General features: G+C 39.1%; 4 protein-coding genes across 4 annotated transcripts; all 4 read left to right on the top strand.

Moving 5' to 3' along the window:
- Positions 1-19,268: 19,268 nt before the first annotated feature.
- LOC138887697 (uncharacterized) lies at positions 19,269-19,805 on the top strand. The gene has a single exon (XM_070169475.1). It carries the CDS (start codon positions 19,269-19,271, stop codon positions 19,803-19,805), a length of 537 nt encoding a protein of 178 aa, XP_070025576.1.
- A 7,787-nt stretch (positions 19,806-27,592) lies between these two features.
- Positions 27,593-29,459, top strand: LOC138887696 (uncharacterized). Its single transcript, XM_070169474.1, has 4 exons — positions 27,593-27,824; positions 28,198-28,793; positions 28,985-29,063; positions 29,155-29,459. Exons 1-4 carry the CDS (start codon positions 27,593-27,595, stop codon positions 29,457-29,459), a joined length of 1,212 nt encoding a protein of 403 aa, XP_070025575.1.
- Positions 29,460-41,792: 12,333 nt separating this feature from the next.
- On the top strand, positions 41,793-43,506 carry LOC138887695 (histone chaperone ASF1-like). Its single transcript, XM_070169473.1, has 3 exons — positions 41,793-41,991; positions 43,174-43,261; positions 43,368-43,506. Exons 1-3 carry the CDS (start codon positions 41,793-41,795, stop codon positions 43,504-43,506), a joined length of 426 nt encoding a protein of 141 aa, XP_070025574.1.
- A 4,383-nt stretch (positions 43,507-47,889) lies between these two features.
- Positions 47,890-48,597, top strand: LOC138887694 (uncharacterized). Its single transcript, XM_070169472.1, has one exon. It carries the CDS (start codon positions 47,890-47,892, stop codon positions 48,595-48,597), a length of 708 nt encoding a protein of 235 aa, XP_070025573.1.
- The last annotated feature ends 23,492 nt before the right edge of the window (positions 48,598-72,089 follow it).

Here is a 72,089-nt window from a genome sequence, read left to right as displayed (position 1 = left end):
AACGTTCATGCATTTGATGAGCAGCGTGTTCCGGCCTTATCTTGACTCATTTTTCATAGTCTTCATTGATGATATTCTGGTGTATTCGCGTAGTCAGGAGGAGCACGCGGAGCATTTGAGAGTTGTGTTGCAGAGATTGAGGGAGGAGAAGCTTTATGAAAAATTCACCAAGTGTGTGTTTTGGCTCAGTTTTGTGGCTTTATTGGGGCACGTGATGTCCAACGAGGGTATTCAGGTTGATCCTAAGAAGATAGAGGCGGTTCAGAGTTGGCCCAAACCGTCCTCAGCCACAGAGACTTACAACTTTCTTGGTTTGGCAGGCTATTATCGCCTGTTTGTTCAGGGATTCTAATCTATCGCATCGCCCTTGACCAAGTTGACTCAGAAGGGTGCTCCATTTGTGTGGTCGAATGTGTGTGAGGAGAGCTTTCAGAAGCTCAAGACAGTCTTGACCACAACTCCAGTGTTAGTTTTTCCATCAGCTTCAGGTTCATATACCGTGTATTGTGATTCTTCGCGAGTTGGTATTGGTTGTGTGTTGATGTAGGAGGGTAGAGTTATTGCTTATGCTTCTCGTTAGTTGAAGCCCCATGAGAAGAACTACCCCGTTCATGATTTGGAGTTGGCTGCCATAGTTCACGCGTTGAAGATTTAGAGGCATTACTTGTATGGTGTCTCTTGTGAGGTGTTTATTGATCATCATAGCCTCCAGCACTTGTTCAAGCAGAAGGATCTTAATTTGAGGCAGCGGAGATGGTTGGATTTGTTAAAGGATTATGATATTACTATTCTGTACCATCCGGGGAAGGCCAATGTGATGGCCGATGCTTTGAGCTGAAAGGCAGTGAGTAGGGGGAGTTTAGCATATATTCCAGTTGGGGAGAGACCTCTTGCAGTTGATGTTCAGGCCTTGGCCAATCGGTTTGTGAGGTTAGATGTTTCGGAGCCTAGTCGGGTATTGGCTTGTGTGGTTTCTTGGTCTTCCTTATATGATCGCATCAGAGAGCGCTAGTGTGATGATCCGGATTTGCTTGTCCTTAAGGACAAAGTTTTGCATGATGATGCCAGAGATGTGACTATTGGTGATGATGGGGTGTTGAGAATGCAGGGTTGGATATGCGTGCCCATTGTAGATGGGCTTTGGGAGTTATTCTGGAGGAGGCCCATAGCTCGCGGTATTCCATTCATCCAGGTGCCGCGAAGATGTATCAGTACTTGAGGCAGCATTACTGGTGGAGAAGAATGAAGAAAGACATTGTGGGATTTGTAGCTCGGTGCCTCAATTATCAGTAGGTGAAATATGAGCATCATAGACTGGGTGACTTGCTTCAGCTGATGAATATTCCAGAGTGGAAGTGGGAGAGGATCACTATGGACTTTGTTATTGGACTTCCACGGACTTTGAGAAAGTTCGATGCTATTTGGGTGATTGGGGATTGGCTGACCAAGTCCGTGCACTTCATTCCTGTGTGTACTACCTATTCTTCAGAGCGGTTGGCAAAGATCTATATCCGAGAGATTGTTCGTTTGCACGGTGTCCCAATTTCCATCATCTCAGATAGGGGCACTCAGTTTACTTCACAGTTTTGGAGGTCCGTGTAGCGAGATTTGGGTACTCAGGTTGAGTTGAGCACAAGTTTTCACCCTTAGACGGCTGGGCAGTCCGAGCGCACTATTCAGATATTGGAGGGTTGCGTGCTTATGTAATTAATTTTGGAGGGTCATGGGATCAGTTTCTACCGCTTGCAGAGTTTGCTTATAACAACAGCTACCAGTCGAGTATTCAGATGGCTCCGTATGAGGCTTTGTATGAGAGGCGGTGTAGATGTCTAGTTGGTTGGTTTGAGCCGGGTGAGGCTAGGCTATTGGGGACAGACTTGGTGTAGGATGCTTTAAAAATGGTGAAGGTAATTTAGAAGAGGCTTCGTATCGCCCAGTCGAAAAAAAAGAGTTATGCTGACAGGAAGGTTCGAGATGTGTCCTACATGGTTGTCGAGAAGGTTCTGTTGAAGGTTTCTCCCATGAAGGGTGTTATGAGATTTGGGAAGAAAGGTAAATTGAGTCCTCAGTTCATTGGGCCTTTTGAGGTGCTTCGGAGGATTGGGGAGGTGGCTTATGAGCTTGCTTTGCCACCCAGCTTGTCGAGTATGCATCCGGTATTTCACTGTTTCTATGCTCCGGAAGTATATTGGGGATCCGTCTCATGTTTTGGATTTCAGCACGGTTTAGTTGGATGATGATTTGACTTATGATGTGGAGCCAGTAGCTATTTTTGGGTCGTCAGGTTCGAAAGTTGAGGTCAAAGAATATAACTTCAGTGAAAGTGCAGTGGAGAGGTCGACCCGTAGAGGAGGCTACCTGGGAGACCGAGCAGGAGATGCGGAGCAGATATCCTCGCCTGTTTGAGGCTTCAGGTATGTTTCTTGACTCGTTCGAGGACGAACGTTTGTTTAAGTTGGGGAGGATGTGATGACCCGATCAGTTGTCTCATAAGTTACCACTCCGTTTCACCTATTTCTGCTTCTTATTCCTTTGTCTAATGGATCTATATGTGATCAGGTTGATTGGTTCTGGATCGGAAAGGATTTGGTAAGGTTTGAGACACTTAGTTTCTTTTGAGGAAGCTTAAGTTGGTAAAGTCAACTGGATGTTGACTTATGTGTTAGAGGCTTGGATGTGAGTTCCGATGGTTTGGTTAGCTTCGGGAGATGATTTGGAACTTAGAAACATTATCGGAATGAGTTTTGGAGGTCTGGAGTAGATTTAGGCTTGAATTGGCTAAATTGGATTTTTGGCGATTTACGGTTGATAGGTGAGATTTTGATATAGGGGTCGAAATGGAATTCCGAGAGTTGCAGTAGTTCCATTGTGTCATTTGGGATGTGTGTGTAAAATTTCAGGTCATTCAGATGTGGTTTGGTTGGGTTTTTGATCAAAAGCAAAATTCGGAAGATTTTGGAAACTTAGGCTTGAATCCGATGTGTTTTGGGTGATTCGATGTTGTTTGAGGTGTTTTGAAGATTGGTACAAGTTTGAGTAAGCTTTTGGGGATATGTTTGTGCTTTTGGTTGAGGTCCCGGGGGCCTCGGGGTGATTTCGGATGGTTGACGGAGAGTTTGGAATTTTGAAGAATGATGCAGATTTTCTGCTTCTGGTATTTACACACCTGCGGATTGGGGACCGCAGGTGGGATGCCGCAGATACGAGAAGGGAGGTCGCAAAAGCGAAAGGCTTGGGAAGGCAGGAACCATAGATGCATTTGTGGGACCGCACCTGCGAAGGCGCAGATGCGGTTATGGCATCGTAGATGCGGAAAATGGGAAGTTAAGTGAGGACTGCAGATGCGGTACTGTAGAAGCGGTAAATTGGCCGCAAATGCGAAAATGCCTGGGCCAGAAGGTATAAATTGTTTCTTCGCAAAATTTTGCTAAGTACTCCATTTTTAAAGACGGGAAAGAGGCTAAGGCAGTGGATTTCAAGAGAAATCAAGGGATATTAGTCGGGTAACTTCCCTAAGCTCCCTTATTTGGGTTTATGATCATTTTTTCATTGTTTAACTATGGTATTAGTGGATATTAAGGAAGAAAAATTGGGGATTAGGGCTTGAGATTAAGAGACTTTAAAATACGAATTTGAGGGGTCATTTGGACTCCGATTTCAGTGTTCATGGTACGTATGGACTCGTGGAAGGATAAGGATTCCATTGATGTGATTTTTATCGAGTTCCGAGATGTGGACCCGGGGGTTGGGTTTTGGTAATTTCGGGATTTGTGTCGTATATTGATTATTTTTGCTTGGGCTTCGTTCCCTTAGCATATCTTGATGCCGTGATTCTGATTTTGGATAGATTCGACGCGAGTGGAGGCCGATTCGAGGGGCAAAGCCGTCGCGAAGTAGTATTTTCACCGGTTTGAGGTAAGTAACCATTGTAAATCTGGAATTGAGGGTACAAAACCCCGGTATTTGACTTGTTTTGATAAATGCGATGACACACATGCTAGGTGATGAGCGTGTTGGCGTGCACCAGTAGGGATTGTGACTTGGTCCATCCCATCGCGACTATTAAGCCGCGTATTTGATTTGGAACCTTATGATATTCCGTACTTTAGATTATTTATACTATATTATGGGTTGTATGCCATGTTTGGGGCCTTGTGCCGACCCGTTGAGACCCTTAGGGGTATTTTACTGTTGTTCCTCACTCTACTTGTTTGAAAGCATATCCTCAGTCATGTTTTACCCGTTTATTGTTTCAAACTGGTTTTATCACCCTACTTCTTAAATGTGAAGACTGTTTGGACTGAGTTCCCTAATTTCCACTATTGTGCCCGAGAGGCTGCAAGGTTGATGACTGAGAGAGATTGAGAACTTAATGGTGAGGATATTTATATATGTATAGAATATGGATCGGGCTGCACGCTGCAGCGATACTCATATGGATCGGGTTGCACGCCACAGCGATATATATATTGGATCGGGTTGTGCGCCGCAGCGATGTGACTCTTGGGCTGTAGGAGCCCCTCCGGAGTCTGTACACCCCCAGTGAGCGTAGTCGACTATAAATTATGGATCAGGCTGCCCGACACAGCGTTTGCTATGATTTCTATTATTATGAGATATTAATTAGCCTGAGTGCTGAGAGTGAGTACTAAGTGATGAGAGTTGAGTCACGAGTGACTGAGAGGCTGCCCGATATCCATATTCTGAGTGATACCTTGCCCGGGGGGCCCAGTTATGATATTTCTTACTGATTTCAATCTTCTTTTAAAATAAGCCACTGTTGAAAAATTGTTAAGTATATGATTTCATGTATTTAAACTGAAACTGAAGATTTTATGACGAAACTAGTTTTAAACTGTGAAGTTGATCTGTTATCCTGTTGTTCATTTATTTATATGATTTTTAACTGCTCATCACTTCTTTCAGACCTTATTTATTTTAGTTACTTACTGAGTTGGCGTACTCACGTTACTTCCTGCACCTTGTGTGCAAATTCAGGTGCCCGAGCGGCAGAGTGAGGGTCCTCAGCTGATGCAGAGTTTGCCGAAGATTGCAAGGTAGATGCATGGCGTCCGCAGCCCTACTTCCTCCTTCCTATCTTGTTCCTTTTCGCATTTTTAGACTTTTGATATATTAGACAGTCGGTTATGTATTTAGAGGCTCTAAACTTGTGACAACAGATGTTTGGGCTGTGTTGGTTTACATTTTATTGATTTTCGCACATTTTAGTTATTTTAAACACTTATTATGAAAAATTTGGTAATTAAACCCATGTTAGAATATGATTTATTAAAAGAAAAGGGTTATGATCGATGTTTGGGTAGGCTTGCCTAGTAATGTGATAGGTGCCATCACGATCGGATATTTGGGGTCGTGACAAGTTGGTATCAGAGCCTAGGTTGCATAGGTCTCGCGAGTCATAAGATGGTTTAGTAGAGTCTCTCGGATTGGTATAGAGACATTTGTATTTATTCTCGAGAGGCTACAGAACCTTTAGGAAAACCTTCATGTTCTTGAAATTCTTGTCGTGCGAATCTGTTGATCCGAGTACTAAACTTCTGTTATTCTATTCTATCACAGATGGTGAGGACACGTGCTACCGGACAGGATAGACGACCACCAGTACCACCGGCTGGGGCCACTAGAGGCTGAGGACACGGTTGCTATAAATTATGGATCGGGCTACCCACCGCAGCGGTTGCTATGATTTCTATTATTATGAGATGTTAATGAGCCTAAGTGATGAGAGTGAGTACTGAGTGATGAGAGTTGAGTCACGAGTGACTGAGAGGCTGCTCGAGAGGCCATATTTTGAGTGATATCTTGCCCGAGGGGCCCAGTTATGATATTTCTTACTGATTTCACTCTTCTTTTAAAATAAGCCTCTGTTGAAAAATTGTTAAGTATATGATTTCATGTATTTAAACTGAAACTGAAGATTTTTTGACGAAACTGGTTTTAAACCGTGAAGTTGATCTGTTATCCTGTTGTTCATTCATTTATATGATTTTTAACTGCTCGTCACTGCTTTCAGACCTTATTTACTTTAGTTACTTACTAAGTTGGCGTATTCACATTACTCTCTGCACCTTGTGTGCAGATCCAGGTGCCCGAGCGGCAAAGTGAAGGTCCTTAGCTGATCTAGAGTTTGCCGGAGATTGCAAGGTAGCTGTATGGCGTCCGCAACCCTACTTCCTCCTTCCTATCTTGTTCCTTTTCGCATTTTTAGACTTTTGATGTATTAGACAATCAGTTATGTATTTAGAGGCTCTAAACTTGTGACACCAGATATTTGGGTTGTGTTGTTTTAGGTTTTATTGATTTCCGCACATTTTAGTTGTTTTAAACACTTATTATGAAAAATTTGGCAATTAAACCCGTGTTAGAAAATGGTTTATTAAAAGAAAAGGGTTATGATCGATGTTTGGGTAGGCTTGCCTAGTAATATGATAGGCGCCATCACGACCGGGTATTTGGGGTCGTGACACTCATATTATAATTAAGGGATGCAAAAACTAAAGAAAAGAGACTAAAATAAATGGTAAAATCACCACTCATCAACTTAGCACAACATCAACTGCATGATATGAGATGAAGAAAGAGAAGTTTCTTAACACCCTATAGCCTCTCGAAGATAAGTACAGATGTCTCCGCACTGATCCGTAAGACTCTATTAGGACAGCTCATGACTTGTGAAACCTATGTAAACCTAGAGCTCTGATACCAAGCTGTCATAACCCAATTTCCACTATAGTCCATGATGGTGCCCAACGTCGCCGCTAGGCAAGCCAACAGTGAACTACCCATTTAATTTCTCATTTTCATATTTTTAAAGTCTTTGATTTTTTTAATAAGAAAACAAATAGTAAGTGAGCGTAGTAGTGTAAAGCATAAACTAAATGGGAAAGTAAGAAAGTGAATTAAATAATCAAAACACATGAGTGACTACTAGAATTCCCCAAAACCCTGTGTCACAAGTGCACAAGCATCTAGTAGAGTAACCAAAATTCTCTAAGAACTACTATCTAAAACATAATTGACAGAAATGAATAAACATAGCAAGAGAAGGCTCCGGGTACTACAGAATTGAGCATGAGAAGCAGCTCACCACTAAGCCTCCAGGTAATGCGCATGCGAGCCCGGATGAACTCCAGATGCACCTGCCTTAGAACCTGCACAATATGTGCAGAATTGTAGCGTGAGTACATAAACAACGTGTACCTAGTAAGTATCTAGTCTAACATCGAATAAGTAGTGACGAGAGGTTGGCTGATCACTTACTAGTGGTCAATATATATAATGTGCTAGAATATTTAATAGGCATAAAATACAACATTAATAATGGAATAAGAGGCAATAATTAAATGACCCTTTAACAAAACAACCATTAAAAGTCCCCAAATATCACATGCTAATCTCGACAAGTAAGAACTCAAAATGTATTTATAAATTCTCAAGTCATGAAAGACATATCAAGTATAACCGGACTTCGAGTGACAACACGCATGAGTTATGCCGAAGTCGTACGACCCGATCCATAATAAACGTGCACATACACTACTGAGGTCATACGGCCTGATCTATGGATGCACCCCATAATATATATAACTATTGCCAAAGTGTTCGGCTCAATCCACAGGAATAGGAAAACTCTTCGGATTATGAATTATGTATTTATAACTTTAAGGTAAGCCCATAAAAGAATATAAATTTCCATCACTGATTAAACATTTCCGCTAGATCTCCGAGTAATGAAGCTTGATTTAACATCATTTTAACCAAATTTTACTTATTAATTCAAGCGATTAAATTAGCAAATTGAGTTCAAATAGTGTAAGTAATAGCATAATAAAGGCCTATGTCTACCCGGACATAATATGAATTTTAGCTACGCACAGGCTTTCGTCACTTCGTGCGCATGTAGCACCAATAATTAGTAGAAAATAACAGATTTAAATACCTATGGAGTTAATTCTCTCTTACAAGATTAGGCGAGAGACTTACCTCATTCCCAAGTCCACTTTTCGGTCCATAAATCACTCTAAATGCCTCAAGTCGGTGCCGAACAATCCGAACTAGCCAAAGGGTGTACAAACTAATCAATAATTGGTCAAAAGTTCATAATTTAACTATTAGAGTGGTTACCCAATCCAATTTGAAAGATTTCTAAAATTCATCTCCAGGCCCACGTACCCGAATTCTAGAAATTTTTGTAAATAATTGTTACCCATAGCCTCACGAACACAAATATATAATTTGTATTCAATTCCATAACCATTTTCGTGGTCTAATCCCATTTTTTTAAAGCCTAGGTTTGTAATTTCCATATTATGATCTACCCATAATCTAGGTATTAAACTCACATTGTGTAGAATACAGTTACTTCAAGATGCTAGGTGAAAATCCCTTTCTAAAGAGCTCAAAAATCAACCAACAAATGAGTGAAATGAACAAAATGACCAAAATCCCAATTTTTATTAAGTCACTACTCAGGTCTGCCTTCTTCGCGATCACGGACAAGCCCTCGCGATCGTGAAGACAAAACTCATGAACCCAGGAAAAGTCTTCTTCGTGATCGCAAGAAGAAACTCACGAATATAATGCACTGAGTCGCCCTCTCATCAAGAATGTGTGCCTCCACTTGTGAACGCAAAAGGCAATTGAGTTGCCCAGCCCAAGCCCAGGTCTTCTACGCGAACATGACGAGTCAACCATGAATGCGAAGGCCACTGGTTCTAAACCTCCGCGAATACGATCCTACTTCATGAACGTGAAGAACAACATCACCTAGTACCCAAATCCTTTATTGCAAATGTGTGGGTCCTTCCGCGTTCGCGAAGAAGGAAACCAGAACAACACACCAGCAATTTTGGACTTAGCTCCGGGCTGTCCGAAACTCACCTAAGCCTCCCAGGATCCCTCTCAAATGCTCCAACACGTCCATAACCATAATACGGACCTGATCAAACTCTCAAAACACATAAAACAATGGAGAAACTAAGAATCGCACCCCAAAACCAAATTGAATCAACTTATGAACTTCAAACTTCTCAATTAGCTCCGAATGCGCCAAATCATAATTAGACTACTCAGAATGACACTGAATTTTATGTACAAGTCATAAATTACCATACGAAAGTATTCCCAGGCTCGAAATCCAAAACGGACATCGATAACTCCAAATTCTACTCCAAACGAAATCTAAAAAACTAGAAAACCTTCAATGAACCAACTTCCAATATTAAGTACCGAAATGGTACCGGATCACCCCGAAACCCAATATGAACATACTCCCAAGTCCAAAATTATCATACAAACCTATTGGAACCATCAAATCCTGGTTCTGAGGGTGTTTACTCAAAATGTTGACTCCAGTCAAACTTGGCCATCATAGGCTACTATTAAGGATTTAAGTGTTCTTATTTCAATCCGAACCCTTCCAAACCTAAACATTAATCCCCACAATCATAAAATAGTAAAAGCACACACATAAAGTCTTAATTAGGGGAATAAGGATCTAGAAAGTAAAACGACATGTAGGGTCATTATAAAAAGTATGTATTTTTATATATGAATTACCTCGCATTTTGCTCTATTCTTGTTGGTTCTAATGTGTAATTACAATGAGTTGAGCTAAATGACGAGCGCAAAACACAATATAAAATTGATGCTCGCTAGCCAAATATAGTATAGTTTAATTATCGTCTCCACAAGGACTGGATTTAAACAATATTTAAGTAGTTTCTAGCTTAACACTATTTAGGATGATTAAAACTTTGGCTGGAATGATTAATAACTAAAATTAACTATGAAAACTAAAACAAGTAATAGTTGATCGCAGAAAGACAAGTGTAAGGCCCTGTAAAATTTTGCCAAGGAATTCAAGTTTTGTGGTGCCGAGGTAGGGTAATGTGTACGGAGGTAGTTGTATTATGCATTGAAGAAGTTGGTGAACTTTTTGGCAGAAGAAGGCAATTATGCGGTCAGATTTGCGACCGTAGATCCATTTTGTGGGCCACAAAGCTGTCATAGAGTTGAGTAGAGAATTTGTTGAATTTTGAAGGTTGTTCTACGGTCCATTGTGTGATCACATAGTTGTTTTGAGGTCCGCACATCCGTCGTAGATTTTATATGAAGAATTTTGTTGGGTGATTCTGCGGTCCATTCTGTGGCCGCATAACTGGTCTGCGGATCACAGACCTGTCGCAGACCGGTCCAACCCATTTTCGTTTTTGCATCGCTTTTGCGGTCCATTTTGCGGGCTGCATATTTGTTCTGTGGTCCATTCTGCGACTGCAGACTTGAGTTTGGAGGGTCCATTTTCCTATTTTTATAACCTGACACCATTTTGATAAATAACCTTTGGGGCTCATTTTGAAACAAATGTTAGGTGATTTTAGAGAGAGGTAAGAGTAGCTTAGAGAGAGAAGGAGAAGACCTAGCACTCCTATCATTCATTCTTGCGCCAATCCTCAAGAATCATGGAAGCTACTCCCTAAACCATCATCTATCCGGGTAACTCCTAGTCCTAAGATTTCATGCAAGGGGTTATGGGTTCAAGTATATTGTGGGGTGGAAATAGGCCATGTATATGCCAATAGGTTGTAGTATGTGGGGTTAATGAACTATTTTGGGTATTTTATTGTTGAAATTGGTTGAGAGAGGAAGGGATTACCATTGTAGAGCCGTGTAGTCTACTTTGCATGATACGTATTTGACAAAATTCCTAAGAGAGTTACACCATGAGAATCCCTCTAATTATTGTCTAATTTTCACTATCTCCCTATAGATTGATATTGCTAGAAGTGTTGTGATGTTGTGGTAACTTAAGGAAATCTCAAACAAGGTATATTGGCTAAACTTCTCTTCTAGAATTGAATCCCACAATGTTCTTGTAAGTTCCGAGTTGTACATTATAAAGTAGCTATCCCGAACGTGCTTGGTGTCGAAAGGTGTATATATATATATATATATATATGTTTCGGATATTCCTGTAATGTTATGTTGTTCTTCCGAAGCGTGTTCAAAGCATGAGTCATGTATTGAGTGTTGTGACTTCAAGTCAAGTTCAAATAAAAGTTGTTATGCCAAATTGTGTAAGAAATCTCCATGTTCTTAATATTCTTATTTGCTCACATGTATATTTAAAGCCTTAATTTTAAAGGCCTTGTTGTTGATGATCCATGATGATATTGGAAAGTGAAAGAATGGGGCATGAAATATGATGTATGGACAACGTGCCAAGAATGATATTTCGTTATGGCCATTGGTGCCAACAAAATGATATCTAAAAGATTATGAAATGAGTAGTAACTCCTTTAATTAATAAATGCCTTGGGAGTATCGTTTAGTCTCCGAGGAAGGGTAGGTTGAAATAACCAAACCCCAAAACTACATGTGCTGGTGTAGGAGTGAGTGAGGGGTAAAATCTCCATGTGAGGTGGTGAGAGTTTTCCCCAAATATGGGATGAGATTGATGTGTTGAGATAATTACCCTTAAATGGGATGAGATGATTGCTAGATGAATGTGAGGTAATGTCGACCCACAAGGCATTGTGGTGAAACGGCTTAGCCGATCGGGTCGAGATCGGATGCCATGACGCGCACATGGTGGTATTGTGAGTGAACATCTTGGGGTGAGACGGCTTAGCCGATCGGGCTGAGATCGGACTCCGTGCTAAAAGCACGATGATGTATCGGTACTAAAAATCTCCCAACTTAAAATATTGAAACTTTCTTGAAATTTATCCTTTCTCCTAACTTGGTGCTTTAATGTTGATGAGGCCCTCATTGATTTCATGTTTCTTTTATCATTGTACTATTACTCGTTCTATTGAAGGGGTGTTTAGTTTTCATACTAGTACTATTCCATATATACTAACGTTCCTTTTGCCAGGGCGCAATATCTTTAATGGATGCAGGTGGTTCTACAGCGGGCGACATTGAGCAGTGGTAGCAGTACACCTTCTCCTCAGCTGACTTGGTGAGCCCCACTTCATTTCGAGGTCTTGTATCTGTTATCCTTTGAACATATCATTTTGAGGTATAGTCGGGGCCTTGTTAACGGCACTGTCATAACACTCTTTTGTTTCTGTTAGAGGATCCGTAGACATGGTGAACTAATATAAGCATAGGGAAAATATGCAAGCATGCGTTAATGGACTAGTCTTTAGGAAAACATCTCTCAAATATTCTTCTAACTTCATTTAATCAATAATTCAACAACCTCTTTCGATTAATTAAAAGAATCATTGAATTAAATTAAATAAAATAATGTAGAGATAATCACCAAAATATTCTTTTTTCGATTAAATAAATTGGTGAATAAAGTTGAAAATAATTCAAAGCTCCATAAACAAGTTCAAGCAAAGAACTAGAGTTAACATCTAAAAATATCAATCAAAGCACCATATCCATGAAACCCTAAGGGAAACTACTCCATAATCATGGAGAAGTTCATCACAAATAAAGTTGAATAATAAGAAAAAATAAATTCAATCCAAACTCAGGTGTTAAGTTGAGGAAAGAATGATGAATCCTTGTGCTTCGAGTCTCCAATGCTCGTCCAATCTTCCGTAAGTCCAAAATTCCCTTCAAAAATATCTTTTTAGTGTATTTATACCATGTATGAGCGAGTCCGGACGAAACTACCCTTTCCAAAATGAAATAGGAAAATACTCCGAGAATTTTGTACCAGCGCACTGCGCCTAGAGCTACACCATATGGTGTGGTAGTGGGGAAGTTTAGGGAGCAGTTTCTGATAGACAACGACAATTTGCAAAGCCGTGCTGCCCCACGCGATGTGAAAACGTTAATTTTCCAGAGTAATTCATTTTCTTCACTTTTTGACATCCTGACTTGGCTCCCAACTCCCGAACATGATTTTGGTTTAATTTCTTGAGCTTTTACTCAGACTTCAAAGCTCCAAATTGTTCGATTTAGTTCCCAATATTATTTTTACCTTTGAATCACTTTCTGCAAGTCGTTAAACACATAATAGCTGCACTTCACGTTTATTTTAGCTCAAATACAAGCAAAACGCAGTAATTAGAGTGCAAACTATGACTAAAATACAGGTTTCTAGCCTGCCATCAATACCCCACACTTAAACCATTGCTCGCCCTCGAGCAATCAAACTGCACTTCACATAGAGACATCATTCTTATCAGACAACTTTCCTAATGCATCATGCCAAGAATATTTAAATCACACTAAGCACCCTATCATAACATCCTATCCTCAAGACTCGACTCACAAGCGCCAAGCTATTTCTTAAAAAATCGGCTCACTTACTCTGACAAAGAGCCCAAAGACATTACCTTTCCTTCACAAGTCATGTGCCTTCACACCCAAGATAGAGAGTAGTCCCACACACAATAAAACTCAAGAACAAATAGGAACTCAAGATAGAAAAAATTCACTCTCAGAATTAAAATTCATGTGCCACAGAAGACGCACCATATACTTTCCCGTTGTCTAATACTTTACTAATTGAGCTCATTCAGATAAAGATTAAGTAGGACTTTATTTTGGTTGTAATGTAGGCTGCGGAACGGGCATGGTACATTTGGATACAGTGACTACACCTCCTTGAGCACTTTAATACATATAAATTAACAATTTAAACCCCACACTTATGTTGAATCAAACCTCAACCTTCACACATAATAGCATCAATCTCCCAATATCATTAAGCAAAAACAAGATGAGAACTACCACTAGCAAGGAATCAAATTTTTTTCTTTCCTAATACATACACACCTTTTTTTTCTAAGTTCTAATTTTTTTTCTTCAAGAAAACTCTTTTTTTTCTCAATTCCCTGCAAGCGGCTCTCACAATTTTGCAAACAATGCACCTTTCTCCCTTTTTAGTAGTTCCACTTAAAAACCCGACCATACCTCAACTTAGCTTTTAACAAGCTCACAACAAATTCAAGTGCTCGAGAGAGGTAAAAGGTTCAAAGAAATAATAAATTCTAACAAAATGAATCAAGTTTGTAATGTGATTGCCAAAAAATTAAGATTACAGGTTCAACGGGGCTAACTAAGATACACAACTATTAGGCGGTTACATGCATATAATTGGTTCAACAAAGAATGCCTATATCACTTCCTAGACTGAACGAGACTGCTATTTCGCTTTGAAAACACATGGGCAAGTTCTAGACATCAATGACATGCACAAATATAAACCAAATCCTCACACACATTGGCACATAACTCACTTAGGACCGGATCTATCCCGACTCTCTAGTTAAAGTAGTGAAGCAACATCAAAATCAATAATTTCAGGTACTTATCCAAGTGTCAAAAACTAAGCCTAGGCGTCACGACGAAGACACTCACTACTCTCAAAGCACAACATATTTAAGAGCACTTATCTCCATCTAACATCATAGCACAAGAATTCCAATTTCCTAATAAAAGAAAAACTAGCTACACTCAGTTGAAATAAAACCCTTGGAAAAGAACCACGACACAACAAAAAATTAAGGGGGAATTGTTACACTACCTAAGAAAAACAAAAAAAAATTCTTCGACTTTGATCCCTCAAGAAGACAGTCGAGGAAATCCATTATCGGGAAAAGTCAATTTTCTTTTTCAAATAAAACAAAAGAAAACAAACACACACTTACATATTTACATACCTCACCCCATACTTCAAATTGTGGCATGTCCCCATGACACATAAATAAAAAATTAGAGGTAAAGAAAATTCCTCTGAATCATCTAGTCGGGGTCTGAATCGAAGTCGGATCTCTTTGCATGCCCGACCTAGTTCACACATTCATGCGGAAAGTTTCTTTTTCTCCTTCTTTGGGTACACCCTATATATGTCATGCTTACTCTCTTCCGCTCGCTCTTTTAGGGCCCCCATTGTTGCTTCTACCTTGAAAACCACCCTTTCTTCTCCCACTATGAGCATGAGCTACCTTTCTTGAATGTCCAAAATAGCTTTGCCAGTAGCCAAGAAGGGTCTTCCTAAAATCAGAGGGATCTCCCTATTCTCATCCATATTCACCACAATGAAGTCTATAGGTAACACACATTTGTCCACTCGAACTAGCACATCTTCCGCTATTTCTTCAGGTATGATTGTTGTATGATCTTCTAGCTGCAAAGACATAAGTATCGATCAAATTTATCCAATATCTCCCTCTAATTTTCTGAAAATAGCTAAAGGCATAAGATTAATAGAAGCACCCGAATCACACAAAAAAATTTCAAACTTAGTACTTACTAAAGAGCAAGGTATAGTAAAACTCCCTAGATCTCCACACTTTTGAGGGAGCTTATTTTGCAAAATAGAACTACAATGCTATGTGAGCTTGACAACTGATGTCTCTTCTACTTTATGCTTATTGGATAATATCTCCTTCAAGAACGTAGCATAAGTTGGCATCCGAGAGAGCACCTCTGTGATTGGTAGATTAACATGCACTTGCTTGATCACATATAGGAAACTCCCCAACTTGTTTATCCAACTTCTCTCTTCTCTTCTTCTAGGGGAAAGATAGAGCAGCCATGTATTTGCTTTCCCCAATCTCCTCATTCATTGACTTCCCATCTTTCTTCTTGTTCTTCTTCTGGCCTCTAGTCTTTCCGCTCTTCTTCTTCAAACCATCATCTACCATCACTTCACCTTCTTGCATGTTGCTATTTTTTGCTCCTCCACAATCTCTACATGTCCTTCAATCAGCTTATCCTTTTGTTTTGCAATAGGATCCTTCAATACGAGCCCACTCCTCAAAGACACTGCCTCTATTGTCTCTTTTGGATTTCTTTTAGTATCAGTAGGGAGAGTTCCTAGAATCCTCTAAGACAATAGACTAGCAAGTTGCCCCACCTGTCTTTCCAAGTTTAGAATGGATGTGCCCTTGATAAGTGTGAATTTTAACCACTTATTAATACATTCTTTCTTTAGTTTTAGTCCGAAAATGTTGATTTTTGTTCTCAAAACTAATAAAATTGTGAAAATTGCATTCATGTTGAAGAACTGTACCTCAATAAAAAAATGTGACTAAAGAGGAGTGTTCTGGCTCATAAAGCAAGAAGGACTGCAGCAATCCGCAGAAGAAAGTTTAGATCACAAAATTTTCTCTACGACTGCAAATCTGGTAACTAAAGCTCAAATGATGTTTTGAAAAGTGCGGTCCTCACACAATTTGTGCGGCTGTAAAGTGTTGTCGCACTGATAAGAATTCAAAAATTTCAGAGAATGTGCAAAACGACCAAGTGTGAATCCTTGCCAAAAGTGCAGCCATAGAAGGAAAAGTGCAGCCATAGAAGGAAAAGTGCGGCCGCAAAAGTTGAAGTGCAGTCGCAGAGTAAATTGTGCGGCTACTAAAGTCCTCCACCTACAGAGCTAAGAAAAGTGCATACTGCACATGAAATTGTGTGGCTGCAGAACCTCCCGAAAGCATTTTGTCAGCAAATTTTATGTCACTATAAATAGACGGAAAACACTTTTTAGGGCAAGTTTTGTAATAATTTGAGTTGTAGCCGTTATATTTACTGTTTTAGGCAATTAGTGGCTATTTTGGGTTAAGATTTACTAGTTATTTAATTTTGTTTTATGGCTTTAATTAGTTCTTCTTTATTTTCTTTAATTTCTTTTCTGAATAGCTAGATTTTCTTTAGGATTGTGACCCAACCCTAGTGTGTAAATATTATGGGTTATTAATATAATTCTTGTTTATGAATGAGTGTTTATTATCTAGCCTTGTTCATGCGTTATTTCTAGAAGTAATTGTAACACCCCGTAAATTTGAATCCGTTGTGGATGTATTAAATGAGTATTAATGTGATGATTATCAATTGGTTATGATAATAAGTGTACAAGGCATATCATAAGTGATTTGGGGTCCAAGGAGAGGCCTAAGTCTAAGTCAAGTTTGAAAATTTCATGACAAACTAAAATTCCAAATGAGCACGCATAAGACCAAATTTTGTACGAGAATATCTACATTTATATAAGGTATTATGTGATTCACAACCCATCAAATGAAATGTCTTGATTCTAGTTTCTAAAGCTTCAAACCGTTCATCATTTGGACACTCCTACCAGAAGTTATGACCAAATTACCAAAAGCAGCGCAAACTTTTACACTACCGCACCGCCCCATGCGGCGCGGCTGTGTAAATTAACAGATCACCTCAAAATTTCGTTTCTAAACATATTTTTCATTACCACGCCGCCCCATGTATCGCCCCAAGCGCTGCGGCTGTGCAAATCTGCGTTTTTTTGTCAACCCGATCCTATTTTAATATAAAACCTTCGGGGGTTATTTTCCCCACTTTATTTGGACGAATTTTAGGGTCTTCCTCCACACTCTCAAGACCTCAAACCCCTCCCATTGTCAAGGTAAGTAATACCCATTATCTTGCTATGAATTTCATCATTTATACACTAGTATTGATGAAATCTACACATAAAATACTTAGATCTTCAAGGGATTTCTTCAAGAACCCAAAGGAGGGTTTTGCAAGATTTTTTTCCAAAAAGGTAATCCTACACCCTTATACTTACATGTATGGATTTATTAAGGGAATATGAGTATGAATAAGTATTGGAACTCTTGGTATGGTGATTGGAAACCATAAGTTCCCAATTTGATTACACAACTATTATAGAGATTGAAAGATATTTATTTAATGGAACTTTGTTGGTTGAGTGTGGATGGATGGTCATATATGTGATTTTGGGAGTTATAAATTGGCTAATCATAATGGTGGGATAAATTGTTGATGAATGGTAGTAGTTAGATGAACTAATTAAATGACGATGAGATATAGAGATTTAGGCTTACAAGGTGTTTGATAATATGCCTAAATGGCTTAAGTTATGGAATTTGTTACTAATATTGGGTTCCATTGGATATTGCTATTATAGATTGAAGGTTATTAGTATTGTGGATCATTGTAGTATCACTAAGGGGCGAAATTGAGGTATGTAAGGTTAACTCTTTACGTTTGGGAATGTCTATGATTCTCCCTACGTCCCATTCATTATGACCATTACCAGTTTCTCTGAGAAAGTAACTATGCCTCGGTTCCCTGAATAGTAGTAGAACTTCTATTCTCTAGATGGCATAGTCTCATAATCATTCGATATTCTATGAGTTTCAGTTATGATAAATCTACTTATTATGAATGCTCATCTCAGTCTAATCCTATTCATTAATTTAGTATCATGTAACTTGGTATGGCTCATTATTTCAGTATCATGTATTGTAATATGATTCTCAGTTCCTGATCTTATATTCTTGAAGGTTAAACACCTGCATTTGGGCCTGAGGCCGCAGTTTATGCTTTATGCATTTTAGATCTGAAGTCGCAGTTATGTATACGTATACTTGCGCCCGAGGCCGTAGTTGTGCATATATATATACATATTGGGCCTGAGGCCGCAGTTTAATATTCAGTTCAACAGGTTGTTCATTATTCAGAAGAGGGAGTATTCGCATCCTTACTTCGTTATTTAGTTATTAGTTTATCAGCTAGCAGTTCAGTTTCAGTTTCAGTATTGACAGTTCTTTGTTCAGCTATTTTTCATACCAGTATAATTCAAATGTACTGAAGTCCCTTTTGCCTGGGGCCTGTATCTCGCGATGCAGGTAACGATTTGCAAGTTGACGATTCTGCCTGCTAAGACATCTCGTATCAGCTATTGGTGAGCCCCAGTCTTCTGGGCCTTATCTCTCTTTTGTTTTAGTCATTATAGTATTTCAGTTAATAAGGTATACCGGGGACCTTGTCCCGGTAAACAGTTAGCATTTTTAGTATTTTTTAGAGGCTTCGCAGACTATAAATGAGTTAGTCAGATATTTGAAGGTTTTCATGTGTTAGCCTTGTCGGCTACTTGTTTATACTTGCAGACCTTTCAGTATTTTCCGCATCTATGATATTTCAGTCAGACTCTTTAGTAGATTATTAGGTTTTATATTTACCTCTAGCTTATAGTTACACCATATGTTAATTCAGCCAGCCAGTTGGTTCACTCGGTCACATGTAGTCAAGCATCGAATGTCGTGTTACGTCTAGGCCCAGGTCCGGGGCGTGTAGAGCCCTAGGTTCAAGAGTCCTAGGGAGTCTATGAAGCCGTGTCTAGTGGGGTCTCTTTTATGTGTGTGCACGCGCCACACATGTAAACAGTTGACCACCAAGACATCTAAGATTGTTTCATTTCTTTCATACTCTAGATCGTGCATTTAGAGCTTTACTTTCAGGAATCTTTCTAACCCATGCGAATTGCATATTTCAGAAAAATGCCTGCAAAAAGAAAGTACACCAGGAGGGCCTCAACTACTATCCAGGGGGCCACAACTAATACTGCTCAGGAGGAGGACACTCCAGCCCAGGGCGTTGCATCGGGCTCAGTGCCCAGTGCTTCAGACATGGATGTCAGGGGAGCTATCCAGTTGCTCACCCAGATTGTTGCTAATCAGGCTCAAAGGCAAGGAACAAGTGATGTTCATGAGATGGGTAGTTCCAGGTCTAGGGAATTCCTCAACATGAAACCTCCCGTCTTCACAGGGTCCAAAAAGGATGAGGATCCGCAAAACTTCATTGATGAGGTTCAGAAGATATTTCGAGTGATGCATGCTACAGACACTGAGGCAGCTGAGCTTGCTGTATACCAGCTGAAGGATGTTGCCAACACTTGGTATGAAACATGGGAAGAGTCCCGAGGGGAGGATGCGGATCCTGCAACTTGGAAGGAGTTTGCAGATGCATTCCTTGAACACTTTCTACGCATTGAGGTCTTGGAAGTTAAGGCTTTGGAGTTTGAGAGACTCAAATAGAATGATATGAGTGTGAATGAGTACTACCTCAAGTTCGTCTCTCTGGCCAACTATGCTCCGGAAATGGTACGTGATATGAGGGCCAGAGTTAGGCGATTTGTGTTGGGGTTTCAGATGATTTATTTGATCAACTTCAGGGTGCCCAGTGTTATTCCAAGAATGACCTCAGATTGGGATACCATCAGTTGAAGGTTAAGGAAGTCGATATTCCAAAAACAGCTTTTAGGACTCGATATGGGCATTTTGAATTTTTGTAATGTCATTCGGTTTAACAAATGCACCAGCAGCTTTCATGGACCTTATGAATAGGGTCTCCAAGCCTTATCTTGATTTGTTTGTTATCGTGTTTATTGATGACATCTTGATTTATTCCCGTAGCGAGACTGACCATGCCGAACATCTCAGAGTTGTGTTGCAGACACTGCAAGATCACAAGCTATATGCAAAATTTTCTAAGTGTGAATTCTGGTTGAAATTAGTAGGCATTTCATAGAGGGATTTTCTTCTATCTCGTCCCCTTTGACTAGATTAACTCAGAAGAAAGTCAAGTTTCAGTGGTCGGACGCATGCGAGAAAAGTTTTGAGGAGTTAAAGAAGAGATTGACTTCAACTCTAGTCCTGACACTACCAGAAGAAACCGAAGGGTTCATTGTTTATTGTGATGCTTCAGGGGTTGGTCTTGGGTGTGTATTAATGCAGCACAGTAAAGTCATAGCCTATGCGTCGAGACAGCTCAAGGCTCACTAGAAGAATTATCCGACTTATGACCTTGAATTAGTAGCTGTGGTGTTCGCTCTTAAGATTTGGCGCCACTATTTGTATGGGGTACATGTTGACACTTTTACAGATCACAAGAGTCTCCAGTACATCTTCAGCAAAGAGAATTAAATCTACGTCAGAGAAGGTAGCTCGAATTACTTAAGGATTACGATGTTGATATCCTCTATCATCTGGGGAAAGCAAATATTGTAGCCGATGCTCTCAGTCGGCGTTCTATGGGGAGCTTAGGTCATGTTGAGGCAGACAAACGAATATGATAAAAGAAGTCCATCGCCTAGCAAATCTAGGAGTTCGACTTTTGGACTCCGAAGATGGTGGCGTTGTTCTCCAGAACAGGGCTGAATCCTCCTTAGTAGCCGAAGTAAAAGAAAAACAGTTCAGTGATCCCTACTTATTGCAACTGAAGGAAGGAATTCACAAACACAAGACTATGGCTTTTGAACAAGGGGGAGATGATGGCACTTTGAGATACAGAGGCAGACTATGCGTTCCAGACGTAAATGGGCTCAGAGAGCGGATTATGTCAGAAGCCCACAATTCCAGGTATTCTATTCACCTATGTTCCACAAAGATGTATCATGATCTTAAGGAGGTTTATTGGTGGAATGATATGAAAAAGAATATAGTAGATTTCGTGGCTAAGTGTCCAAATTGTCAGCAGGTGAAAGTCGAACACCATAGGCCTGATAGTTTAACTCAGAATATAGAAATTCCCATTTGGAAATGGGAGATGATAAACATGGACTTCATAACAGGTCTACCTCGCACGTTTCGGAAGCATGATTCGATTTGGGTGATTGTAGACCGACTTACCAAGTCAGCTCACTTCTTGCCAGTGAAGACTATAGATTCGGCCGAGGATTATGCCAAGTTGTATATCAAAGAAATTGTCCGATTGCATGGGACTCCTTTGTCCATTATCTCAGATCGTGGTGATCAGTTCACATCAAACTTTTGGAAATCCTTTCAGAAGGGATTGGGCACAAGGGTGAACCTCAGCACCACTTTTCATCCTCAGACAGATGGACAGGCGGAACGCACCATTCAGACTCTTGAGGATATGTTGAGGGCATGTGTTATTGATTTTAAAGGTAATTGGGATGATCATATACCTCTCATTGAGTTTGCTTATAATAACAGCTATCACTCTAGTATCAAGATGGCATCGTACAAAGCTCTGTATGGGCGAAGGTGTAGATCACCAATTGGTTGGTTTAAAGTCGGAGAAGCGGAGTTGTTAGGACCTGATTTGGTCTATCAGGCCATGGAGAAAGTCAATTTAATACAAAGGCATTTGAAGACGGCTCAAAGTCGCCAAAAGTCCAATTCGAACGTACAGCGTAGAGACTTAGAGTTCCAAGTTGATGATTGGGTGTTTCTGAAAGTATCACCCATGAAAGGCATTATGAGATTTGGGAAGAAGGGGAAACTTAGTCCCCGCTATATTGGTCCATATAGAATCCTATGAAGGATCAGACAGGTGGCTTATGAGTTAGAATTGCCTCAAGAACTAGCTGTTGTACACCCAATGTTTCATGTGTCCATGTTGAAGAAATTCATGGGAGACTCGTCACTTGTGGTTCCTACGGAGATTATAGGGGTTAAGGACAGCCTGTCTTATGAGGAAATTCCAGTGGCTATTCTTGACCGACAAATCCGCAAGCTCAGAACTAAGGAAATTGCTTCAGTAAAAGTGCTTTGGAGGAATCAAAAGGTTGAAGAGGCTACATGGGAAGCCAAGGGGGACATGAAGTCCAGATATCCCCATCTCTTTGAAGAGCAAAAGGAAAACGTGGAAGGTAATTAGCCTTTCCATTCAAGTCTTATATTATAATCTTTATGTCCTTCAGTATTTACTCAGCGTAGTATTTAGTGATCACGTGCTCGTTCAGTTTGATATACATGTATTCATAATATATACATATTCACTATACATGTATTCATCTCAGTCTAATCCTATTCACTAATTCAGTATCATGTAACTTGGTATGGCTCATTATTTCATAATCATGTATTGTAATATGATTCTTAGTTCTTGATGTTATATTCTTGAATGTTGAACACCTGCATTTGGGCCTGAGGCCGCAGTATATATATATACATATTGGGCCTGAGGCCGCATTTTAATATTCAGTTCAACAGGTTGTTCATCATTCAGAAGAGGGAGTATTTGCATCCTTACTTCCTTGTTTAGTTATCAGTTTATCAGCTAGCAGTTCAGTTTCAGTTTCAGTATTGACAGTTCTTTGTTCTGCTATTTTACATACCAGTACAATTCAAATGTACTGACGTCCCTTTTGCCCGGTGCCTGTATCTCGCGATGCAGGTAACGATTTGTAGGTTGACGATTCTGCTTGCTAGGACATCTCGTATCAGCTATTGGTGAGCCCCAGTCTTCTGGGGCCTTATCTCTCTTTTGTTTTAGTCATTATAATATTTCAGTTAATAAGGTATACCGGGGACCTTGTCCCGGTAAATAGTTAGCATTTTCAGTATTTTTTAGAGGCTTCGCAGATTATAAACGAGTCAGTCAGATATTAGCAGGTTTTCATGTGTTAGCCTTGTCGGCTACTTGTTTATACTTGTAGACCTTTCAGTATTTTCCGCATCTATGATATTTCAGTCAGACTCTTTAGTAGATTATTAGGTTTTATAATTACCTCTAGCTCATAGTTACACCACATGTTGATTCAGCCAGCCAGTTGGTTCGCTCGGTCACATGTAGTCAGGCACCGAGTGCCGTGTTACGTCTAGGCCCAGGTCCGGGGTGTAACAGTAATGGTTGCAAATATTGATTCATGCCTGTTCAACTTGGTTCTTACTGGAAAAAGTAGGACTTACTCTAGGAAAACTTGGCTAACAAGAAATTGGGTTTGTTAAGGTTTTGGCTAGCCTAATTAAAGTGTTTGGACTAAGATAGGAGAAACCCGACTTGAGCTCATATCAACAATTTGAATTGATACCCAATTGGTCTTGATAAATCCAATTTAGGCAAAAGCACTCTATAACCGAGAGGTATTGAGTGGGCAATTTAGAGTTGAGAGTTATAATACACCCCGACCACTAAAACAAGTAGTAATGTGATTTACCCATCTAGCTAACACCTTGGTGAAGGTTACATCCCTTGGCCTTTTACCCATTTGATAAAACCCAACAAAAATAATTACTTGTTCTCTAGTATCCTCTCATTAGTTTACAATGGTTAGAGTTAATTTTTGAAGTAGAAAACAAAAATACCTTGTTTGGAAGCACAATTAAGCTATTTCATTTACTCTCATCAAGTGTACACCCTAACACACATAATAAACTCCCTGTAAAAATCGGCTCCGACTCTTGTTGGGTATTATTCTTCCAACGATCGTTTCCACTCACTATTGAGTGCGGATTGGATGTGGATCAATTTTTGGTGCCCTTGTCGGGGAGTTTTAATGGTGTTAGCATATATTTTAGTGTGCTCTTGAAATATCTTCTTTTCCTTCCGTGTTACTAACTTGTTGAAGAAATCATTGGTACAAAAATAGCAAACAACAAGCTCAAAAATATGCCATTGGGGGACTTGGAAGACGAGGAGGAACAACTCAATAAGGTACCTCAAGTGCCACAATCGAATCATCGAGGCTAGGGTTAATAATAATGTGCCTGTACAACTCCCACCTCCACCACCTCAACCACAAATGGCACAACACCAGATATTGCCTAACGAAGGTTATTCTAGTGCAATAGTCCCCCCTCGTATTAGGGCGGGAAACTTTAAATCACCAATGTGATGCTCACTTTGCTAAAGCAACGAGGCAATTTCACCGGTGCACCACGTCAAAATGCTTATAAACATTTGAAGGGCTTTGTGGATACGTGTTGTAGAAACAAGCAAACTAATGTTTCTGAGGATGCTTTGAGGATAAGGTTTTTTTCCTAAAGCTTTAAATTAGTTGGAACGCTTGCTGATCATCCACTACATACTTGGAATGAGTTGGAAAATAAGTTTATTGCTAAGTTTTTCTCTCTCGGGCATATGGCTACTCTTAGGGATGAAATATTGGTTTTCAAGCAAGAGCCAAATGAACTTTTGCATGAGATTTAAGATAGGTATCGAACAATAGTGAAGGAGTTCCCAAACAATGATATGGCCAAAAACATGATCCAACAAACTTTTTACTGTGGTTTTAATACTACAAACCAATGTGTGGTCAATCAATTGATCGGTGGAAACTTTATGACAACACCTTATGCGGAGGAATGTGAGATTCTTGATGAGATGGCAGAAATGTTGTCGACTTGGCAATCCTGAGCTAATATTCCACAAGGTGATCCCAACATGATACACCTCTACAAAGAGTTGCAAGACCATAGACAAGCCATTGCCGAATCGACAACAAGCATGACTCCATTAGCAAAGGCCCAACTTAATCAAGTGCGAACCCCTGGAGGGAGTGAATGTGTTAGTAAATAAGAAAAGGACCAAGTGTCCACAAATGCAAACCCGAATGGAGAATTATGTGCAAGATGATGGTGGTTTTGATTAAGATGATTCTTATCATGAGCAAGAAGAGGAAGTTTAATAAGTGAACAATTTTCAAGGGTAAAGAAAGAACTTCCTAAGCTCCAATCAACAACAATGCTGACCACAAAATAACTAAGGCAATTGGAGTTCTAACACTCAAAGGAATTAGAATAATAACAACAATTATGGAAATTGGAGTGGAAACAATCAAGAAAATTATGGAGGCAACAATCAAGGTGGTTGGAGAAACAATCAAGGCAACCGGGGGTTGGATTTTCAAAGGCCCCTTATGTATCAACAACTGAGCAACCTACCTCATTATCCATCCCATGGTTCAAGTTCTTCAAACAATGAGATGAGCTATATTGAGAATATGTTTAAGAAAATGATGGAAAAGAATGCCGATTCGGATGCCCAACTTACCTCACACAACATATCAATCCGAAATCTAGAAGTTCAAATAGGTCAAATATCTCAAGCTCTTAATTCTCATCCTAAAGGTGCACTACCAAGTGATATGGTGGTGAACCCAAAGTGTGATAACAATACGGGGCATGCTATGGCAGTTATCACAAGAATTGGAAGAAGTGAGAATGTACCCACCTCAATTGAAAGGTGACTTGTAGATGATGACCAAGTGGTACAAGAGGAGGAAATACCAAACAATGTTGTTCAAGCAAATGATAAGGTTCAGATTGACATTGATGATAATGTTGAAGAGACTCAAGAGGAGGTGAACCCCTCTATGGATCACATCATTGACATACCAGAGCCAGTAGTGCAAAATTCTAGGGCACCATTGCCTAAGCTCCCACTTCCCTACCCTCAAAAACATGCCAAGCAAAATGGTGAGAATAAATTCAAGAAGTTCAATCAAATAATGAAAAGTTTTTCAATTAATGTGCCATTGGTAGAAGCATTGGAACAAATGCCCTATTATGCAAAGTTTATGAAAGACCTTGTGACCAAAAAGCGGTCAATGAATTTTGAAACTATCAAGGTCACTCATCAAGTGAGTGCATTGGTTATTCCATGGCTCATAAGTTGGAGGCTCCCAGTGCTTTCATAATCTTTTTTACAATTGGGAGTGTCGAGTTTGCTAAAGCTCTTCATGATCTTGGGGCGAGTATCAATTTGATTCCCTGTTTAGTTTTCAAAACTTTGAGAATTGGGAAACCAAGACCCATATCTATGAGGTTTCAAATGGCCGATCGTACCATGAAAAGGACATTGGGTGTGATTGAAGATATTTTGGTCCAGGTTGATAAGTTCATTCTTCCGGCAGACTTTGTTATTATAGATTGTGAAGTTGATTATGTAGTGCTTATCATTCTTGGGAGACCTTTCCTTGCTACGGGTAAGGCTCTTTGTGATGTGGAAGTCAGAGAACTCACTCTCCGGGTTGGTGATGAACAAGTGGTATTCCATGTGTGAGTCTATGCAACAACCAAATAGCAATAAAGTGTGTTATTTTGTAGATTTGGTGACCGATATTATTGTTGATGATATGACTGCTACAATCAACGTTGGTAACATGTTGGAAGCCATTTTGCTTAACTTTTATGATGACGAGATGTATGGTTCCATGGAATGTGTGAATTCTTTGCACGGAATGGGGTCGTACAACTATGCACCCCAAAAATTATCTTTGGATTTTGACAATAGGAAGACTCCTACTACAAAGCCTTCTATTGAAGAGCCACCTAGTTTGGAGTTGAAGCCATTGCCTCCATACCTTCAGTATGAATTTCTTGGCCCTTTTTCTACTTTACCGATTATTCTTTCATTTTGTTGACTAACGTGCAGGTTGATTCCACATTGGTGGTGTTACAAAAGAGGAAGAAGGTTATTGGGTGGACTTTTGGCAGTTATTCGGGGTATAAGCTCCGCCTTTTGCATGCATAAGATCAAGTTACAGGACTCAGTAAGGCTATGCAAGAAGAGGTCAAGAAGGAGATTATCATGTAGTTGGATGTCGGGGTTGTCTACCCCATCTCCGATAGTTCATGGACCTCAAAGGGGGCATGACAGTTGTTACCAATGATAAGAATGAGTTGATTCCTACAAAACGGTAACCGGTTGGAGGGTGTGTATGGATTATCATAAGCTCAACAAAGTCACAAGGAAGGATTAATTTCCACTTCCTTTCTCAGACCAAATGCTAGATAGATTGGCTGGCCATGCTTTATATTATTTTGTTCATGGGTACACGGGCTACAACCAAATTCTCATTGCTCCAGAAGATCAAGAGAAAACAACCTTTACATGGCCCTATGATACTTTTACTTTTAAGAGGATGCAATTTGGTTTGTGCAATGTACCTATGACTTTTCAATGGTGTATGATGGCTATTTTCACGGACATGGTGGATTACTACCTTGAAGTTTTCATGGATGACTTCTCAGTAGTTGGGGATTCCTTTGATGATTGTCTTGCAAATTTGGACAAAGTGTTGGCTAGATGTGAAGAGACAAATTTGGTGCTCAATTAGGAGAAACGCCATTTCATGGTTGAGGAAGGCATTGTCCTAGGCCATAAAATCTCAAGAAATGGAATTGAAGTCGACAAGGCGAAGATTGAGGTGATTTCTAAGCTTTCACCCTCAACTTCGGTGAAGGGTGTACAGAGTTTCCTAGGCCTTGCAGGTTTTTACCAGCGCTTTATCAAAGATTTCTCTAAAGTGAACCCATTATGCAAGATCCTTGAGAAGAATGCCAAGTTCCATTTCAATGATGATTGTATGTGGCCTTTTGAAGTATTGATGCTCAAGTTGACAACTACTCCAATCATTACCGCTCAAAATTGGAGTTTGCCTTTTGAATTAATATGTAATGCAAGTGATGTAGCGGTCGGGGCTGTTTTGGGGTAACATATTAACAAAAAAATTTATCCGGTTTACTATGCTAGTAAGATCATGAATAGTGCCCAAGTAGAAAGAGCTCCTTGCTATTGTGTTTGCAATTGAGAAGTTCCACCCATACTTGATAGGTGCCAAAGTTGTTGTCCACATGGATTATGCGGCTCTTTGATATCTTTTGAGAAAAAAGGATTCTAAAGCCCCGTTGATAAGATGGGTACTCTTGTTGCAAGAATTTGATATTGATATTCAAGATAGGAAAGGTAGTGAAAAACAAGTGGCTGACTACTTGTCTCCTTTGGAGGAGGAGGGGAGGTCACATGATGGCCTTGAAATCAATTACTCCTTCCCCGATGAGAAACTTTTGGCAATTTCAATTAAAGAAGTGCCATGGTTTGCGAACTTGGCAAATTTTCTTGTGAGTGGAATCATTCCGGATGAGTTATCTTCAAACCAAAGGAAGAAGCTCAAAAGAGAATGTCAAGATTACTATTGGGATGAACCATACCTTTTTGGGATTTGTATGAATGGGGTGATTACAAGGTGTGTACGGGAAGAAGAGCAAGGTGATATTCTTGGTTCTTGTCATTCTTCTCCATATGGTGGTCATCATGATGGAGAAAGAACGATAGCCAAAGTTCTTAGTCATGGTTTCTATTGGCCTACTCTTTACAAGGATGCAAGTCACATAGTGAAAACATGTGATGAATGTCAACAAGCCGGTGGCATTTCAAAGAAAAATGAGATGTTTCTCACAAGCATCTTGGAGATTGATATTTTTAATTCCTTACCCAACAATGAGGCGAGAAGTGTAGCGGCTTTATTGAAGAAGATATTTTTACAAGATTTGGTACTCCAAGTGTAATCATAAGTGATCGGGGGTCACACTTTTGCAACAAGGATTTGACACTTTACTTAGAAAGTATGGTGTTACTTACAAGGTCATGAATCCCTATCATCCACAAGCTAGTAGTCTAGTGGAAGTCTCCAACCGGAAGATAAAGAGTATCTTGTCTAAAATGGAGAATGGTAATTGGACAGATTGGTCCAAGAATCTTGATAATGCATTATGGGCTTATCGGACGGCTTACAAAACACCTATCGGAATGTCTCCATACTAGTTAGTGTTCTTGAAAGTTGTTATCTTCCGGTGGAACTAGAGCACAAGGCAATATGGGCCTTATAGAAATTGAATCTTGATTGGGATGTAGTCGCCAACTTGTGGGTTGCACATTTGAATGGGTTGGATGAGTTCCGATACCCTGCATATGAGAGTTCGTCCTTGTACAAAGAAAAGATGAAATATCTTCATGACAAGCACATTTGGAATAAAGAGTTCAAGGCGGGTGATCTTATATTGGTGTTTAACTCAAGGTTGAGGATTTTTCCCGTGAAGCTCAAGTCTAATAGGAGTGGCATGTTTGAAATTATTGATGTCACACCTTTCGGTGCATTGATTTTGAAGAACAAGAACAATAAAGTATTCCGAGTCAATGATCACCGGTTGAAGCACTAATTGGGTAAAGTTGGAGCGAGCCACGTGCTGGTAGTCATTTACTTCACATGAAGATGCTTAGACATTGCGTCGTGCTGCAACGTTAAATCAGCCGCTTCTTGGGAGGCAACCCAAGTTCTTTTTGTCACGACACGGATTTTCCACCCTCCGGAGTCGTGATGGCACCTACTATTGTGAGCTAGGCAAGCCGACTGTTTGAAAAAATTATCTTTTTACCAATTTATATTCTTTAACAATTATAAAGCAATAACGTGGAGACAACGGAAATTACATAGCGGAAGAAATGCAGTAAACTATCTGAAATATGTATCTAATACAACTGTTTGAGCCTTGATCACCTAGAACTGGTATCACAGTTTCACAGACGATCTAAGAATACTACATACAAAATCTGAAAGATAAAAGATACACTGTTTCTGAACTAAGCAAATGAAACAAGAGTAAAGGGGTAGAGGGAGACGCCAGGGCCTGTGGACGCTTGCAGGACTACCTTGGATCTCCGCGTGGACTGAAGGCAGCAACCCAATCTACGGTCCAAAGGTTGCTGCTTCGGGATCTGCACACAGTGCAGAGTGTACTATCAACATAACCGACCCCATGTGCTGGTAAGTGCCTAGCCTAACCTCGGTGAAGTAGTGACGAGGCTAGGACCAGACTACCAAATAAACCTGTGCAATTTAACTCTATACAACGGAAAAGAAGAACAGTAATATACAGTCAAGTATGGGAGGGGTAACATGCTGCGGGGAACTATCAATTTAGAATAGAAAGACAATGGGTAATTAAAAGAAATAACATATCTCCGATATCAACAAAGAATCAGGAATCAATAAGTTCACGGCATCACACTTCGTGCTTTTACTCTCGTCCTCACCAAAACAATCAAGTAATGAAAATGTGCACGGCATCACCCTTCATGCTTTTACTCTCGTCCTCACCATATAATCAATATAATCGGCACGGAATTGTACATCGTGTGGCACGACAACACTCTTTGTGCTTTACACTTCCTCACAAATCATACACGACATCACCCTTCGTGCTTTAACACTCTCTCACCAAACAATACATGGTATCATCATTCGTGCTTTAACACTCTTCCTCACCCAAACAACAATCACAAACAATAGGGAAAGGGAGTAAATGAAATTACAATAAGAATCCCGGCAAGGGAACAATAGTTCAACAATTAAGTCCCGACAAGGGAACAACATCAAAAGAAACATCAACATCCCGGCAAGGGAGATAACATCAAAAGCAACAATATCCCGGCAAGGGAGGCCACGTAATAATTCTCTTCTTTTTCTCACTATTACTTCACAACTTGAGCCAATGCTCTAAAAGGTTCAATTACCACTTATACTTTCACATTTCATTATACAACTTGAGCCAACGTTCCTCAATGTTCAAATGTCACAATTACTTCCACAAACTTTGCCCAACAATAGAAATCATCACCAAAGCATGAACAATACAACGAAGTCATAATAATCACAATATAAGACTCACGGGCATGCTTGACACTAACGTATAGATAATCGTCACCATGCCTATACGTCATACTCAACAAATACCACAAAGCAAATAGGACTCGACTCCTAATTCCTCAAGCTAAGGTTAGACCAAACACTTACCTCGATGCCATGAACACAATTCAAATCTCTATATATCTTTACCTCTTGATTCCACCACCAATTCGCTCGTATCTAGCCATAAGTTACTTAATTACATCAATAAATGCTAAATGAATCAATTCTAATGCATGAAAATGACTTTTCTAAAGTTTTACCCAAAAAGTCAAAAATCGCCCCCAGGCCCACATGGTCAAATCTCGATTATCCATTCCCCCACGAACCCAAATATATAATTTGTTTTGAAATCGGACCTCAAATCGAGGTCCAAATCCCCAATTTTTTAAAAACCTAGGTTCTACCCAAACCAAGCAATTTCCCCCATGAAAATCATTGATTTTGAGTTGAAATCATGTGAAAAGATGTTAAAGATTGAAGAAAACTAGTTAGAAATCACTTACAATTGATTTGGAGAAGAAGTTGCCTTTGAAAAATCGCCTTAGGGTGTTTTGGTTTTGAAAGAGTGTGAAAAATGGTTGAAATGCGTCTAAGTTATGAGTTTACAGGTCTCCGATGTCGCAATTGCGACCAGGGTTCGCAATTTTCAGAATTCTGAGACCTTCGCATTTGTGAACAAAATGTCGCACTTGTGACCCAGTCTATTTTTCGGTTTTCTTCGCCTTTGCGATAGACCTCTCGCAAATGTGAAGTCGCATTTGCGATACAGGAGTCGCATATGCGACTAAGGCAGTAACTGGGGGTGCATCACATTTGCGATGGAAAACTCGCATTTGCTAGGGAATGCTGGCCTGGGCTAGTTCACATTTGCGACATAACCCTCGTATTTGCGAACTCGCATTTGCGAGCCCGGCTTCGCAATAGAACAACTGAAACCTGAAATTTTTCCAAGTCCAATTCTACTCCGTGGCCTATCCAAAACTCACCCGAGCCCTCGAGGCTCCAAACCAAACATGCAAACTAACCTAAAAACATCATACGGACTCGCTAGTGCATTCAAATCACTAAAATAACATCAAAAACTATGAATTTAGCATCAAAATCATGAAATTTCTTAAGAACTTCAAATTTTCCATTTTCCTCAAATAAGGTCCGATTCATATCATTTCAAGTACGTTTCTTATCAAATTTCACAGACTCGACTAAACCACATATAAGACCTGTACCGAGCTTCGGAACTATAATACGGGCCCGATACCATCAAATTTTAAACACATTTCATTTCCAAAACTCAAAAATAATTCCAAAAAATAATTTTCTTTAAAAATTCATTTCTCGGGCTTGGGACCTGGGAATTCAATTTCGAGCATACGCCCAAGTCCCATTTTTTCCTACGGACCCTTCGGGATCATCAAATTACTAGTCCGAGTTTGTTTACCCAAAATGTTGACCGAAGTCAACCTAAATTCATTTTAAAGTCAAAATTCATCATTTTTCACAGATTTTCACATAATGGCTTTCTGGCTATGCGTCTGTACTATGCACGCAAATCGAGGTGATGCTGAAAGACGTTTTGAAGGCCTCAGAAAGCAAAATTTACTTTTAAAATAAGTGACGACCCACACTTTTCCTTTTTCTTTTGTAATTAGTTGTTATTTATTGTTTTTAACTTGATTTGAAGTGTGATACAGGGTGGAGTGTCACATGAAAGAAGGGTGAACAAAATGGCTAAGTGCAAAGAAAATGCAGACTGCACATTTCGATTGTGCCGCCACAAATTTCACCTACGGACCGCACTTTTGGAAGCTTAACAAGATGTCAAATTGCAAACACTCTGATTTTTTTCCCTAACAGTGTGGGGAAAGATATGCGACCGCGAGAGGAATTGTGCAGCCGCACTTAATTTTGTGCATACCTCACAAGACAAGCAGACAATTGGTGTCTAGGTGAAGGAATGCAGACCGTACTTTGAATTGTGCGACTGTACTTGAAATTGTGCGGTCGCATTCAGCCATATTCCCTCTCATTCACTCCAAGTATAAATATGACTTTTGGCCTCATTTTACACTTTTCTCTCCTATAAGAATCAAAGTGACTCTAGAGCTTATTCTGAGGACTTTTTATTGTCAAACACACACACGTATCTGTGCTCACATGATCGAGTACACTCCCTTCACCTGGTATGCTTCACTTCATGTTAATATTTTGTGTTAGTGTAAATTTTGAATTTTAGCTTCTCGTTAGGCCATTTGATATTAGAGTTCATTCATGTATCCATGTGGGGCATATCTATACTGGGTAATTATTAATATATGCTAAAATTGGTTGGGTCAGTTGAATTTTATGTGTATACCATGTAGCCATGTAGATTTGAACAACTATTTGTAAAATCTAGGTAAAATTATAGACTTGTTCGTTAACTTTTGAAATCTGCAGCCACACATGAATTTGTGCGAGCCATAATTGGCTATTGTTGGTGGCTGGTGAAAGCAAGTGCTTCTACGACAACACTTTAATTGTGTGGACCGCAGAATTACTGGTGAGGCCGCACTTTTGGTCTGCACTACTAACAGAGACTTGTCTCTTGAAAGCTCAAAAGTGTGGACCGCACTTATATTTCGCAGACCGTAGATGAATTCTACGGTTGCACTTTGGCCGTCACACTGTCTTTAGAGAGGACGAAACTGAGCCTCTGAACTTTCTTGATAGAAGTGCAGCCGCACATGAAAATGTGCGGTCTGCACTCCCATTCTACGGCCGCACATAAGAAAAGTGCGGACTGCAAACCCCATTTTTTGCAAGCATGTCATCCTGTTGTAACCTTACTATGTCCACACTGTTCTCCCTTGCTTACATAAGTCCTACCTATGTTGAATGATGATGTGAAACTAACAAGCCTCTTTTTTTGTTACAGACAATGGTTCGATCACGAGGCCGCGATGAAACTGCCAAAAATAGATGATACTCTTCTAAGGGTCGAGGCAGAGGTGCCTTGCCTCTCAATGTGCCTAAGACTATTCGGAAGAAGGCCAAAATAGGCAAGGGAATAGGTGCAGACCTCTATGAATCTAGTTCTTACATCCCATCTAGGGAGGCTTCCGAGGGTAGCTCCGTGTCTATTTCAAAAGAGCAGACAACTTTACAGTCTAGGAAATATGGGAAGTATGAGCTTGTGGATGTACCTTCATCATCTCACAGCACTTCCATGGGTTCGAAAAATGATAGCCAGGCTTCCGATCTGGCTGCTCCAATGTCGGGGCACGGGATATTCCAGATGATGGAAAAGGGGGAGAGGGTACATCTACTACTTTACTAATTTCCGGAAGTGTTGGCCAGTGAGATCATTGACACATGAGCGGTAGTTCTTGTTGAAGCATATTGATAGATACAACCCTGCAATTTCATAGTAGTTCGGGATGAGAAAGGGCTGAACGTTGTTTACTAAGAAGTTCGTGGATGTTAAGGAGCACCTTGTCTGTGAGTTTTATGCAAACATTTCACACATTCGCAAGGGGACAAAGGTGACCAAAGTATGTAACCTTAAGGTGAAGTTTGATCAGCATACATTAAATGTGTTATTTGAGGACTTGGAGCCAAAGGAGTACTTAGAGAATTTGGTCTTGAAATAAGATGCCCATCCATGGCTTGCTGAGATATTGGCATCGGGACCACCTCTACCATGGATTACTATTGACTATTCTCCTAAGTACTTTGAGATTTAAGGCAAAAGGTTGGCAAACCTTTGTGTGTAGCAGGCTTGACTCTTGCCAGAATGAGAACAACTTACCTGTTCCACGTGCAGTTCTCGTTGCTTCTATCATTGCCGAGTACCCGATTAATGTGGGTGCCGAGATGTCGGCCAATATTTCCTTGATAGCGCAACAAACTAACACGACCTACCCCTACCCCAGCACTATTACAAAGCACCTCACAGATGTAAAGGTAGAGCCAAAGTCATTTGATAGAAGGTAAAGCCCAAGAAGCCGTTTGAGTGGTACTCGCTGTTGATGGTCATTTTTGACCCTCCCTTTTAAAATTAATTTATTTATAGTTAATAATTTATAATAAATGTTTTGAAATTATTTTTTATCAATAATTACCTATTTTACAAAATTAATTAAGTATTAGTTTTAAAATTAATAACCTAGTATTTGTAATTACAAATATACTCATTATACTGTTAAAATATTTTTTTTATAAAAAAGTTTTATAATTAATATAAAAATTTACTTCTTAAATTTTGATTAATTAGATTACTATATTGATAATTCAAAACTAGTGCTACAATTTAGATAACAAAGTATTTCATAAATAATTAACCACAATAATTAGTACCATATTTGACATTTATAATTTTACTATATTTTATTGAAAATAATTAAGTTTATTTAAATTAATTTCAAAAGGGTTAAAAGCCTAAGAGGCTATAATTGATATTTGTTTAACTAAATACACAATGACTACCATCCAACTAATTTTTGCGCAACACAAGAGCCCAATCCAAAAATATCCAGTCCAAACAACCCCTTCATTACAAGTTGGCAATCCTTGCTACTCCATTTGAGCCAATCAGATTGTACCACATCTCCCATCCATTCACCCATAAAACAAATACACAGTATCAAGACTATTGATCCATAACACCAATGGACCAGATTTAACCTTGTTTTTTGTTATTTTTAAAACCCTGTCACATTTTATCTCCGCCGTTGGATCACAAGAACCCAACAGCCATCGATTTTTCTAGTTTAATTATTTCTAAAATCCCTAAATATCGAACAATTCGGAGCCATTGATCAACAGATCCAACGGCTCCTGTTCCATCTCCCATTTTTAACTCTAAGAAGCCCCGGACTCTAAAATCATTTCATCTAAGACCAGCAACCCCTCTTTTCCCCTTTCCTCCCTATTCTCTCCAGACCTGCAACTATATCAATCTTCAAGACCTTGCACAAATACATACAAGGTCGACAAATCAACCACAAAATCATTCATCCGTCCTTGCTAGCTGCGATTCTCGCTCAAATCTTTCCTAGTTCATTGTTATAATTCAAAATCCCAAATAAAAACCCTAGGTCTAACATGATGACTTGGGATTTCATCCGCTTTAGCCCTGTACTTCCAAATCGAAGTAGACATGGAGGTATTAACTGGCTTCATCATTAGTATTCGATGTCTAAAGGTCAAATGAAATGACCTCTGGACATTAGGGTTTTGGCCAATGGTTTTTCATGCTTCAATGGTCGATCTCTCATTTCTTCATGCCCAGGTAATTTCTATATTTTCCCGTTTTGTTTTTCTCTGATTTTACCTGTCTTGCTTACATCATCCAATATTCGTCACTTTTCACTACCTAAACTCAAATCTGTTGAAACCCTAATGCATTGAATGTCACTATAAATAGAGCCTTCAATGCTCTCATCTAAAAAAATCAAACAAGACAAAAGAACGAACACAAAAGCAATACTAAGATTTCATGGTTAAATCTTTGGTTCCTGTATGGCTAAGCAAAACCTTTGTTTGGCTTGCTGCTTGAAAGGAGGTCAGTGTACTCTTATCTCTTCTCTTTTGATTTGTTTATTTTAAACATGACCACACTCTAGTTTTTCTATTGATTGTCTTTGTTGATGACATTTGTTATCAGTTTTTATTGATTGTTTTCTTGCTCATAATGAGTCTTTTATGATAGAATATTATGCTTTGATATTGTGTGTGTTGAATTAATATTAATTCTTTATTATGTGACCTTGATGAACATTATTATGAATTAAATAACTCATATAATTAAGCTCTTGTGATTAACTAGAGATGCCCTACTGACTTTCCATACTTGTTCTGACTTCAGGCCTCATTGATGCTCTTCTATGGCCTTCATGTCTACCCTATTAATTCTGTTTTAGTGTAGTTTGTTACTTTGTACTTGAGGTTATATATTTTATAAGCTCAACCATAACAAATATGAATACTTATGGTTTAATTTCGAGGCTGTTATTTAGTTGAAGTATATCAGTTTAATTACTTCGGATGTCTTCTCCCATCACATGAGTGTTTCTATAGAGCCTTTGAAACTAATCTAAAGGTCTTTAAATTTTTATAACTGCTGATCACATCTGTAAATCTCATTGCATAAGACAGTACCTTAAGGTAGCTAGGCTAAATTCTATTGAATTTCTATAGTTATTCTTATATGTATTCTATCAATTGTTACTCATCAGTTTAAGTTATCTCCTAGGAATTGGAATATAATTGTATCTTCTATGACTGGACATTAATTGTTATGTTGGTAGGCTGAATACAACTCCATCATGTTTAGATCATCACTCATAACCTGTACAGCTAAACTTGGATCTACTTAGTATATAGTATCCATTATTCTAAGCTCTTTTAATAGTATTATTGACTTGAGTTCATGATATTTGAAACCCAACCCTGTCTGTAATATCATAACCTTGGTTAGAACATCGCATGAATATACTTGAATGCCATCTCTTGAGGATCCTGCACTCATTTGATCCTTCAATACTTGTTTATTTTCTTTCCACAACGATGTGCATGTATTTGTTATCCTTAGAGCTTCATTAAGCCTGCATGAGCAAGACAGACCTAGCTTATGAATTATAGATGAACTACCTGTTGTTACTGATTGAGTTTAATATCATGCTTTGTCAATATGAAGTTGAAAAGCCTTAGGAAGAAGTAGTCAGGTCTTCAGCTTTAGAATAAACAAAGCTTGTAGCTTAAGGTTCGTTAATACTCTTTTAGAGGCCTTATTCTAGAATATTAATTTGTGACCGTGTCAATAATCTTTAGAAGTCCTGGCCAGGTTATTAGTTTGCATCTCTGTTGATATTCTTGAATGGCAACCCTGTTGACATTCTTAGAAGTTCTGATTGAGTTTAGAAGTCTGTGACCTTTGCTAATAACGTCAGAGCTCTAATTGCAATGGTTAATCCATAATCCTGTCAATATCCTTTAGAAGTGGTAATTGGTAATGGTATCTTTGTCATCACCTTTTAAGGAACTCAATTAAAGTGGCTAACATGTCTCTCTGATTAATACCCTTAAAGGTTGTCAATAAAGATTGTTAGCTTATATACATGCTAGAAGTTAAGACTTAGGTTATGAATGGAATGTATCCATACTCATGAACTTCATAGATTTAAATCATGCAATTACTTTATCCTTAAGGTGTTTGATCTTAAGTGTTTGATTTTTAACTGTAGTATGCTAATACCTACCTCTATATGTGTTTGAAGCCTTGACCCTCAGACCGATTTAATGTGTTCACTTAGTGTTGGAGATATAGTTAGGTAGATAAAACTGTTTTTGTGTTCCTTATTCTATTTTGATTAAGAGAAGGGTATACTTATATGGTATGTTATTATGGTGACTGATTCATGTTGAAAGTGCCTCATTGACATTTAAACCTATAGAGAAAAATCAGTCGTTAGTGGTTAAGGGTATTTGGGAGTAGAGCTTGACTCTTGGTGGGGCTACTCTCCCCGGCACAAGCATTGCCCTAGGCCTTGAGACCCTTGGGAATTTTGAAGTGTCGGAGGATTCAAAGGGGGATTTGACCTTAAGTGGGACTCTCTCCTTAGCCCTTAATTCATTGACACTCATTATTCTCTTTGGGTTTAGTATTTAATGACAATGAATGTTTCCAATGTGGATCATTTGCTATACATAGACACCACATTAGTGTGAACTTCCTAATGGGATTTGACCTCATTATTTCTTTGGGGGATTTGACCTCATTATTTCTGCTTACAAGTATTTTTTTCATTTTTATGTATGAACATGTATCGAGTATTATTCTCTAATGACTTTCTCTTCTCTTTGAAACTGTACAAGTCCGACCTTGTTATATTCTGGAAATTTGAAGTCCGCAGTCGCTCGTTATTGCTACTGCTTGGCTCATCTCTTTGAGGCCCAAAAACAAGGGTCCAATCCTCTCCTTTACTCCTTTACTGTTACTGCTTCTCTACCTTAGATTTATTGCCTCGTTATCTTTGTTGTAATCTTGTTGTTTAATCTCGCAAACGTATGCAAAATTATCTTATTAGATTGGATGCCTTACTTTATACCTTAAATCATTTGAACGACTTAGGCAAGCCTAAAGAACCCAGGATTAAGAAGAAGTCTTAGTTAGCAATTAATTTCATATCCGCTAATTGTAAGCTGTTATTAATTCATCATGCTTTACTAACTCTTTTCTTAAAGATTTTTGAAGCCCAAAGGCTTAACAAAGGCAGTTGTCCCTCTTTCAAAAAATTAGAATTGTCGCGAATTTGATTTTTCTAAAAGGAATAAGTTATTCCGAAAGATTAAGGTCTTGCTGCCCTAAAACAAAGGCTTTCAAATAGTTTCTACCAAGGTATATCTTAGAATCATTTGCGTAACACTTTCGCCACAATAGAATGACATAAACCTCCATGATTTAGGGAACAAAGTGCTTCCGTCTTATTTTTTTTTTTTACATTTATACAAACATTTTCAACTTCCAAAAATCCTTTTTTAAGCTTATATATATTAAAACTAATTTCCTAAAAACTTTTTTTCTTTAAACCCATCTCCTTTCAACCATACTTCCCTTTGTAGAAATTATGACCTAATATATGGTAAGCTTTACCCTTAGAACACCAGTTAAGGCATAGCACAAATAATTAATTTCAAATCTAGTCTAAGTCCTATGGAGCTACCTTAGGTAGATTTTAAGGGATGCCTAACACCTTCCCTTTAGAAGAACAAGAACACTTACCCATGATCTCACTGCTTAGTAGACCAATAAAGAATATAACCTTTATTAATTAAATAGGTATTCTAGTATACCTTTAAATATTAGGTGGCGACTCTCTTTCATCAACAATAGAGAAACCACAAGTTGAATCTTATTTTGACTAGTACAAAATAGAATGCAACAATATGGCGACTCTGCCGGGGACTTCACACTCACGTTCTGACTTTAGTAGACTTAGACTGAATTTGGCATTTAGACTTATTTGTACATTACTTTAATTCTAGATAAATTTGCAATTACGTGCTCACCTGCTTTATTTGTTCTTTATACTTATACTTATTGTTGCTACACCCTTATCTGTTACTGCTTTATACACATTATCATCACATTTGTTCCTATCGATTCTTGGCCATACATTATCACCACAATAGCACGCGAGGGTTATCGTTTACACCCCTTTGAACCTTCTTTTCAAAACTCTCTAGTTGTAGAGAATGGCTTTGTTAGATCAACTGACATAACTTCTTGCATCCTTCAGTCCAACTCAAAATTATAACACTCTACTATAGCAAGAATAAGTCATATTTCATAAACATCACGTGAGTCAGTACTTGGGATCGATGCACAATTAGGAAAGCCACCCTAATGTCAACGGGTCATGCACCCGACAACATGAATTATTGGAAAGACAAACAAACCTAATAAGACACTTAAAATCTGAAGTAAACACTTATAAAACACCTTTCTTTTACCCACTTCAGAAATGGAAATCAATATAAACATCCCCAAGATTAACATGGTAACGGGAGCGCCACACAAGTTGAAGCAGTGATGGAAGAACATTCATCGGGAACACGGAGATGAGATTCAGACACACCTGGGGGCACTAACCTCTTTGCTAAACATCCGAGCAGACAGGGTGCTCACTGCCTGCTAATAGTGTTTTCGAATCCGGCTAAGGTGGTGTTCAAGTTTGTCGACTGTGTGTTAGTAGCGACATTGGAAGAAGTTGCTAGTTTCACGAAACTGCTGTTCAACGAAAGGAAGCAAATATTACCAGTTACTATGCCCGATAATAGGTTCTTTGATGTTTTAGGCCTGACTAATAGTCGGGGTTAGAGAAATATCGAGGACGGATGGGTGAGCCTTGACCAACGGTTCAACAGGGTTGGACACCACGAACGCTATGAGTGGTATTCAGGAGAGTTTCAGTGTGATCAAGCAACATGAGAGAGTCTCAAGCCTATCACCTTCTCATTGGCACTGTTGGGATTATTGGCCTTCCTGCAGAGATGGTCGGATCAACATCAACTTATTACCCATGGTTCTGGCAACCTTCCGTGGCAACCTTCAAGCTACTTTGGTGCCAATGGTTCTAGTTGAGATGCTGAGGCTTTGTCCACATATGCATGAGGGTATGGTTTCTTTAAGGGTTGTAACTTGCTACTTCAGATCTAGGCCATAGAACATTTCTTCCAGCTTGAGGCCACCATTGACTACTTCGTGGGCGTCAGCAACATGATCCGTATACACAATAAGAGCAGGAAACATTCGGTCTCCCCACATGGGCAAGAAGAGTTGAGGGGAAATGCTGACGAATCTAAGTGGAGAATTGGTCAACTTGAAGCTATCATGGTTAGGTGGAAGATCAATCTTAAGGACTCCTCAGAAATACTTCATTGAGTTGAATAGACTTGAGGGCATCCAACCATACTCACCCATGCTGGTTCTCAGACAATTCGGGATTATCCAAGATGTGCCGCTATGGACAAGGACATCGCTATATGAGGATGAGTAAAATAGACAGATTCTTATCCCACGGATAAAAAGGCTCCAAGAAGAGTGGAACGACCTGGTCACAATGTCGTGGGTGAAAACTCGTTGTGCACTCCTGAGTATTATGTCTGGATCAATAAGGAAGACGAGTTGGCCCGACCAAGCAGAGAGGGTATAGCCTGGGTAGAGGACGCAATGATTTCTTTGCAAATTTACCATGAGATTCTGCCACATTACCTTGTGACTACCTCAATGCATTGTCAAGTGGTCCCATGATCTATCGATCACATGTTTCCTCCTGCTAAAGACAATGACCGGGTAATGGAGTGCATCAAAATAGAGTCTAGTACGGAGCCAGGAGAAGACCCAAAGGAAGGGTTAGAATTCAACGATGATGAGGAGGAGCTTGAAGAAGACCCGGAAGAAGATTCGGAGGAAGAACTAGAAGAAGAAGAAGAAGAAGAGATGAGAAACGATTCCGGGGATGGTTACTAGAAGTTGGTTGATTTCCCATTCTTTCCCACTTTGTACCCTAATCCCAGTTTTCTTTTTATTTTACTAAAGGGCAAGTTGTTCAAGCCCATGTAGTTCTATTAAATAATGATGTAATCTTTGTTCCCAGTTATCTTAGTCTAAATTGTCAATGAAAATAAACTTGCTTCGAATCTAAATATTTCAAGTCTAAATTTTTGTTAAACATCTACGATTTAGTCCTACCTCCGGCAATGAGAGGTCCCCATAAATTCTAGGAAAACGCGCTAGCCTTAATGCTTGAATTAATTGCTTCGTGTCATTTCCTGCTTATATAAATAAAGAAATTGACTCCTATTTCTTTTCTTTTCTTTCTTCTTATTTTTTTCTCTTGATTTATTATTACTGCCCCTAAAGAAAGTCGGTTTGTGTCGACCCGAAACTGGAGGAACCACCATATAATCTAAGATGAAAGGGAATGATGTCAACTACAGAAAACCCAACTGGTCATGCTCTGGTCATAGCCGATAGCCAGGGACGATTGGGGGAGAAGGACGAACTAGAAATGATGAACATGTGGCCAGGATGGCCCAGGAAATAGAGTCTCTAAGGGATGAAGTACATCTTGTCAGGGAACTAGCATATCTGACCATGACAACGCTTCCTCAAACACCTTGCTTTCCTTCTTTGGATTCAATTCTTGACCACTTTCCTTTCACATCACGCCAAAACAACAACACCCCAACTTAGTCCCCACTACTCAAGTCATACCTCCGGTGACCCCCGCAAACCCACAAAATCCCTCTATCCACACTCCCTAGGTACCACAGTACGTTAAAACACCACAAAACCCGCCTATCACCACAAGCACAACTCACACCCCTCCTCGGAACAAACTCACTTTTAGCACTCATCCAAATTAGCAAATACTGGCATATACTGCTGCTCACAAGCGATATGTCCCCCTCCCCCCCCCCCGTATATGCCATTTTTGAACCTACATATACAACGCCCATCACGGTCACGGTGCCTTATGAGATTGACCAATACGCCGAGATGAAGAGGGAAGCCAGGCATAAGAAAGAAGAGTCAGTATCTGAGTAGCTGCAAATCTTGAGAAAACAAATGAAGAACCTCTAAGTTGCTTGAGGAAGTGAAAGTTTGGACTATGAGAATCTGGTTATCCATTCGAATGTAGATATGCCAGTAGGGTATAAGCCTCAAAAGTTTGATATCTTTGACGAGACAGGTGAACCCCATGCGCATTTGAGGGCATATTATGACAAGTTAGTTAGAGTGTCTTTTGGTCCCTTCTTCGAGACCCAGTATGCTGGAAATTAGCATGCGTAGGATGTTTTTTCCTGATATCAACAATTTGCTTTTCTTCTTGAGACCAGAAGTGTTGGTGAAGTCGTCAAGTAGATCAACGATGGAGGAACAAGAATCTAAGATGAAGTTATTTATAAGGATCTTGACGGGAGAAACACTCACTTGGTATACTCCACAGGACTTGCGAAACTGGAAAACTTAGCAAGATATTGCAGAGGACTTCATGAACCATTTTCGATTCAATACAGAAATCACACTCGATGGGTTCGTGTTGGTGAACCTGCAAAAAAAACCATCTGATTCATTCCAAGAATATGCACAACGATGGAGGTCAGAGGTTGCTAGGGCACAACCTCTACTGGATGACAGTGAATTAACCAAGTATTTCATCAGAGCATAGGAAGAGATATACTTTGAAAAAATAATGGGAATGATGGGACATAAATTCCTCTAGCTGGTCAACATGGGAGATTTCTTAGAAAGGGGTATAAAATAAGGTAAAGTATAATCCCTAATAGCATTGCAAGCGGCCATCAAGGATATCCAATCAGGGTCAATCAGTAGCAGAAAGAAAAAGAAAGAGGAGGTCTCAACAGTCGTCCCTTACTATCAACCCAACACACATCACAGAAACACTTCTTATTCCCCAAACAATCATTCACCACCATCCACCATCCACCATCCTCAACCGCAATACAACCCTCCTCAAGCCCACAACAACCCGAACCCACAACAACCATATGCTCCTGTCCAAACCACTACCCACCAAAACCGCCTCGCTTATGTACCATGCCCTCATCCCAAGTTTAAAGAGAGGAGTCCCAGAAATTATACCCCGATTGTTGAGCCTCTGGCCCAATTGTTAAAGAGATTGGGAAGAGCAGGATTGATATATCCGGTGGAAGGAAGGGTTCCTAAGTACCCCTCCAAATATTTTGATGCAACTAAAAGATGCGTGAACTATTCAAATGTGTCTGGGCATGATACTGAATATAAGATGAAAAACGAGATTGAAACATTGATCAAGAGTGGAGCCATTCGGTACACTCTAACGCCGCCCAATGTGAATCGCAATCCGCTGCCAAATCACTAAAACCAGGGAGTCAACATGATCATATTGGACGGAGAATATGATCTAAAGGGAACGATTATCACTATAGGAAATGCAGAAGCTGCCAGGATCCCTACTTAAAGGGCTCAAATGATTACAGTACAAGTGAGACCTACAGTGACAATTCAGACTTATCAGCGACAACCTGTCGTTGCTATAGTGGACAAAGAGAGTTGGGAAAACAAAACTGTCCCATGGATGTACCAGTAGAAGGGGAAGGCCAAGATGACAGACTCTATCAAAACTCATGGTATGACTAGGTCTGGGAGATGTTATGCTCCTGAACATGTGAATCGAGGGAACTTGGGAAGAGAATAGATTCAAAGAAGGAACATAATAGACCTAGAAGCTGCCAAATTCTGGAGAGCATGTCGACCAAAGAGTACTCCATGGAGGAGCAACAGAAGAAAACTCCAGCACAGATATCAATCATGGACTTGCTGATGAGCTCCGACAGTCATAAGGATGCCCTGTTGAAAGTACTAAGTGGCGTAAGTGTACCAAGCAACACCACAAGTGTGGCTCTGGCCTCAACAATTGAGAAAATGGTCGAAGTAAAAATGATCACTTTTAGAATAGACGAACTTCCCATAGAAGGTGCAAGTCACAACAAAGATCTTCATATCATTATCAAATATGGGGGCAAAGTGGTGTCTTGAGTTCTAGTCGATGGAGGGTCAGGAGTCAACATTTGTCTGCTCTTTACTTTATGAGAGTTAGGAATCCATTTGAGGGAAGTCAAGAAAAGCCACGTGAAGGTGAGGGCCTTTGACGGTTTGTAGAAGGATATCATCGGAGAAATTTATTTGGCCTTTCAGATCGGGCCGGTCGAATTTCCCATATTCTTTCAAGTAATGGATATTTCTTCCTCGTACAGCTTGCTGCTGGGAAGGCACTGGATACATATGGCAGGGGACGACCTATCCACTCTATACCAATGCATGAAATTTGACTGAGGATGTCAGGAGATCGTGGTCCATGGAGAGTGGGATCACTTTGCTTATTTGGAGCATGTTGTTCCATTCATTGAAGAGCTAGACGGAGTTTCTTTCTATGTAGTGGAAATCGTGCAGACCACCATAATGGAAGAGACTGAACAAAACTTGGGAATGTAGTCACCGTATAGATCCAATATAGCTATGAGGGAGATGATAAAATATGGATACAATCCAGGAACAAGGCTGGGAGCCAGGTCGGATGGGATCACAGAGCCAATTGAACCTAATGGGCAGAAAGGATGGGCTGGCATAGGATATCAGCCTTCGGTGGGGAAAACTCATATTGGTAGCTCTGGGAAAAAGGTTTTTGTGCCAAAGCAAGCTTCAAATCTCGGTCAGAGTTCAGTACCAGAAGATGATATCATCGACGTGATGGGAAAGTTGTTCGTGAATATGACTGAAGAATGCTGTAAAGGGACTAACATCAAGACATCGACTATCAGGGATGTCGAACTAGGCGAAGAGCTGCGGAATTGGACTTCCAGTCCATCTTTGGTTTGTCAGGAGTTTTGGTAGTATGGAACTGTAAAAATTTTCTTTTTGAAAAGCGCACTGTCAATTAAGGCATGCACTGTGTCTGTACTTTTTCGTCATTTGCCTCTTTTGAACGCTTAAGACGTTCCTCTTTTGATAAATATAAAGAATCATTTCTCAAAATATTGCAACTTTACTTACCACTTCATTTGTACTTATCTTTCTTTTTAGTAATCAAAATGTTAAAAACTTGCGTTCCGCGATTGTGACATGTAACAAAATTGTCGAGCGCAATGACCCAGCTTTTGAGGTATATGATGAGAGTATGATGCCAGACAATCTCCCATAGGAGACCGAACAGCTGGAGAGTCATAAAAAGCCCAACCTCAAAGAAACAAAAGTGGTCAACCTTGGAAGTGAATAAGATGTGAAAGAAACCAGAATCAACACTCAACTAGAAGCCGAATAGAAGGAAAAACTAGTTGAGCGCCTTGGATAATACATTGATATATTCGCATGATCATATGATGACATGCTGAGATTAAGAGCTGACATTGTCTCACATCGACTTCCCACTGGTTTTACTGGATCACCGGTCAAGTAGAAACCCAAGAAATTCAAACCCGATTTAAGTTTGAGGATAAAGGAGGAAGTGACCAAGCAGAAAGAGGTGAATGTGGTAACGGTCACCAATTATCCTAGTTGGTTGGCAAATATCGTCCCAGTGCCTAAGAAAGACAGAACGATTAGGATATGCATGGATTAATGAGATCTAAAAAAAGCCAGTCCAAAGGAAGACTTCCTCTACCAAATATCCACATCCTTATCGACAATTGTGCGAAGTATGAACTACAGTCATTTGTGGATTATTTCGCTAGGTACCACCAAATCTTGATAAACGAGGAAGATGTAGAAAAGACATCCTTCACCACACCTTGGGGAGTCTACTACTATAGAGTCATGTCGTTCGGTCTCAAGAACACTGGTACCACCTACATGAGGGACATGAAGACCCTTTTTCACGACATGATTCATAAGGATATTGAAGTGTATGTGGATGATGTCATCATCAAGTCTCGAAAGAGTTCGGTGCACTTGGACGATTTGAGGAAATTTTTCGAAGGCCTACAGAGGTACAGTTTGAAGTATAACCTAGCAAAGGGTACATTCGGAGTCCCTGCTGGAAAACTGTTGGGCTTCATTGTAAGAAGGAAGGGGATAGAACTGGACCCATCAAAAATTAAGGCCACACATAAATTGTCACCACCAAAGAGCAAGAAAGATGTAATGAGTTTCCTAGGTAGATTGAAAAAGGATGCTGCCATAAAATGGACAGAAGAGTGCCAGAAAGCCTTCGATAGAATCAAGGAATATCTATCAAATCCACCAGTGCTGGTCCCCTTGAACCCAACAAGACATTATTACTGTATATGCTAGTCTTGGATAACGCCTTCGGTTGTGTGTTGGGACAGCATGATAAGACTGGGAGAAAGGAACAGGCCATCTACTACTTAAGAAAGAAGTTCACGCCATACGATGCCAAGTACACTTTGATAGAACTCATTTGTTGTGCTCTGACTTGGATCACCTAGAAATTAAGGCATTATATGTCAGCATACACCATGCATATGATATCTCGGCTCGACTCGCTCAAGTACATCTTCTAGAACCCGATGCCTACTGGAAAGCTAGCTAAATGGAAAATTCTCCTCAGCAAATTTGACATTATGTACATAACTCAGAAGGCTATCAAGGGGCAAGCTTTGGCCGACCACCTCGTAGAAAATTCGGTGGATGGGGATTACGAGCCGCTCACTACGTATTTTCTCGATGAAGAAGTATTATTTGCTGAGAAGATATTGCACAATCATACACTGTATGGAGAATGTTTTTCAATGTGGCAGCAAACTTTAAAGGAGTCGGAATTGGGGCAGTCCTAATTTTGGAATTTAGACAGCACTATCCAATATCGTCAAAGATAAGATTCCATTTTACCAATAATATGGCTGAATATGAAGCGTGCATCCTTGGGATCAGAATAGTAGTCGACATGAACGTAAAAGAACTCTTGGTCATAGGAGATTTTGATCTATTGATACACCAAGTCCAAGGGGAATGGTTCACCAAAAATGTCAAGATACTTCCATACATGCACTACATGAAGGAGCTATGCAAGAAGTTCACGAAGATTAATTTCAAGAACGTCCCCGGAATTCAGAATGAGTTCGCTGACGCCCTTGTAACTATATCATGCATGATTCAGCATCCAGACAAGAATAACATCGATTTTATCGAGGTAGAGATCAGGGATCAGCATGACTATTTCTTCCATGTAGGTGAAGAGCCATATAGTAAGTCATGGTATCATGACATCAGGAAATTCCTTGCAACTAGAGAATATCTGGAGAATTCTACTAATGGTCAAAAGCGAGCCCTCATGAGATTGGTGAACCACTTTTTCCTAAATGGGGAAATCCTGTACAAGAGGACCCCAGATTTAGGTTTGTTGAGATATGTAGATGTTGTAGAAGCCACCAGGTTATTGAAAAAAATATATGCAGGAACGTGCGGACCCCACATGAATGGGTTCACATTAGCCAAGAAGATCTTGAGAGCTGGATACTTTACGGAAAAAGAAAATATCCACTACATACAGAAGTGTCACGAGTGCCAGATTCATGGGGATTTCATCTGGATTCCCGCCAAATGAGATAAATGTGATGGGTTCACCCTGGTCATTCGCCGCTTGGGGCATGGACGTGATTGGACCCATAGAGCCCGCCATATCAAATGGGCATCACTTCATCTTGGTAGCTATCGACTATTTCACTAAATAGGTCAAAGAATCCACCTACAAGGCCGTTATAAAGAAGGTAGTGGTAGATTTCTTCCGGAACAACATCATCTGTAGATTTGGAATATTGCAATCTATCGTCACTAACAATGCCACTAACCTCAACAACGACCTCATGATAGAAATCTGTGAGAAGTTCAAGATCGTCCACCACAATTCCATAGCCTACAGACCACAAATGAATGGGGCAGTCGAGGCAACCAACAAGAATATCAAGAGGATTTTATGAAAGATAGTGGACAATCACAGGCAATGGCATGAGAAACTATCTTTCGCCTTACTAGGTTATTAGACCACTATGGGAACGTCCACTAGGTAAATATTGTACATGTTAGTATACGTCACCAAAGCTGTGATACCCATAGAACTCGAGATCCCATCTTTAAGGGTTATTCAAGAGGCCAAGTTGGACGACACATAGTAGATACGGGTCAGACAGGAGCAACTCATGCTCATTGACGAGAAAGAATGGATGCAGTATGCCATGGTCAGCTATATTAGAATAGGACATTTAAAAAGAGAGTGAAGCATCGCCAGTTGCACCAGGGCAGTTGGTCTTGAAAAAAATCTTTCCCGCCAAGAGGAAGCCAAAGGAAAGTTCGCACAAAACTGGCAAGGTCCTTACGTGGTTCACAGAGTATTGTCAGGTAGAGCTCCGATCTTGGCAGAAATGGAGGGAAGAATCAACACGAAGCCCATCAACTCAGATGCAATCAAGAGATACTATGTTTGAAGACAAATAGAGTTAGGTTTTTGTTGTAACAGAACTACGTTCAACCTGACTTCCCATGGAGAGATACGTAGGCAACCTACATAGGGTTTAGTTTCTCTCCCCCTTCTTTTGTAATAAAAAAAACAAATATCACTTGTGTATGTTGTTCGGGAACTACGCCGGCTTGATTTCCTTAGAAGGGAATATGTAGGCAATCCTCATCGAATTCAGTCGTCTTTTGTAATTGAACTATGTTCTGGCCTAATTCCATTTGGATACGTAGGTAGTCTGAGTCAGACCCGGCCATTTCATGCTTAATCTCATCATTTTTGCATCTATTCTAATCGAACTACGTCTTTGACCTGATTCCATTTGGATATATAGGCTGCCTGAGTCAGGCTCGGTCATCTTCATCATATTTTATCATCATCCACGAACTACGTTCAGACTTGTAGATACGTAGGCAACCTGAAAGGGTTCGGTCATAACCTTAGGAGAACCTTTTTAATGCATTAGTTTGAATTAGGAAGCAGTCACAATGGCAAGCAGCACATCATCAAGCATCGTGAAGGATCAACGTCAACATGACAAAGTTTTCAAGAAAAGACACCCGTGTGTGGAGAACTTTTCGTAACATGTCATAATCCGGAACAACAGAATTTGTCTTAAAAACAAAGTATTTTCAAAATGTTTTCTAAAATGTAGTAATTCGTTCCACCTACCAAACTTCACGGCACGACCATACCAGAGGTCAGGGCAAACCAACACTGTGGTCGACACAAACCAACATCCCCCCCGCCCACCAAGAATTTTTCTTTGTGTGCAGGTTCAACATGAAGCAAGGAAGTATTGAGACCACATTGGGGAAAATGACGAATCCGCCACCTTCCCAAGATTATCTCCCTTTCTTCTTTACTTGAATTTTCCTAGTATAGTGAAAGGTAATCTTTGAATCCTTTGCAGGTACTTCGGAGTCCAACCGCTGATACGGAAAGTGCACTGTATATAGCAAACCGCCTACTCAAACAATTGAAGCATGTTGTACAAAATGAGTCATTGGCTTCACTAATTGAAGCCCAATATATAGCAAACTATTTGCTCAACCAATCAGAGCACCTTGTACAAACGAGTCGTAGGCTTTACCAATTGAAGTCCTATATATAGAAAACTATCAGCTCAATCGGATCAGAGTGCTCTGTACAAATTGAACGTCGGCTTCGCCAATTGAAGCCTTGTGTGGGTATATTTTGTATCGCAACATATGGGTATGTGTGTATTTCATTTTCATAGGAACAAACATCACAACGTGGAACTCTTTCTAAGAAGCAAACGAAGCTACAACTCTACGAGGGATAGCAAACTCATTAGCGGGCCTAGGATCCAAGTTCAGGCACAAAACAACCAGTGAAATTCCATATCTTCAAATCCTTCAAATCAAGCCGCAAAAATTCAAGCTATCATGAGTGCCCTATCCTCCGTCTCGCTGTATCATCATAATACGATACTGGGTCAATTATGGAGAGTATCACTTCATCAAAAATCTTCACTCCAGAACTGCATGAGGCATGATCCTCATTAAGCCCGAGTTATGTAAGCAATTCAAAGCCAGAATTTGGCCTTAACTACCCAAAAATCATCCCGAAATCTTCCTCAGCTCTCCCCTAAAAATCATGCAATATGTAATCTTCCTTTTATCCATATGACATCCCTACAATGTAGGCCTAAAGTCGGGATAAAATTGGCTTTAGTTCGATTTTTGGCCCGAAAACTCTTTCATCGTCTTCGGTCAAAGAGGGGAAGATGTTGACGGCAAATTTTGACCCTCCCTTTCAAAATTAATTTTTATAGTTAATAATTTATAATAATGTTTTGAAATTATTTTCTCTCAATAATTACCTATTTTACAAAATTAATTAAGTATTAGTTTTGAAATTTATAACCTATTATTAGTATTATGTAATTACAAAATATACTCATTATACTGTTAAAATAATTTTTTTATATAGAAGTTTTATAAATAATCTAACAAATTACTTCTCAAATTTCAACTAATTAGACTACTATATTGATACTTCAAAACTAGTGTTACAAATTAGAAAACAAAGTTTTTCATAAATAATTAATTATAATAATTAATAGCATACTTGACATTTATAATTTTACTATATTTTATTGAAAATAATTAAGTTTATTTAAATTAATTTCAAAAGGGTTAAAAGACTAAGAGACTATAAATGCAATTATTTAGTTAAACACACAATGACTACCATTTCAATTAATTTTGGCCCTAACACAAGAGCCCAATCTAAGAGCCCAATCTGAAAATATCCAGTCCGAACAAACCCTTCATTTCAAGTTAACAATCTCTGCCACTCCATTTGATATCATCAGATCGTGCCACATCACCCGTCCCATTCACTCACAAAACAAACACACAACATCCAAGTTGTTGATTCATATAATCAATAGACCATATTTAACCCTGTTTTTAGTTATTTTTTAAAGCTCTATCACGTTTTATCTCGATCGTTGGATCACAAGAACCCAACGACCATCGATTTTCCTAATTTAATTATTTTTAAAATCCCTAAATATCAAAACAATCGGAGACGTTGATCAACAAATCCAATGGCTCCCATTCCATCTCCCATTTTTAACTCTAAGAAGCCCCAAACCCTAAAAGCATTTCATCTAAGACCAACAGCCCCTCATTACCCCTTTCCTCCCTATTCTCTCCAAACCTGCAACCATATCAAACCTTAAGACCTTGCTAGCCGCGTGCAAGGTCGACAAATCAACCACAAAATTATCTCATCTATCCCTGCTAGCCGCGATTCTCACTTTAATCTTTCCTATTTCGTTGTTATAATCAAAAATCCCAAAATCCTAGGTCTAAAATGATGACTTGGGATTTCATCCACTTTGGCTCTGTGCCTTCAAATCTAAGCAGGCATGGAGGTATTAGCTGGCTTCATCATTGATATTCGACGGGCAGAGGTAGAACTCTGGACATTAGGGTTTTGGCTAATGGTTTTTCACGCTTCAATAGTCAATCTCTCATTTCTTCTTGCGCCGGTAATTTCTATGATATTTTCCCCTTTGTTTTCTCTGTTTTTACTCGTCTTGCTTGTATCATACAATCTTCATCACTTTCAACTACCTAGACTCAAATCTATTGAAACCCCAAGGCATTGAATGTCACTATAAATAGAGCCTTCAATGCTCTCACCTAAAATCACCAAAACAAGACAAAAAACACGAACACAAAAGCAATACTAAGATTTTATTTATAAGAGTTTGTGTTCCTTACTGATTTCTGGTTCTCTTTTTGTTTCTGAGTTCTTTCACTACTCAATGTTTGAATCTTTGGTTCCTGTGATTTGCTAGAGATTCCCTAGTGACTTCCCATACTTGTTTTGACTTCAGACCTCATTGATGCTCTGCTATGGCCTTTATGTCTACCCTATTAATTCTGTTTTAGTGTGGTTTGTTGCTCTGTACTTGAGGTTGTATATTTTATAAGCTTAACCATAACAGATATGAATACTTAAGGTTTAGTTTAATTACTTAGGATGTCTTCTCTCTTCACATGAGTGTTTCTAGAGAGCTCTTGAAATTAATGTAAAAGTCTTTACATTTTTATAATTGGTGATCACATATGTAAGTCTCATTGCATAAGACAATACCTTAAGGTGGCTAGGCCAAATTCTAACAAACTTTTATAGTTATTCTTATATGTTTTCTGTTAATTGTTACTCATTCAGTTTAAGTTATCTCCTAGGAATTGGGCTATAATTGTATCTTCTATGACTGGGCATTGTTCTGAGCTCCTTTAATAGTATTATTGACTTGTGTTCATGATATTCGAAACCCAACCTTGTCTGTAATGTCTTAACCTTGGTTAGAACATCTCAGGAATATACTTGAATGCCATCTCTTGAGGATCTTGCACTCAATTGATCCTTCAAGACTTGTGTATTTTCTTTCCACAACCACGTGCATGTCCTTATTGTCCTTAAAGATTCATTAAGCCTACATGAACAAGATTGTAACCACCTGATCGGTGGTTTTGAGCTACAATGCATCATTTGGCAGTTTGAGGCCTTGAGTAGATTTACTTCAGGTATTATGACTTGTACGCATGGTCGAATTGAATTTTGGAAAGTACGGAGTTGATTTGGAAAGAAAATTCTTATTTCGGAAGCTTTAAGTTTGAAGAATTGGCTATGGTTTGACGTTTGAGTAAACGACCTCAGAATCAGGATTTAAAAGTTTCAATAGGTTTTTATGATGATGTTGGACTTGGGCGTATGTCCGGATCGGGTTTGGATGACCTTAGAGCGTTTCAGTGCTTATTGTGGAAAGTTAGCATTTTGAAAACAATTCATAAATTTAGGTTGAAGTGTATTTTAATGTTATCGATGTCTGTTTGGGATTCGAAGCTAAGAAATATTGTCGTATGATGATTTTGGTCTTAAAAGCGCTTCCGGATGTGGATTTGGAGGTCCGCATGTCATTTCGGGGTCATTTTGTAGAAGTTGAAGGTTTGATGGTTTTGGGATGTTTGACCCGGAGTGAACATTTTGATATTAGTGTCAGATTCCAATTCCTAAAGATGGAGTAGGTCCGTATTGTCAAATGTGACTTGTGTGCAAAATTTGAGGTCAATCGGGCGTGATTTGATAGGTTTCGGCATCAGATGTAGAAGTTTAAAGTTCTTAAGTTCATTAAGCTGAATTGGGATGAAATTCGTGGTTTTAGTATTGTTTGATGTGATTTGAGGGCTTGACTAAGTTCGTATTGCATTTTGGGATGTGTCGGTATAATTGGTTGGGGTCCCGAGGGCCTCGGGTGGATTCCGAATGGTCAACGGATCGAATTTGGATTCGGAGGAAGAGCTGAAGTAGCTAGGCATCTGGTACGATCGCACCTACGTGAAAAGGTTCATAGGTGCAAGCCCACAAAAGCAACTTAGTGGTCGCAGAAGCAGAAGGGAGCGAGGGGCTGGAAGTATGCAGGTACGAAAGATTTTTCATGGAAGCGGATGCGCACCTGCGGGCAAAGGAGCGCAAAAGCGGAGGTGCAGAAGTGGCTAAAGGACCGCAAGTGTGAAGGCTGGGCTGGGCTGGGCAGTGAGTTGTTTTAAGATAGGATTTGGCCCATTTCTTTCATTCTCTCTTGGTTTGGGGCAATTCTTGGAGAGCTTCAAGTGGAGGTTTTCATCATCAATGGCAAGGTAAGTTATCCTTACCTATTGTGAGTTAAATACAAGGATTTTATATGGATTCAAGCATGAAAATTTGTAGAAATTTGGGGTTTTGAAGAAAAAAACCTAGAAATTGGTATTTTTAGATTTTGACCATGAAATTGGACATGGAATTGGGAACAAATTATATATTTGAATTCGTAATATTATGGGTAGTGTTTATCTTCGAAAATTTTTGGAATCTGGAAACATGTGCCTGGGGGTGACTTCATAGACTTTTCGAGCGGAGTTGGAAATTGTTATAAATTGAGTATTAAAGTATATATTTATGGATTTGCACATTGATTGATTAGTTTTGGAGCGATGAGCATCTATTTCATTTGTTGGGGAAAAAGCTTTAGAGCCGGTTATGGAACTTTGGAGCGAGGTAAGTCTCTTTTCTAACCTTGTAAGAGGACATTAACCCCATAGGTGAATTGATCTAATATGTGCTTCTATTTGTGGGGGCTGAGTACGCACAAGGTGAGGAGAGTCCGTATGTAGCTACAGATTATGCTTATGTCCAGGTAATTTAGGACCCAAATCATGTTAAACTTGCGATGTTTGTACCCTCCTTGTTAATTTAATTTCTTAAATTATATTGGGCCTTGATAAAGAAATTGTAAAAGGTTAAATTTCACTTACTTGAGTTTTGGACGGTTCACTGGACTGTTAATGACAATTGATGCTTTCTTTGAATATTATCCTCTTAATAAATCCTGAATCGGTTGTTTATAAAGTATTTTTCCTTCTTGTGGAGTGGGCCGAACGCCTCGGTAGTAGATAGATGCATCTACGGATCGTGTCGTTCGATCCTCTGCAGTGCACAATTTATATATCTATATGTTGGATCGAGCAGTACGTCCTTGGCATAATTCGTGCGTAAAAATTCTTGGAGTCTAATTATAATCGATAATGTTTCATTGGCTTGAGAGATTAATTTGTTAAATGATGGAAATTAAATTTGGATTGACTATCGATGAGAGTATTGCTTATTTATTTCTTGTTATTGAGTTTTCAGCTGTTTTTACATAATCCATGCTTCATTATATTATCGGGATTTTATTTTTAGCCCATAGTAAATGTCGGAGTCGACCCCTCATTACTACTTTTTTGAGGTTAGACTATATACTTACTGGGTATAGATGGATTTACGTACTCATACTGCACTTGATGCCCATATTGTGCAGGTATACATGTATGATTTTGTTGGCCCTCTAGGTACAGGGGCACAACCATTGCGGGATTTTACGGTGAGCTGTACTTCCTTGTTACGATCCGTAGCCTGTAGAGTCTTCATCAGCATTATTTATAGTCTCCTTTTCTAAATTGTATTCCAGGCAGATGTTGTATCTTATTATAGTTCCTAGTTGATACTCATGCACTTGTGACACTGGGTTCTAGGAATTTCTGCAAGATGTTTGGCATGATGAATCATATAATTACTATTTTATCACCCTGTAAACTTTATTTCATATTATTTAATTAAGTGGGAGTTATGATTTTAAAAGTAATAAAATGAGTAAATAAATTGATAAATCAATGTTGCTTTTCCTGACTGTAGCGTGAGGCGCCATCACGACCTCTAGTGGATTTTGGGTCGTGACAACTTGGTATCAGAGCATGAGGTTCACTTTGGTCTCACGAGTCATGAGCAAGTCTAGTAAAGTCTTGCGGATCGGTACGAAGACGTCTGTACTTATCTTCGAGAGGCTACAGGGCTGTTAGGAGCAATTCCCTTCTTGATTTCCTCATCGCGCGATTTGGGTCCTTTGAGACTTATGCCTTGATTTCCTTCCTATTCAATCTTATGCTACATGAAGCAGTTTTTATCAGTTGAGAATCGAGGAATTGTAATGGTACTATAGATGTGGTGCAGGATGTTTCTCCCTGCGTAATTGATTGGGCTATTATCTTTGCCTTGTGGAAGGATGTTATGTCGTTTCAGCTCAGTATCAGTATTGCTATGGTTATGAAGTTAGGCACTGATTTTATAATGATTCGTGCGTTGCTATCGCGCAGTGTTGGTGTAATGGTAGGGTGCTTATTTATGGATTGCGGCAGGAATGACTTGAAAGAAGGATTTTTTAGTTCATGGCTTAGAGGTTCAGCATTTAGTTCCGGCGGAGGAATGGCAATCAGACTATGGATGTTCAGGCCTTGGTTGATGAAATGACGAGACTTGGTATTTTCGAGCGTGGTGAAATTCTCAGTTGTAATATGGTGTCATTGTCCTTGTTTGAATGCATTAAGGTTCATTGATATTATGGTCTCTTGAATTGCCTACGTGGCATGGTGCTGCGAAATGATGCCTGAGAAGAGGTTGTCAGAGATAGCGGTGTGTAGCGATTTCGGGGTTGAATCAATGTTTCTAACGTTAATGGCTCGGGAAAGATGATCTTCGATGAGGCTTAGATTTGGTAGCAATTGGTCAGATCAGGTGCCACCAGTACAGGAAAAACGACTATTAGCGACGAGAAAAATGGTCCCTAAAAATCAAAATCTAGTCCTTAATGAGAAACAATGACCAGCTTCACCTGGTTGCGACCCGTCGTTATAGGCTTCGCCGCTAAATGTCTATAGCGACGGTCGCATGCACTGGTCCTTAAAGGGTTTCAATGACCAACATTGATCCCTTCGCTAAATTATTTTTAAGGACAAGATTTCTGGCCCCCGATAAAAGAAAAATAATACCTTAATCAGTCAGTATGTGGTCCTTAATTGATTTAGCTACCAGATTTTTGTGGTCCCTAAAACTTTTTGTGGACTACTTTTCTGGTCCCAAATTATATACTAGTATCTATTATAAATTGATCAAATGAATATTTTAAGGACAATTAGTCTGGTCCATAAAGACATTACAACTGGCCCCTAAAGGTTTACTTCAATAAATCTCAATTTTAATCAATAATTCTCTAAAATCCATGGTCACAAAAGATAATATAAAGATACATTTTTCTATTACAAAAATTGAGTAACTTCTTGTTAATGGCAAGATGTATGTATAGTCATGATGTATGTTCCAATATCTTTTACAAAAATCCATAGCAAAAATACCTAATTAACATTCCTAGATTAGAATATAATAATAATTTTTGCAATAATATATCATCGGAAAATGATAGTCATCTTGTATATGTATCTCCAAAAGCTGCATCTTGACTTGTAAAATATAGTCTCCGAAACCTGAAAAAATGATGCTAAAGTTATTCTTCAGAAAAAATAGAAAGAAACTACCAAAATAATAGAACTGTGGCAGACCACTTGGCAAATTGGGGAAAGTACCAAAATGAATATACATTCTCTCGAGTTAAAGGACCAAATAGAAAAGAAAGAAAAAGGAAAAAGGAAAACATGTGCTATTAATCACGAATATAAACTGTGAAATCTGAAATCATAAGAAGGCAAAGACATATATTGGAACTGATTACTTGGGTTGGAGGTCTTTGAGATCAAAGCACAAGTAATTTGGTTGCATCAGCCGGACATACCAACTACTACAAATTAGTTGTAAATTCAGTAGTTTTTGGAGCAACTGACTGAAAATTTTGAATTTGTTTCTGTTTGTTACTATGCTTAAATTGTCTGGTAGCAGGACGAGTTAGAAAAGTAGTCTTAACTAAGCATGTAGGATTGTGATCACCTGGCTTGATTACCACAAACTTTGGTTCCATTTCCTATTGTATTCTCATTTTGCAGTCCATCTCTTAGGCCAACTTCTATTATCTTTTGTCTGATTGATTATCAGTCTAATGAACTAATTACTAAGGCTGAACATGATTCAATACTTTTTTAAGGTTGAACATAATTTAATACTTGTTTAAGGCTGAACATAATTCAATACTTATTTAAGGTTGATCTTGATTCAAAATTAGTACATCACTCAGACAAAAGCCAAAAAGAAGCAAACTACTACATTCTTCTTCTTAATAAATTCAGAAAATCTATATATTCATCAAGATTTACTAGCATACTGCTTTTATACAAAATTTAACGATTTGAGCAAATGACTTTATTGAGGATGAAGAGATTGTGAGGATCTTTTCACACAGAAGCAAGCTCCATCTTAAGGTCCTCTTTGTATAAATCTACATACTGATCAAGATGTACTAGCAGACTATTTTTATACCAAAATTAACTAGTACATCACTCAAACTGACTACTAGCAGAATACTTTTACACCAAAATTTACTAGCAAATTACTTTTACACAAAAATTTACTACTAGCAGATTACTTTTACACCAAACTGAATATTTGTTTCAGTTAATTTTCAGGTAATTTACTTATATTTCTTCTTATTAAAGCCATTATAGATGAATTGTGTTATGTGCAGACCAATTGTATTGAAAGTTAAAAGATGCTGGAATATGTAGAAAAGTAGTAAATGCTCAATGAGCAACCAAATGAACTAATATTCCGAGTAAGTTGTTACTAACTTGGTATGTTCATCAAATGTACATTCTCCTGAAATGGTTGATGTTGGAAGCTGGACATTAGAGTGTTGAGCCAATACAAATTGCTTCATTTCTTTCATATCATTTTCTAACGTAGACACACGATCCTTCAAAGATTTATTTTCTTCTCGAGTTGAACGTAACTCGGATATTAGTTCAGACTTTGAGGAAGCGTGACCTTTCAAGTCTTTTGCTTTTACTCCACCTCCAAAGCCAAATACATGGCTACGAGTTTGAGGTCCAAAGCATTTTTCGACAATCTCTATGCTAGGAAAAGTTGGTTCAGACATAATCAATTCTTGGATTTGAGCCTGCAAAGTATATAATGAGTTTTTTTTTCCGAACTCGTACAAACTAAAAGTAAGGTAGATATTGAATTAACCCGTACATGTTTCTCAATTTTTTTCAAAATCAACAGGTGTGTTATTCTTCTTGCGAGTCTCAAAGAAAATAGTTGCCAAATCTGGTGGTTTTCTTTTCCGCCAAGCACATAAAATTAAACAATGTCAGATAGTATCTGTGAATATTCAAAGAAAAGAATTGAGATTTTATGATAATACCTTTTGATAAATAATTTCTCTAACTGGCTTGCTACCAATATGATGTAGCATCTTTAGCTTAGATGCGTTCCTGTTGCTTCTCGCCTATATTCGTGTAACAATATTAGATTGAAATGTTATAAATAATTTCTCAAACAAAATATCATAGTATGAAAATGAAAATATATAACTAAGTATTATATGTCAAACCTGAAAACTTTCTGAAGAAAAATGTTCCTTTACCAACCACTCTCATTCTTTCTTGTCAACCCCCTTGGCACATTTTCAAGAGCCTCTTGGATTGGCTTACCCTTCACATACTTTGCATGCAATTGTCCTCTCCATTTATTTCATAATTCTTTCATCCAACCCAAAATATGATCGCGATGAATATTCATGTTATCACTCTCAAATTTATCCTACAATAAAATATATTTTTTTAGAAGTTTAGAGTATGTGAAAAGATCTTCAAGAGCAAAGTAAAAATAAAACTTTTGTTAAGACTATCAAGTCATACTATGCAGTATATAATTCAATAACATCAGAAGAAAAAGAATAATTACTAAGAAATATCAGTGTGTCTGACATTAGAGAGATGATTCCTTACCAAAATATAGTTGCCAACCTAAGTAGTCTAACAGAACAGTCTCGGTTGCCCATTCACTCTTATAATCACTTCTAATCTAGCAAGCTGTGGGAAGATTTTTGCAAATATATAAGGTTTGAAGTGGGTAATAGGTATAGAATAATGTTTTGGACAGTAATATTTTGGAGAATGTAGATCAATATTTGGACGTTATTGAGATGCTTGGAAAGTTACTGTAATTAGCTATTTTGAAGACTTCTTTCATGTGCTTTTGGGCACCATCTTGGTACTTATTTAATGAAACCTTTATCTTACACAAAAAAATGGCTTCTAATCCCTTCTCTAACGAATAAGTTCATTCTGTATAAAATTAAAGCTCCTAGTAAAAAAACAGATGCCATGGAACATCTCCAGAATAGTAAGAAAAGAGTAATCCAAAGAAAAAAAGATTATTCCATCCAATTACCTCAACAGCTGCACACATATGATTTAATTTTTCTTCCTTAATGTCATCCCACTATGATACTCCCAACGGACACATATTACGGTTACGAACTAATTTTTCCAAGTGCCTTGCAAATAGATTGCTATTCTTTCCAACTGTTCGGTTATTGTAAAATATTACTTTCAGCTTCTGCCCCACTTCAAGTGAAGCAACTTTTTTGCACTTGTTACTTCCTCGAACTTTTTTTACCTTACCAGTATAAGAACCTACATTTGCATAATTTAAAAGTATTTGTAAATATTATACAAATAATAAAATTATGATCAAATAGATTTGTCAGACGGTAAGATTATTCGCACTCGTATTGAGATCTCATGTAGCTGTGGTGTTTTGAGAGCAGGATGGCTCTCGAGATGAAGGTCTTTTATCGCACCTTAGTCGTGCTTGCGTTTTGTAGCGTATGGCGCTATCTGTCTCCCCAGGGATGGAATTATGCACTTGGTGTGCTTGTGGTGGATATTCGGGCATTTTTTGGGTACGGGCATTATTTCTTGATGGGTATTTCCCTATTTATTGTTATGTTTGGAGCAGGTGGCATGTCGCCACGGGTATCATGGTTGGATCGGGTTGCACGCCGCATTGGTATCATGTGTGGATCGGGTTGCATACTGCAACAGTGTCACATTGGATCGGGTTGCACGCCGCAACAGTGAGATATTAAGCACAGTCCCTTATATGTAGTTTGTGTGTCCTATTTCTTGCCCCCGAGAGAGGCTCATAGTATTTGATGGCCATTTTATTCATCATGAGGGTTGGATAGTTCTTTTCCAGAGTTTGTTCTTCCTTATTTGTCATATTCAAGTTGTAGCTTGAGATCGGGTTTATGAAAAGCATAGTAAAGATAAAATATCGTTATTTAGTTCAGAGTGAGGTAATGGTTCTTGTCAGGAGGAGAGACTCCATAAATTGTGATTCGGCAGGTGGTTATGAATTTCTACCCATCTCCTCCATCGTGGCCGTATTGCAAGAGTTGAAACATGACTTATATGCGTCATGAGGTGTGTTGTGGGCATCAGATTCATTGGATTTCGGCTATGATTATTAGAAGATGTTATTATGGTCATGTGAATTATGTGGTATATGGTGTGAATTCAGTAAGGGTATACACTCATGTTTTGGTATAGGGTATAGTGACTGATACGATGTTCATATGCTGAAAGCAAGTCTGGTAGAGGATTTTAGATATTGGAATTTGGCTCTAAGGCTTATTTGACTAAATAAAAGGGAGGACTTGTAGATTGGCTCAAGCTAATGTGCTCAACTGGGTTGTGGTAGCACGGGTAGGTGCATTAGGTGTTAAACAGTAATTTCATACAACCCCAGAGCAGTTCTTAGCACGTTCGAGGGCAAACGTATATTTAAGTGGGAGAGAATGTAATGACCTGAATGGTCGTTTTGAGCTCCAGTGCGTCATTCAGCGGTTTGAGGCCTTGAGTAGCTTCACTGTATTATGACTTGTACGCGTCGTGGGAATTGAATTTCGGGAAGTTCGGAGTTGATTTGGAAAGAAAATTCTCATTTCGGAAGCTTTAAGTTGGAAGAATTGACTAAGGTATGAATTTTGAGTAAACGACCTCGGAATTTGGATTTGAAAGTTCCAATATGTCTGTATGATGATTTTGGACTAGGGATGTCCGGACCGGGGTTTGGATGAGCATGGAGCGTTTCAGCGATTATTGTGTAAAGTTGACATTTTGAAAGAATTTCATGAATTTGGGTTGAAGTATATTTTAATGTTATTGATGTTTGGGGATTCCGAGCTAGGATATAGCTCCGTATGGTGATTATGGTCTTAGGAGGGCGTCCGGATGTGAATTTGGAGGTTCGTAGGTCATTTCGGGGTCATTTGGTGGAAGTTGGAGGTTTGATGGTTTTGGGAAGTTTGACCGCGAGTGGATTTTTTGACATGGGGCCGGATTCCGATTTCGGAAGTTGGAATACGTCTGTGATGTCAAATGTGAATTATGTTTAAAATTTGAGGTCAATCGGGCGTGATTTGATAGGTTCGGCGTTGGATGTAAAAGTTTGAAATTTTTAAGTTCATTAAGCTGAATTGGGGTGCGATTCGTAGTTTTAGCGCTGTTTGATGTGATTTGAACGCTCGACTAAGTTCGTATTGCATTTTGGGACGTGTTGGTATAATTCCTTGGGGTCTCGAGGGCCTCAAGTGGACTCCGGATGGTCAATTGATCGAATTTGGAGTCGAAGGAAGAGCTGAAGCAACTAGGCATCTGGTGCGATCGCACTTGTGTGAAAAGGGCCGCAGGTGCGAGCCCGCAGAAGTGGCCCAGCGGTTGCAGAAGCGGAAGGGAGCGAGGGGCTGGAAGTTCGCAAGTGCGGAAGATTTTCCGCAGAAGCGGATGCGCACCTGCGGGTGAAGGTGCAGAGAAGTGGTGGCGCAGAAACGGCTAAAGGATCGCAGGTGCGAAGGCCGGGCTTGGCAATGAGTTGTTTTAAGACGGAATTTGGCCCATTTCTTTCATTCTCTCTTGGTTTGGGGCGATTCTTAGAGAGCTTCAAGTGGAGGTTTTCCTCATCAATGGCAAGGTAAGTTATCCTCACCTATTGTGAGTTAAATACAAGGATTTTATATGGATTCAAGCATGAAAATTTTTAGAAATTTGGGATTTTGAAGAAAAACCTAGAAATTGGTATTATTGGATTTTGACCACGAAATTGGACATGTAATTGAGAATAAATTATATATTTGAGTTCGTAATGTTATGGGTAGTGTTTATCTTTAAAAAATTTGGAATCGGGGCACGTAGGCCCATGGTGACTTTGTCGACTATTCGAGCAGAGTTGGAAATTGTTATAAATTGAGTTACAATGAGTATTAGAGTATATATTTATGGATTTGCACATTGATTGATTAGTTTTGGAGAGATGAGCATCTATTTGAGTTGTTGGGGAAAATGCTTTGGAGCCAGTTATGGAACTTCAGAGTGAGGTAAGTCTCTTTTCTAACCTTTTAAGAGAGAATTAACCCCATAGGTGAATTGATCTAATATGTGCTTCTATTTGTGGGGGCTGCGTACACACGAGGTGACAAGAGTCCGTACATAGCTATGGATTAGGCTTATGTCCGGTTAGTTTAGGACCCAATTCATGTTATACTTGCAATGTTTGCACCCTAGTTGTTAATTTAATTGCTTAAATTATATTGAGACTTGATAAAGAAATTGTAAAAGGTTAAATTTCACTTACTTGAATTTTGGACGGGTCACTTGACAATTAATGACAATTGGTGCTTTCTTTGAATATTAGCCTCTTAATAAATCCTGAATCGGTTATTTCTAAAGTATTTTACCTTCTAGTGGAGCGGGTTGAATGCCTCAGTTGCAGATGAATGCATCTATTGTTCGTGCCGTTCGATCTTCGGCAGTGTACAGTTTATATATTTGTATGTTGGATCGGGTCGTACGACCTCGCCATAATTTGTGCGTAAATATTCTTGGATTCTAATTATAATTGATAATGTTTCATGGCTTGAGAGATTAATTTGTTAAATGATGGAAATTAAATTTGGATTGACTATCAGTGAGAGGATTGCTTATTTATTTCTTGTTATTGAGTTTTCAGCTGTTTTTACATAATCCATGCTTCATTATAATATCGTGATTTTTTTTACCCCATAGTAAGTGTCGGAGGCGACCCCTCGTCACTACTTCTTCGAGATTAGACTAGATACTTACTGGGTACGCATTGATTTACGTGCACTTACTGCACATATTGTGCAGGTATACATGAATGGTTTTGTTGGCCCTCTGGGTACAGAGGCACGGCTATTTGTGGGGACTTTATGATGAGCTGCACTTCCTTGTTACGATCAGCAACCTGCAAAGTCTTTATCAGAGTTATTTATAGTCTCCTGTCTAAATTGTATTCTAGGCAGATGTTGTATCTTATTATATTTCCTAGTTGATGCTCATGCACTCGTGACACCGGGTTCTGGGGATTTCTGCTAGATGTTTGGCATTGTGGTTCACATAATTACTATTTTATCACCCTGTAAACCTTATGTCATATTATTTAATTAAGTGGGAGTTATGATTTTAAAAGTAATTAAATGAACAAATAAATGATAAATCAATGCTGGCTTACTTGACTGCAACTTTAGGCGCCATCATGACCTGGATCATGACAAAGATAGACCTAGCTTATGAATTTTAGATGAACTTCCTGTTGTTATTGATTGAGTTTAACATCATGCTTTTTCAATATGGAGTTGAAAAGTCTTAGGAAGAAGTAGCCAGGTCTTGAGCTTTAGAATAAAGAAAGCTGGTAGCTTAAGGTTCTTTAATACTCTTCTGGAGGCCTTAATCTGGAATATTAACTTGTGACCATGTCAATAATCTTTTGAAGTCCTGGCCAGGTTAGTAGTTTGCATCTCTATTGATATTCTTGATTGGCAAACCTATTGACATTCTTAGAAGTTCTGAGTGAGGTTATACGTCTGTGACCTTTGATAATATCGTCGAAGCTCTAATTGAAATGGTTAATCCATAATCCTGTCAATATCCTTTAGAAGTGGTAATTGGTAATGGTATCTCTGTCATTACCTTTTAAGGAACTCAATTAAAGTGGTTAACATGTCTTTTTCATTAATACCCTTAGAGGTTGTCAATAAGGACTATTAGCTTATATATATGCTAGAAGTTAAGACTTAGGTTATGAATGGAAGGTATCCATACTCATGAACTTCATAGATTTAAATCATGCAACTACTTTATCCTTAAGGTGTTTGGTCTGAAGTGTTTGATTTTTAACAGTAGTATGCTAATACCACTACCTCTATATGTGTTTGAAGCCTTGACCTTCAGACCTGTTTAATATGTTCATTTAGTGCTTGAGATATAGTTAGGTAGATAAAACTACTTTTGTGTTCCTTATGTTATTTTGATTAAGAGAAGGGTATACTTCTATAGTATGGTATTATGGTGAGTGATTGACGTTGAAAGTGCCTCATTAGCAATTAAACCTATAGAGAAGAATGAGTCGTTAGTGGTTAAGGGTATTTGGGAGTAGAGTTTGTGTCACAACCCCAAATACCCGGTCGTGATGGCGCCTATCACATTACTAGGAAAGTCAACCCAAACCATAACCACAACAAGTTCCTTTTATAAAGTCTGTAAGTAACTAAAGTAAATAAGGTCTTAAAGCAGTGATGAGCAGTTAAAAATCATATAACTGAATAAACAATGAGATAACAAGTCAACTTCACAGTTTAAAACCAGTTCCATCGTAAAATCATCAATTTCAGTTTAAAACACTTGAATTATATACTTAGCAATTTTTCCAACAGAGGATTATTTTAAAGGAAGAGTGAAATCAGTATAATATCATAACTAGGCCTCTCGGGCAAGAATCACTCAGAATATGGCCTCTTAAGCAGCCTCTCAAGGTGTGAAGTACAATCTGAAGTTGCTGCTCATGCTCCTCTCGATTATAGGAGTAAATCAAGATATCATCAATGAATACAATCACAAAATAATCCAAATAGGTCTTGAATACCCAGTTCATCAAATCCATAAATGTTGTTGGGGAATTTCTCAACCCAAATGACATCGCTAGGAACTCATAATGCCCATATTGAGTCCGAAAAGTTGTCTTAGGGACATCGGATGCCTTAATCTTCAACTGATGGTAGCCAAACCTCAAATCAATCTTCGAAAACACCTTGGCACCCTGAAGCTGATCAAATAAGTCATCAATCTTTGGCAATAAATACTTTCTCTTGATAGTTACCTTGTTTAACTGCCGATAATCTACACACATCCTCATCGAACCATCTTTCTTCTTCACAAAGAACACGGGCGCACCCCAGGGCGAGACACTAGGTCTAATGAATCCCTTATCAAGCAAATCTTGCAACTTCTCCTTCAGTTCCGTCAACTTCAGCGGGCCCATACGGTATGGAAGAATAGAAATAGGTTGAGTACCCGCAGCCAAATCAATACAGAAGTAAATATCTCTGTCGGGTAGCATCCCCGTCAGATCTACAGGAAATACCTATGGAAACTCACAAACAACTAGTACTAAATCTAGGGAAAGAACTTCCGCACTGGAATTGCGGATATAAGCCAAATAAGCTAGACACCCCTTCTTGACCATACGACAAGCCTTGACATAAAAGATAACCCTACTGGTAGAAGGGCCATGGTCCCCTTCCACTCTAATCGAGGCAACCCCGGCATGGCTAAGGTCATCGTCTTACCGTGACAATCCAATATAGCATGATAAGGTGACAGCCAATCCATACCCAAGATATCATCGAAATCTACCATATCAAGAAGTAGAAGATCTACACTAGTCTCAAGACACCCAATAGTAATCACACACGAATAATAAATGCGATCTATAATAATATAATCTCCCACAAGCGTGGATAGATATACAATAGCACTCAAAGAATCACAAGGGACAACCAGATACGAACCAAAATAGGATGACACATAGGAATAAGTAGAGCCCAGATCAAATAGAACTGAAGCATCTTTATGGAAAACTGGAACAATACCTATGATGACGGCGTCAGATGACTCGGCCTCAGGCCTAGTTGAGAAAGCATAAATCCTAGGCTAGGCCCACCACTCTGAACTACGTCTCTGGGATGGACACTAGCTGGCTGGCCTCCTCCTCTAACGGCCTGACCTCCACCTCTAACGGCATGACCCCCACCTCTAGCTATTTGAACTTGCCCCTAGCTGGCTGAGCGGGCGATGGAGTAACCGGTGCTGGAACCATGGCACAAGAACTCTTCTGTGGCATGTCACCCAATAATCTCGGATAGAACTTCCTAATGTAGCCAATACCACCATACTCAAAACACCCATCCTGTTGTTGTGGATGCTGAAGCTGAAGCTGACTCGAACGGGCTAGATAACCTGGGTGATAGCTCTGAATCGGAGATGCACTGATAAGAGCTAATGGTGCACTGTAGGTTGGCTACCTAGAATGAGGTATATAAGAATTACGACTCCCTAAAGCATTGTGATATGCCTGAAACGCAGACTGAAATGGCCTAGGAGGATGGCCTCTACCAAAAGTACCCCTGTCTCCAGATGAGGCACCACTGAAACCACCGAAATTATGAGGCCTCTTATCAGACACTTTCCCCCTTTCCGGAGCACGAACCATCTCAATTCGTCTATCAATATCTAATGCAGTCTGGAAGGAAATGTCACTCACGATCTCCTAGGCCATCTGTAGCGTGATTATGTAAGTAAGACCATCAATAAATCTCCTCACTCTCTCCCTCTCAGTAGGAAGCAAGATAATAGCATGGAGAGCTAGGTTTATAAAATGAATCTTGTACTGGGTAATAGTCATACTACCCTGCTGAAGACACTCAAACTACTTGTGATAATTTTCTCTCATAGTGACCGGAATGAAATTCTCTAGAAATAGTTGTGAGAAATGATCCCAAGTAAGTGCAGGTGACCTAGTTGGTCTAGTCAACATATAATCTCTCCACCACTTCTTGGCGAAACCAGTCATCTGAAATATAGCAAAACTAACCCTATTGGTCTCAACTATACCCATGTTCCTCAGTACCTCATGGCAGCAGTCTGGATAATCCTCTGGACCCTCAGAAGGTGCACCACTGAAGTGAATAGGGAAGAGCTTGGTAAACTGTCCAACCTCAACAAAGCCTCGAAAGACTTGAATACCAAAAGTGAGGACCTCCTAATTTCATTGTAGGATTTAATAATGCAGCAACACCAAAAATATGGGGGATAGGGAAAAAACTATTTTTTAAATTTAGCTTTCATAGAATTAATATCTTCTTGATAAATTACTCCACCCTCTGAAAATTGAGTAAATAAATCTACAAGTGCTGCAATATAAACTAAACAGTTAGAAATAGTAGGATAATATTGGCCAGATAATTCATTTGTAGCAATATGAAATTGCTCTAAAAAGTCTACAAGCATTTTAACATTACTCCAATCTTGATTTATAAGGTGCTCTTCATCATCATCATCACCATCACCTATACGAGCATTATACGTTGCGCTTATTGGGTTCCTATATTCATATGCAACAACTAAACTTTCATACATGTAATTCCATCTAGTCGGACAAGGTTTAGGAACCTTTCTTTCTCTAAGGCCAAATTCATCACATTTTTTAAAATAGTCTCTAAGTCTACTTCTACGGTTTGAATAAAAAAGCCAATTAAGAGCCATTTTAACCTTTTCAATTTCTACATTTAAAACTTTCATACCAGCACCGACGATTAAATGGTAAATATGACAAATACATCTAACATGAAAAATATTACTAAATGCAGGATTTAGTGTAGTTGTAAGCAAGCCTATAGCATTAGTGTTACTAGAAGCATTATCCATTGAAACCGACATAATTTTATCTCTAATGCAAAAATATCTACAAATATCTGCAACTGTGTTAGCAATAAACTTACCTGTGTGGCGTGAATTAATTATTCTATAAGCAATAATGCGCTTTTGCATTATCCACTCCTCATCTATCCAATGACTTGTAACAGTTAGATAATCACAGTCATTACCACTTCTACCAATATCAGTAGTAATAGCAATGCGACAATCTATATGAGTAAATAAATAGCGCAAATATTGTTCATATTCATGTTTATATTTATAAATATCGCTCTTTACGGTTGCGCGAGGCCATCCTTTATAAGTAAGATTAAAAAGTCTTCTAATATAATGCACAAAATGAGGGTTAGAAGGAAAACTATAGGGTAGGCACATAACAGTAACCATTTTTGTCAATTCTTCATGATCTTTATTTGGATCATAATATAAAATATCACCGGTAACAGTATTAATTCCCGGTTGAACTAGATTTGAACCTGTACTAGGGTTAACCGTAGTATCTACACTTGTCCCCTCTTGCGCAACTTTCATTTGTAAAAATCTAGCTTTATCTCTAGGGTGTTTCAATATGTGTCTAGTCAAACTACCCGTACCGCTACGGTTTCCAGTAAATTTATGAACTAGTTGAGACCCACAAGTTTTACATTTAGCTTTATTTTGATCTCTTAGTTGAGTAAAAAAGTGCCAAACAAGAGATGTTTCAGGCCGTTTAGCAGGTTGTCTATTAAAAGTAGGGGTTACTACAGGAGGGTCAGGCGGGGTATCATTTGGGTTATTAACAGGACTAGTAGGTGTATCATCTAAATCCGGTTGCGTTTCATCTAAATCATCATTTTCCTCATCATTTTCAAAGATAGTTTCATTAGGATAAAGAGCATTCATAACTTCTTCATTTAATCGTTGACCTGGTGCAACATCATGACACGATTGACTATCGAAAAATTGAAAACAAGGGTTATCACTATCAAGAATAATAGGTGGAGGAGGACGGGTAACAGGTCTGGGTCGGGGAGCCGGGGGAAGAGTAGTAGCTTGGCTACTAGATTCACCAATTTTAGATTTTCACTTACCCTTACCACCAAAAAAGAATTTCAAAAAAAATGCCATATTAATTATAATTATACTAAATAAAACTAACAAAACTATAATATTAAAACTTAAGAGTTGGAACGAGTTTACCGAATTGACGAACAACTTCTTGAAAATTGAATATCGTTGAAGACTTGAATACTTCAATTCACCAACTTCACAATTTTTCACGAAATTGCAATAATAAAGTAAGCAATTATAGAAGAAAATTAGAGAGAGATTGATGAATTTGTGAGTAAAAATGAAAGAATGGGGGGGGGGGGTATTTATAGTTGAAAATTGGGAAAAAGTGTAATTATAAAAAGTTTGGAGTTAAAACAAAGTTTAGGGGCCAAATGGCTATTATTTAAAGTGCCAAACGGTTGAATTTTGATGGCCAACAGTAGATTTTAAAAATCTGACCGTTGGTCATTTAAAAATATTTATTTTAAAAAAAAAAATAGTCGTCGGGGCCCGTTTGGCCCGGTCGAACCGGCCCAGGCCCGCCTGCCGGTCTCGGGCTTCATGGTCTCGGGCTCACGGGCTATTTGGGTTGGACCGGCCCGCTACGAGCTTATGCACCACTAGAAACCGGGCCCGCTTGAACCGACCGTTTGGCCCGCGGTCCTGGGCCGGTCCCAGGCCCGGCCCGGACCACAATACAGGGCCCGTAGATTAAGGCCCTGGGATCGCACCTGCAGTCCCTCTTCTGCGGAGCCAAGGTCGCATCTGCGACTTCTCATTAAATCAATTTTTCCGCTTCTGCGATAGACTTTTCGCACTTGCGGTCTCGCAGGTGCGTTACCCTTCTCGCACCTGCGGCTCCTGGAGTTGGACCAAATTTCCGCTTCTGCGGTGGCGCACCTGCGGTCCCACACATGCAGGTGCGGTTATGACAGGTTCAGCAATGCAAAATCTCCCTAAGTCCAAATTCAACTTCCGTCAAGCACCCGAAACTTCACCCGAGGCCCCCGGGACCTCAACCAAACATGCCAACCAATCCTAAAACATCATTCAAACTTGTTCCAACCTTCGGAACGCTCAAAACGACATCAAAACACCAATTTAACATCGGATTCAAGCCTAAGAACTTCAAAAACTCACAATTTATAGTTTCGATCAAAAAGTCTATCAAATCTGGTCTGAATGACCTGAAATTTTGCACACACGTCACATTCAACAATATAGAGCTATTCCAACTTCCGAAATTACATTCCGACCCTCGGATCAAAATCTCACTATCGAACCGGAAACTTTAAAAATTCGACTTTCGACATTTCAAGCCTAAATTAGCTACAGACCTCCAAAACACAATTCGATCACGCTCCTAAACCCGAAATCACCCAACGGATCTAACAGAACCATCAGAATTCCATTCTGAGTCCGTCTTCATATTGTTCCGACTACGTTCAAATTTTTCAAAACTTAAGCTCTTATTTAGGGACTAAGTGTCCAAAAACTCTCCGAAACTTAAAACCGAACATCCCAACAAATCAAAATAGTAGAAATAAATACGGGGAAGAAGTTAATAGGGGGATCGAAACATTAATTCTTAAGACGACCAGCCGGGTCATCACAAAAACGAACTTCTAGGGCACTACTTTGGGAAAAAAATAACTGGATCTTATTGGACCAACTTTTGGAAGTGCTATGACTTTCTAGAGCTAGTTGACATGTGTATATTCATATATAAAGGTAATCATAATGCCTTAAAGTGGAAGGGAGAGATGACTACCCCTTTAAAATATAGTGGGTTATCTTCAACATTGGCGTTCTTCTTGCGATTGTCAGCAACACCACAAAAATTGCTACAAAACCGTTACTAGGAAATTTCATAATGTGGATTATCAATGATACAATGTGATATAAAAGAAA

This window comes from Nicotiana sylvestris, chromosome 3, assembly GCF_000393655.2.
Source record: "Nicotiana sylvestris chromosome 3, ASM39365v2, whole genome shotgun sequence".
Classification (NCBI taxonomy): domain Eukaryota; kingdom Viridiplantae; phylum Streptophyta; class Magnoliopsida; order Solanales; family Solanaceae; genus Nicotiana; species Nicotiana sylvestris.
Note: the sequence above shows the minus strand (reverse complement) of the source record. Positions and strands in the feature narration are given on the sequence as shown.

What these genes read in the sequence shown, in the direction of transcription:
- LOC138887695 (XM_070169473.1), top strand. Translation starts at nt 41,793, where the DNA reads ATGTTTCCTCCTGCTAAAGACAATGACCGGGTAATGGAGTGCATCAAA. An exon ending in GAGAAACGATTCCGGGGATG is followed by an intron (nt 41,992 to 43,173) that starts GTTACTAGAAGT and finishes ATTCGAATGTAG; the next exon opens with ATATGCCAGTAGGGTATAAG. An exon ending in TTGAGGGCATATTATGACAA is followed by an intron (nt 43,262 to 43,367) that starts GTTAGTTAGAGT and finishes TTTCTTCTTGAG; the next exon opens with ACCAGAAGTGTTGGTGAAGT.
- LOC138887694 (XM_070169472.1), top strand. Translation starts at nt 47,890, where the DNA reads ATGGCTGAATATGAAGCGTGCATCCTTGGGATCAGAATAGTAGTCGAC.
- LOC138887696 (XM_070169474.1), top strand. Translation starts at nt 27,593, where the DNA reads ATGGTTGAGGAAGGCATTGTCCTAGGCCATAAAATCTCAAGAAATGGA. An exon ending in GTTCCATTTCAATGATGATT is followed by an intron (nt 27,825 to 28,197) that starts GTATGTGGCCTT and finishes TTGATATTCAAG; the next exon opens with ATAGGAAAGGTAGTGAAAAA. An exon ending in AGATATTTTTACAAGATTTG is followed by an intron (nt 28,794 to 28,984) that starts GTACTCCAAGTG and finishes GTAATTGGACAG; the next exon opens with ATTGGTCCAAGAATCTTGAT.
- LOC138887697 (XM_070169475.1), top strand. Translation starts at nt 19,269, where the DNA reads ATGCCTGCAAAAAGAAAGTACACCAGGAGGGCCTCAACTACTATCCAG.